This window comes from Bubalus kerabau, chromosome 6, assembly GCF_029407905.1.
Source record: "Bubalus kerabau isolate K-KA32 ecotype Philippines breed swamp buffalo chromosome 6, PCC_UOA_SB_1v2, whole genome shotgun sequence".
Taxonomy (NCBI): domain Eukaryota; kingdom Metazoa; phylum Chordata; class Mammalia; order Artiodactyla; family Bovidae; genus Bubalus; species Bubalus kerabau.
Window position 1 is genome coordinate 72,266,099 of NC_073629.1, and position 72,089 is coordinate 72,338,187.

Below are 72,089 nucleotides of genomic sequence, written 5' to 3' on the forward strand. Positions count from 1 at the left end.
AAAGCAATTTATAGACTCAATGCAATCCCTATCAAGCTACCAACACTATTCTTCACAGAGCTAGAACAAATAATTTCAGAATTTGTATGGAAATACAAAAAACCTCGAATAGCCAAAGCGATCTTGAGAAAGAAGAATGGAACTGGAGGAATCAACCTACCTGACTTCAGGCTCTACTACAAAGCCACAGTTATCAAGACAGTATGGTACTGGCACAAAGACAGAAATATAGATCAATGGAACAAAATAGAAAGCCCAGAGATAAATCCATGCACATATGGACACCTTATCTTTGACAAAGGAGGCAAGAATATACAATGGATTAAAAACAATCTCTTTAACAAGTGGTGCTGGGAAATCTGGTCAACCACTTGTAAAAGAATGAAACTAGAACACTTTCTAACACCATACACAAAAATAAACTCAAAATGGATTAAAGATCTAACGTAAGACCAGAAACTATAAAACTCCTAGAGGAGAACATAGGCAAAACACTCTGACATACATCACAGCAGGATGCTCTATGACCCACCTCCCAAAATATTGGAAATATAAGCAAAAATAAACAAATGGGACCTAATTAACCTTAAAAGCTTCTGCACATCAAAGGAAACTATTAGCAAGGTGAAAAGGCAGCCTTCAGAATGGGAGAAGATAATAGCAAATGAAGCAACTGACAAACAACTAATCTTAAAAATATACAAGCAACTCCTACAGCTCAACTCCAGAAAAATAAATGACCCAATCAAAAAATGGGCCTAAGAACTAAATAGACATTTCACCAAAGAAGACATACAGATGGCTAACAAACACATGAAAAGATGCTCAACATCACTCATTATCAGAGAAATGCAAATCAAAACCACTATGAGGTACCATTTCACACCAGTCAGAATAGCTGCGATCCAAAAGTCTACAAGTCATAAATGCCAGACAGGGTGTGGAGAAAAGGGATCCCTCTTACACTGTTGGTGGGAATGCAAACTAGTACAGCCACTATGGAGAACAGTGTGAAGATTCCTTAAAAAACTGGAAATAGAACTGCCTTATGACCCAGCAATCCCACTGCTGGGCATACACACTGAGGAAACCAGAAGGGAAAGAGACACGTGTACCCCAATGTTCATCACAGCACTGTTTATAATAGCCAGGACATGGACGCAACCTAGATGCCCATCAGCAGATGAATGGATAAGAAAGCAGTGGAACATATACACAATGGAGTATTACTCAGCCATTAAAAAGAATACATTTGAATCAGTTCTAATGAGGTGGATGAAACTGGAGCCTATTATACAGAGTGAAGTAAGCCAGAAAGAAAAACACCAATACTGTATACTAACGCATATATATGGAATTTAGAAAGATGGTAACAATAACCCTGTGTATGAGACAGCAAAAGAAACACTGATGTATAGAACAGTCTTAAGGACTCTGTGGGAGAGGGAGAGAGTGGGAAGATTTGGGAGAATGGCATTGAAACATGTAAAATATCATGTATGAAACGAGTTGCCAGTCCAGGTTCGATGCACGATACTGGATGCTTGGGGCTAGTGCACTGGGACAACCCAGAGGGATGGTATGGGGAGGGAGGAAGGAGGAGGGTTCAGGATGGGGAACACATATATACCTGTGGCGGATTTATTTTGTTTATTTGGCAAAACTAATACAATTATGTAAAGTTTAAAAATAAAATAAAATAAAATAAATAAATCTAGATGCAATAAAAAACAAACAAACAAACAAACAACAACAACAACAAAACACTTGTATAGAGAGAGCACCTTTTGTTCTATTTAGGCCTCCCAACACATTGGATGAGAACCCTCCTGCCACCCTTTTTCCTCCCCTCCCCACACACACACAAAGGAAGGGAAAGTTGCTTTCTGAGTCTTACCTATTCACGTGTTGATCTCATCCATAAACACTCTCACAAGTGTACAGAATAATGTTTTTTTTGGCCATTCCCTGCTCCAATAAAAGTGAAAGAAAATGATTTTTAATTGCAGAGCCCCTAAGAAAGGTAATGGTAATAGCTCTTATTAATTCCTTGGTGATGACACAAGTGTAAGACCAGGAGATATTGTTACAATATATTACCTTATAAATAAAATTTTAAATTAATTGATTTAATTGGAAGATAATTATTTTACAATACTGTAGTGTTTTTTGCCATACATTTATACGAATGAGCCATGGGTGTACTTGTGTCCCCCATCCTGAAGCCCCCTTCCACATCCCTCCCCATCCAATCCCTCACGGTCATCCCAGTGCACTGGCCTTGAGCACCCTGTCTCATGCATCAAACCTGGACTGGCTATCTATTTCACCTATGGTAATATACATGTTTCAATGCTATTCTCTCAAATCATCTCACCCTTGCCTTCTCCCACAGAGTCCAAAAGTCTGTTCTTTATATCAGTGTCTCTTTTTAGCTCTTTTGTATATAGGGTCATCGTTACCATCTTTCTAAATTCCATATATTTGCATTAATATACTGTATCTGTGTTTTTCTTTCTGACTCACTTCACTCTGTATAATAGGCTCCAGTTTCATCCACCTCATTAGAACTGATTCAAATGTGTTCTTTTTAATAGCTGAGTAATATCCCATTGTGTATATGTACAATGGCTTTTTTATCCATTCATCTGCTGGTGGACATCTAGGTTGCTTCCATGTCCTAGATATTGTAAACAGTGTTGCAATGAACAATAGGGTACACTTGTCTCTTTCAATTCTGGTTTCCTCAGTGTGTATGCCCAGCAGTGGGATTGCTGGGTCGTGTGACAGTTCTATTTCGAGGTTTTTAAGGAATCTCCACACTGTTCGCCATAGTGGCTGTACAAGTTTGCATTCCCACCAACAGTGTAAGAAGGTCCTTTTTTCTCCACACCCTCTTCAGCATTTATTGTTTGTAGACTTTGTGATGGCAGCCATTCTTACTGATGTGAGATGGTACTTCACTGTAGTTTTGATTTGCATATCTCTAACAATGAGTGATGTTGAGCATCTTTTCATGTGTTTGTTAGCCATCTGTATGTCTTCTTTGGTGAAATGTCTATTTAGTTCTTTGGCCCATTTTTTGATTGGGTCGTTTATTTTTCTGGTATTAAGCTGCATGAGCTGTTTGTATATTTTTGAGATTAATTCTATGAGTTGCTTTGTTTTCTATTATTTTGTTCCATTTTGAAGGCTGTCTTTTCACCTTGATTATAGTCTATTTTATTGTGCAAAAGCTTTTAAGTTTAATTAGGTCCCATTTGTTTATTTTTCTTTTATTTCCATTACTCTGGGAGGTGGGTCTTAAAGGATCCTGCTGTGATTTATGTCAGAGAGTGTTTTGTCTTTGTTTTCCTCTAGGAGGTTTATATTTTCTGGTTTCCTATTTAGATCTTTAATCCATTTTGAGTTTATTTTTGTGTATGGTGTTAGAAAGTGTTCTAATTTCATTCCTTTATATGTGGTTGACCAGTTTTCCCAACACCCTTTGTTAAAGAGATTGTCTTTTCTCAATTATATATTCTTGCCTCCTTTGTCAAAGATAAAATGTCCATAGATATGTGGATTTATTTCTGGGCTTTCTATTTTGTTCCACTGACCTATATTTCTGTCTGTGTGCCTGTACAATACTGTCTTGATGACTGTAGCTTTGTAGTATGCTCTGAAGACAGACAGGTTGATTCCTCCAGTTCCATTCTTCTTTCTCAAGATTGCTTTTGCTATTTGAGGGTTTTTGTATTTCCATACAAATTTTGAAATTATTTTTTCTAGTTCTGTGAAAAATACCATTGTTAGCTTGATAGGGATTGCATTTAATCTATAGATTGCTTTGGTTAGTATACTCATTTTCACTATATTGATTCTTCCGATCCATGAACATGATATATTTCTCCATTTATTTATGTCATCTTTTATTTCTTTCATCAGTGTTTTATAGTTTTCTATATATAGGTCTCATAAATAATTTTTAAGACCTCTGATGTACATTCTAGTTTCAACTCTCTTTTTGTAGTCATGTGGTATTGGGCAAATTAAAACCAAAAATTTTGTGACAGGAGGATTTAACTGCTTACCTCACAGAACCACTGTAAGTACCAAATTAGATAAGATTTGCTTCATGAACTTGCTAAAAATATATTTTATTATTGTTTTACTTGACAATCAAAGGCTTATATGTTCATTATAATTATAATTATCTATTGCCCTATAATGCAATGAATTGTAGCCCTTAAAAATTTAGTTCAACCTAACTTTTGATAAGGAGAAGGCAATGGCACCCCACTCCGGTACTCTTGCCTGGAAAATCCCATGGATGGAGGGGCCTGGTAGGCTGCAGTCCATGGGGTTGCTAAGAGTTGGACACGACTCAGCGACTTCACTTTGACTTTTCACTTTAATGTATTGGAGAAGGAGATGGCAACCCACTCCAGTGTTCTTGCCTGGAGAATCCCAGGGACGGGGGAGCCTGGTGGGCTGCCGTCTATGGGGTCACACAGAGTTGGACACGACTGAAGTGACTTAGCAGCAGCAGCAGCAACTTTTGATAAATTTTATACTTTCTTAGCATTATCAGTGACATAACCTTATTAAAATAATGTGCAATTATTTTTGTGCTAATATACTCCAAAGTAACCCTTAAATAGAAAAAAAGGAGATGCTTGAACACCCCATAATTTAAAAAAAAAGATATAATTAGACAATAGATAATCTATGAGCAGAAGAAACCTCAGGCCTGGGCTGATTCCTGATTAATTATTCAAGTAGTTTTCAAACATATCCCCTATTAGAACCATCTAATCATGCCTACTAGTAGGGGATAGTATTAAAATACTTAACACATCCATATTAGATATTAAGCCATGATGTGTTCTTAGGGTAGTCAAGACTATAGGTTCACTGTGTCAGCACAAACAACAGTTTCACAATGACTTTGAGTTTGGTGCTTTTGTAAAACACTGTACCATATGCGTCCAGGCTGTATATTGTCACCCTGCTTATTTAACTTCTATGCAGAGTACATCATGAGAAACGCTGGGCTGGAAGAAGCACAAGCTGGAATCAAGTTTGCTGGGAGAAATATCAATCACGTCAGATATGCAGATGACACCACCCTTATGGAAGAAAGTGAAGAGGAACTAAAAAGCCTCTTGATGAAAGTGAAACAGGAGAGTGAAAAAGTTGGCTTAAAGCTCAACATTCAGAAAATGAAGATCATGGTATCTGGTCCCATCACTTCATGGGAAATAGATGGGGAAACAGTGTCAGACTTTATTTTTTTGGGCTCCAAAATCACTGCAGATGGTGACTGCAGCCATGAAATTAAAAGACGCTTACTCCTTGGAAGGAAAGTTATGACCAACCTAGATAGCATATTCAAAAGCAGACGTTACTTTGCCAACAAAGGTCCATCTAGTCAAGGCTATGGTTTTTCCAGTGGTCATGTATGGATGTGAGAGTTGGACTGTGAAGAAGGCTGAGTGCCAAAGAACTGATGCTTTTAAACTGTGGTGTTGGAGAAGACTCTTGAGAGTCCCTTGGACTGCAAGGAGATCCAAGCAGTCCATTCTGAAGGAGATCAGCCCTGGGATTTCTTTGGAAGGAATGATGCTAAAGCTGAAACTCCAGTATTTTGGCCACCTCATGAGAAGAGTTGACACATTGGAAAAGACTCTGATGCTGGGAGGGATTGGGGGCAGGAGGAGAAGGGGACGACAGAGGATGAGATGGCTGGATGGCATCACTGACTCGATGGACGTGAGCCTGTGTGAACTCCGGGAGTTGCTGATGGACAAGGAAGCCTGGAGTGCTGCGATTTGTGGGGTCGCAGAGTCGGACACAACTGAGTGCCTGAACTGAACTGAACTGTACCGTACGGTGGTCCTAAGAGATTAGGAAATCTAAAAAGTCTTAGTCTACAATCAGATTTTTAACTCTTAAATAGTTTACCAATGCATATTTACTTGTATGCACAAGTAAACATGCCACTTTATATTCAGCTTGAAATTATGTACTCATATTCTGAGACTTAAGAAAATACAAACTTACTGTTGAAGTAAACTTAAAATATTTATTTCTTTTATTAGAATAGAACTTTTCTAGTGATTTCCTTTTCTTTTATTTTAGTGTGGTTAACTGAAATGTGCTCTCTCAGGAAGACCTGTTGTTACTGCTTATGTATCTTTTCATCTGCTAGCCTAAAAGCTCCTGGCTAGTAGATAGAATACCATTCAATATTCCTGGCCCATTCATTAATCAGGTGTTTCTAATGGAATGAATTCTCTGGACAAATTGGACAACAAAATTAAATGGATGGGGTAAATAAAATAATTGGCAAACAGAGTGAACCAGCGTAGGGAAATCAGAGTTTCAGAATAGGATACTTTACTGTTCGAAATATCATTAGTAAGCTAGCATTCTACACACACACAAAAGATAGTGGCCTCAAAATATAAACAAATGTTCCCTTACTAGAATTCCTAATCAAACCTTGGAATTGAATAACATTATCTAAATTTATTTGATACATTATTGCAAACACTGCTAATGCAATGTACCTTTGAATTTCCAACATGTAAGATAAAGTATTAAAAGTTTCTCAAATTTCTTTACTGCAAGGTATACTAATATTCTCCAAAACACATTTTTTAAAATGGGTAGAAAAAAGGTTAAAATTTGTAAGGCATTTTCTTTGTACCTTAGGCATTTTCTAGAGCACGCAAGTCTACTAGCTCTAAGAGTTTCAACAACTGTTTCTCATTAAATCACCTCATACTCTTCTCCAGCACACACACACACACACACACACAGCTGAGTCCACCAATATTTCAGGGAAGCCAACAATGACCTGCTTCAGGAGTATTTTCTCAACATTCCACACTGAGGCAAATGCTTCCATACTCATCAACTCTTAACTTTCCAATGTTAACTATTACTTTGTTTCTACTTTTTAAAAAAGCTATTATCACTATTTTATTATTTTGTATGTGTTACTCCTTTTAATTAAACATACTTAAAACTTCATGGCTGGAATAAGGTCTATATTTTTAAAAGCTTAATCTTTTGTACCTCAGTTCAGTTCAGTTCAGTCGCTCAGTCGTGTCCGACTCTTTGCGACCCCATGAATCACAGCACGCCAGGCCTCCCTGTCCATCACCAACTCCTGGAGTTCACTCAAACTCATGTTCGTTGAGTCGGTGATGCCATCCAGCCATCTCATCCTCTGTCATCCCTTTCTCCTCCTGCCCCAATCTCTCCCAGCATCAGAGTCTTATCCAATGAGTCAACTCTTCTCATGAGGTGGCCAATGTATTGGAGTTTCAGCTTCAGTATCAGTCCTTCCAATGAACACCCACGACTGATCTCCTTTAGGATGGACTGGTTAGATCTCCTTGCAGTCCAAGGGACTCTCAAGAGTCTTCTCCAACACCACAGCTCAAAAGCATGAATTCTTTGGTGCTCAGCTTTCTTCACAGTCCAACACTCACATCCATACATGACCACTGGAAAAATCATAGCCTTGACTAGACGGACCTTTGTTGGCAAAGTAATATGTCTGCTTTTCAATATACTATCTAGGTCAGTCATAACTTTTCTTCCAAGGAGTAAGCGTCCTTTAATTTCATGGTTACAATCACCATCTGCAGTGATTTTGGAGCCCAAAAAAGTAAAGTCTGACACTGTTTCCACTGTTTCTCCATCTATTTCCCATGAAGTGATGGGACTGGATGCCATGATCTTCATTTTCTGAATGTTGAGCTTTAAGCCAACTTTTTCACTCTCCTATTTCACTTTCATCAAGAGGTTTTTGGTTCCTCTTCACTTTCTGTCATAAGGGTGGTGTCATCTGCATATCAGAGGTTATTGATATTTCTCCCAGCAATCTTTATTCCAGCTTGTGTGTCTTCCAGCCCAGCGTTTCTGATGATGTACTCTGCATATAAGTTAAATAAGCAGGGTGACAATATAAAGCCTTGACGTACTCCTTTTCCTATTTGGAACCAGTCTGTTGTTCCATGTCCAGTTCTAACTGTTGCTTCCTGACCTGCATACAGATTTCTCAAGAGGCAGGTCAGGTGGTCTGGTATTCCCATCTCTTGAAGAATTTCCCACAGTTTATTGTGATTCACACAGTCAAAGGCTTTGGCATAGTCAATGAAGCAGAAATAGATGTTTTTCTGGAACTCTCTTGCTTTTTCCATGCTCCAGCAGATGTTGGCAATTTGATCTCTGGTTCCTCTGACTTTTCTAAAATGAGCTTGAACATCTGGAAGTTCATTGTTCATGTACTGCTGAAGCCTGGCTTGGAAAATTTTGAGCATTACTTTACTAGTGTGTGAGATGAGTGCAATTCTTCAGTAGTTTGAGCATTCTTTGGCATTGCCTTTCTTTGGGATTGGAATGAAAACTGACTTTTTCCAGTCCCGTGGCCACTGCTGAGTATTCCAAATTTGCTGGCATATTGAGTGCAGCAATTTCACAACATTATCTTTCAGGATTTGACATAGTTCAACGGCAATTCCATGAGTTCCACTAGCTTTGTTTGTAGTGATGCTTTCCAAGGCCCACTTGACTTCACATTCCAGGATGTCTGGCTCTAGGTCAGTGATCACACCATCGTGATTATCTGGGTCATGAAGATCTTTTTTATACAGTTTTTCTGTGTATTCTTTCCACTTCTTCTTAATACCTTCTGTTTCTCTTAGGTCCATACCATTTCTGTCCTTTATCGAGCCCATTTTTGCATGAAATGTTCCCTTTGTATCTCTATTTTTCTTTAAGAGCTCTCTAGTCTTTCCCATTCTGTTATTTTCCTCTATTTCTTTGCATTGATCGCTGAGGAAGGCTTTCTTATCTCTACTTGCTATTCTTTGGAACTCTGCATTCAGATGCTTTTATCTTTCCTTTTCTTCTTTGTTTTTCACTTCTCTTCTTTTCATAGCTATTTGTAAGGCTCCCTAGACAGCCATTTTGCTTTTTTGCATTTCTTTTCCACGGGGATGGTCTTGATCCCTGTCTCCTTTACGATGTCACGAACCTCCATCCGTAGTTCATCCGGCACTCTGTCTATCAGATCTAGTGCCTTAAATCTATTTCTCACTTCCACTGTATAATCATAAGGGATTTTTAGGTCATACCTGAATGGTCTAGTGGTTTTCCCTACTTTCTTCAATTTAAGTCTGAATTTGGCAATAAGGAGTTCATGATCTGAGCCACATTCAGCTCCCAGTCTTGTTTTTGCTGACTATATAGAGCTTCTCCATCTTTGGCTGCAAAGAATATAATCAATCTGATTTCAGTGTTGACCATCTGGTGATATCCATGTGTAGAGTCTTCTTTTGTGTTGTTGGAAAAGAGTGTTTGTTATGACCAGTGCATTCCCTTGAAAACACTCTATTAGCCTTTGCCCTGCTTCATTCCATACTCCAAGGCCAAATTTGCCTGTTACTCCAGGTCTTTCTTGACTTCCTACTTTTACATTCCAGTCCCCTATAATGAAAAGGACATCTTTTTGGGGTATTAGTTCTAAAAAATCTTGTAGGTCTTCATAGAACCATTCAACTTCAGCTTCTTCAGTGTTGCTGGTTGGGGCATAGACTTGGATTACCATGATATTGCATGCTTTGCCTTGGAAACGAACAGAGATCATTCTGTCGTTTTTGAGATTGCATCCAAGTACTGCATTTCGGACTCTTTTGTTGACCATGATGGCTACTCCATTTCTTCTAAGGGATTCCTGCCCACAGTAGTGGATATAATGGTCATCTGAGTTAGATTCACCCATTCCAGTCCTTTTTAGTTTGCTGACTCCTAGAATGTCAATATTCACTCTTGCCATCTCCTGTTTGACCACTTCCAATTTGCCTTGACTCATGGACCTGGCATTCCAGGTTCCTATGCAATATTGCTCTTTACAGCATCGGACCTTGCTTCTGTCACCAGTCACATCCACAGCTGGGTATTGTTTTTACTTTGTCTCCATCCCTTCATTCTTTCTGGAGTTATTTCTCCACGTATCTCCAGTAGCATTTTGGGCACCTATGACCTGGGGAGTTCCTCTTTCAGTATCCTGTCATTTTACCTTTTCATACTGTTCATGAGGTTCTCAAGGCAAGAATATGGAAGTGGTTTGTCATTCGCTTCTCCAGTGGACCACATTCTGTCAGATCTCTCCACCATGACCCGTTCATCTTGGGTGGCCCCACATGGCATGGCTTAGTTTCATTGAGTTAGACAAGGCTGTGGTCCATGTGATCAGATTGGCTAGTTTTCTGTGAGTATGGTTTCAGTGTGTCTGCCCTCTGATGCTCTCTTGAAACACCTACCATCTTACTTGAGTTTCTCTTACCTTGGACGTGGGGTATCTCTTCACGGCTGCTGCAGCAAAGCACAGTCACTGCCTCTTACCTTCGAGGAGAGGTACCTCCTCACAGCCGCCCTTCCTGACTTTGGATGTGGAGTAGCTCTTCTCAACCCTCCTGCACCCACACAGCTGCTGCTCCATGGACATGGGGTTGCTTTGTACTCAGTGGCTTATAATTAAAGTTTGAAATACATATGGCAATGGACATAGAGGCAGAGTAAATACTGAATACAATTTTCAACTTGACAGTCAGTGTGGGAATGGAAGAGACATAGGGCATGAAGGAAATGAGATTTGCCATAAGAAATGAGACACTATAAGAGTTCCAATGCAAAGTTATGTGACCTGAAGTAAAGTATTTACATCCATTGAGCATAAGCTATATTATCTGATATTTAAAAAGAGAGAACATTAGATGGAGTTGAAAGGGATTTGGAAATTTTATTGGCCCTGGTCTAATGCTTTGTTTCTTACTAAATTCCACCCTGCCCCCTCCCCCATTTTGCCATATGCCAACCTAAAACTACAAGAGATGAAAAATTACTAAATTCGGACAAACCCAAAACCTCAGCACCTAGGCGAAATTGAAGTCCACATTAACCTCTAAAATTTCATAATCTCTTAATTTTGTTGTGTGGCTAGATTATCATACTTTAAGAGGTAAGAAAATTAGAATTAATATCAAATTCAATAATGAAGATAGATCTTTGAGCCAAATGTGAAAGCTAAAACAATAAAAGCCCTATGAAAATGCATACTTAAGAACCTCATCTGGTCAGCAAATACTGATCACAAAAAGCTTCAAATATCAATATAACTATATACTCTTCATTAAACAAAGAAAAACATTTTGCAAAAATAGGACACTGAGGAAAAGTAACGGTGCAACAATCTGGTAGAAGATGCTTCGGTTAGTTTTTCCACATCCATGACTTCTTATAACAAGAACAGAGAGGCAATAAATGATACCAAATTACATACAGGGTTGGAGCCTTAATTAAGTATCTTGCTTACTCCAAAGATGCACATAGATGTGATTCAACAGTTGGATTTTTCTAAAACATGTATAGAGGAAATCACACCAAAGTTTAAGATGAAGATAAAGAGGCGAGTTAAAGTCTCCCGTAAACAGTGTGACCTCTCAATGTGATTTACTGGGGTACTACACATTGAAGTGCATTTGCAGGACTATGAAATTATATACCATTATATCAGAATCTTAAAAAAATGCATCTACATATGCATCCATTTGAAAAATATGAGGAAAAGGACAAAGGAAACTGATTGTAGGGTAGCAGAGGCAAAGTAAATGTTGAATACAATTTGCAACTTGACAGTCAGTGTTGAGAAAGTTTTGAGCCAGAGTGGTAATGGTGGCTATAATGAAATCATTCCACTTAAACCTTTGCAAATTCACACTTTCGCCTGCCATTTCTCTTTTTGAAGTAACTGTTGGTGCTTGCAGTGCTCCTAAAGCTAAGTGGTTTAGGCTGCATATGGCTAATTAACTTCCACAACCATTTCCCTCAGTATATTTAGAGTGTAATATTTAATTATCATTATCACACGTGCCCAGCCCCCTCACCATAGATGCTTTAATATGGGCATGGCAGAAAGCCACAATTTTAAAGGTTAAAGCTCTGCCTACATTACCCCCACTGGAGTTTGGCTGCTAAGAGGCAATAGAAATCTGCTTAACTCTCAATTGCTTATGTTTAATTGTATGAGCAAATCCATTTCTTGAAGTATGAGTCTTGAGTGCCAGCAAGATTCACGTACACTTGATGGAAACATTTAGTCTCAGAATATCCCATGTTAATACTTTAAAAGTTAAGACTCATTTTATGTAGCATAATTTGCTGTGGTGAAGAATATCAAATGAGGAGAATAATTTAACAGGATAACATTGGGAATGTAATGGGCCCACATTCTTCAGTCGATGAGAGGAGTCTTATAAAATTGTATTTCTAACAAAACAAATGTAATATTTCATTCCTGCTGTTATCAGCTTCCTTTCAGCTTATTTTGCCTCTCTTCCTTGGCTAACCCCAGGGAAGTTTGGGAGATTTCAAAAGAAATAGAAACAAGACTGAGATAGGCAGTCCTGAGGTCCATCCAAATACAATGATTAAGTAAACAAGAGAGGCATAGCTCCAAGACTTAAGTGACTTGCTTAATGCTCTATGGGGAAACATGTATGCTAATAAAGAATTCAGGATGCTGGGTTTGTTTTTGCTTTTTCTTTTTGTAGCAAATCTAGAATTCAGACTATGTAGAGTTGTGTCCTGCCTTCAGTGTGATTGACCTTTAGAAGTTTTATTATGAAAGAAATAGGCTGGATAGCATTTTGAATATTAGAATTTAAATGCTTAAATATGGACTATATTAACTCATTAAATAATCTATTGCTCTGTAAAGCAATAATCCATTATTTTAACAATGGACTAAATTATGTAACAAACAGAAGAAAATGCACAATCCATTTTTTTTCATATTTGTGTCACTTAAGAATGTACAGTATAATAGGTTTTCCATTTTTTCAAGATCCATGTAGAAAATTATTTCTGATACAGAGTTATTTCTGTTTTATGCTTCATTTATCAAGGAAAGGTAATAATCTTATGGTAAATGTTAAATTATAGATTATATGACCCATTAATCAAAAGAATAGCTGAAGATGAATAAACATTATCTTCAGTTTGATGAAACAGACCTATGTTGTTTATTCTTCTGTTCCTCATACAAAGAGGAGAGTGAAAAAGTTGGCTTAAAGCTCAACATTCAGAAAACTAAGATCATGGCATCCAGTCCCATCACTTCATGGCAGATAGATGGGGAAACAGTGGAAGCAGTGTTATTCTATTTTTCTGTGTTATTATTTTTCTGGGCTCCAAAATCATTGCACATGGCAATTGCAGCCATGAAATTAAACTTTCATTGGAAGGAAAGTTATGACCAGCCTAGACAGCATATTAAAAAGCATAGACATTACTTTGCCAACAAAGGGTCTTCTAGTCAAGGCTATGGTTTTTCCATTGGTCATGTATGGATGTGAGAGTTGGACTGTGAAGAAGGCTGAGCACCGAAGAATTGATGCTTTTGAACTGTGGTGTTGGAGAAGACTCTTGAGAGTCCCTTTGACTGCAAAGAAATCCAACCAGTCCATCCTAAAGGAATTAGCCCTGGGTGTTCATTGGAAGGACTGATGTTGAAGCTGAAATGCCAATACTTTGGCAACCTGATGTGAAGAGCTGACTCATTGGAAAAGACCCTGATGCTGGGAAAGATTGAGGGCAGGAGGAGAAGGGGATGACAGAGGATGAGATGGTTGGATGGCATCATTGACTCGATGGACATGGGTTTAGGTGGACTCCGGGAGTTGATGATGGACAGGGAGGCCTGGCATGCTACGGTTCATGGGGTCGCAAAGAGTCGGACACGACTGAGCGACTGAACTGAACTGAATTATTTAATTTCAGAAATAGTTTAAGGATACTCTTTTTCTGCATGGACTGTGGCAAATGTAGAAAAAAAAAATAAGCAGAAATTGTGAAGAGTTGATGTGCCAATACTTTGACTCCTGTGAATACAAACAGTAACATGAATATCTGTTGTATAATAAAGAATTTGCTTGATTTGGTTCCAGGTTCCAAGAGCAGTATCTAAACCCTTGGAATTTCCCTAATGTTGAGAGTGTCTTTGTTATTCATGGTGGGCTTTTGGGGCTATGGTTTTCTTTATGCTAATGAAGTGACTCAAGGTGGGTCCTCAGATATTTCAAGGTTATGGGCTGGCCATGCAAGGAAGATTAACCATGTGATTAAGTGGTTGGAGCTTTGACATACTTGATTTTAGGAGTCTGACCTCAAAGGGAGGGTGGCTGAAGACTGAGTTTAACCAGGTAGACAATGATGAAACAATCATGTCTGTGTAGTAAAACTCCATCCAAAGCTCTGGACATCTCAGTTTGATTGAACTTCCTGATTGGTGATACACATTGATGTGCGGGGAGGGTGACATGTCCTGAGGACACGGTGGGTGCTATCCATATGCAACCCTGCCAGACCACATCCTATGCTTCTTCTTCATTTGACTAGTCTGATTTGTATTCTTTGTAATAAAATTGTAATTTTAATCTTAAGTTCTTCGAGTTATTTTAGTTGATTATTGAACCTGAAAGGGTAGCAGAAACCCCCTACCAGTTGTACCCAGTTAATCAGAAGTATGAATGACCTTCAGTTGGTATCTGAAGTGAGAAAAGTGTAGTAAAGGAGTTTGGCTTTAACCTAAGACATGTGTGTTAACTCTTGATGGTCAAACATCAGTACTACATTAAAATGCTCTACTGCTGCCAATAAAGAAACTGTCTGAAATGTATTGAAGGTCCATATCCAGCCAGCATCAGTACTCAATGATCAGAGAAGAAAACAAAAACTGTCTAGTGCTAGCCCTATTGACATTGGGAGCTTCAGAACCTCAACACAAATAGATAAGACAGAAGATGACTTTCTGGGTTGCCATATAAACATGTCATTGTCAATAGGTACCTGAAAAGATGTTCAACTTCACTAATTGTTAGATAAACGAATATCATAAATACAATGAGATATCACCTCACATGGATCAGAATGGCCATCATCAAAAAATCTACAAACAGTAAATGCAGGAGAAGGTGTGGAAAAAAGGGAACCCTCCTACAGTGTTGGTGGGAATATAAATTGGTACAGCCACTATGGAGAATACTGTGCAAATTCCTTAACAAATTAAAAACAGGGCTATCCTATGACCCAGCAATCCTACTCCTGGGCATTTATTTGGAGAAACTCTAATTTAAAAATATATATGGACCCCAATGTTAAAAGCAATACTATATGCAATAGCCAAGACATGGAAGCAACCTAAGTGTCCATCAACAAATGAATGGATAGACAATATGTGAAATATATAATATGTATATATGTGTGTGTGTGTGTGTGTGTGTGTGTGTGTGTATTAATACTACTCAACCACACAGAAGAAGCTGAAGTTGAACGGTTCTATGAAGAACTACAAGACCTTTTAGAACTAACACCCCAAAAAGATGTCCTTTTCATTATAGGGGACTGGAATGCAAAAGTAGGAAGTCAAGAAACTACTGGAGTAACAGGCAAATTTGGCCTTGGAATACGGAATGAAGCAGGGCAAAGACTAATAGAATTTTGCCAAGAAAATGCACTGATCATAACAAACACCCTCTTCCAACAACACAAGAGAAGACTCTACACATGGACATCACCAGATGGTCAACATCGAAATCAGATTGATTATATTCTTTGCAGCCAAAGATGGAGAAGCTCTATACTGTCAGCAAAAACAAGACCAGGAGCTGACTGTGGCTCAGATCCTGAACTCCTTATTGCCAAATTCAGACTGAAATTGAAGAAAGTAGGGAAAACCACAAGACCATACAGGTATGACCTGAATCAAATCACTTATGATTATACAGTGGAAGTGAGACATAGATTTAAGGGCCTAGATCTGATAGATAGAGTGCCTGATGAACTATGGACTGAGGTTCGTGATATTGTACAGGAGACAGGGATCAAGACCATGCCCATGGAAAAGAAATGCAAAAAAGCAAAATGGCTGTCTGGGGAGGCCTTACAAATAGCTGTGAAAAGAAGAGAAGTGAAAAGCAAAGGAGAAAAGGAAGTTCCAAAGAATAGCAAGAAGAGATAAGAAAGCCTTTTGAATGCGGAGTTTCAAAGAATAGCATCTGAATGCGGAGTTCCAAAGAATAGCAAGAAAAGATAAGAAAGCCTTCTTCAGCGATCAATGCAAAGATATAGAGGAAAACAACAGAATGGGAAAGACTAGAGATCTCTTCAAGAAAATTAGAGATACCAAGGGAATATTTCATGCAAAGATGGGCTCGATAAAGGACAGAAATGGTATGGACCTAACAGAAGCAGAAGATATTAAGAAGAGACGGCAAGAATACACAGAAGAACTGTACAAAAAAGATCTTCATGACCGAGATAATCACAATGGTGTGATCACTGACCTAGAGCCAAACATCCTGGAATGTGAAGTCAAGTGGGCCTTAGAAAGCATCACTACGAACAAAGCTAGTGGAGGTGATGGAATTCCAGTTGAGCTATTTCCAATCGTGAAAGATGATGCTGTGAAAGTGCTGCACTCAATATGCCAGCAAATTTGGAATACTCAGCAGTGGCCACAGGACTGGAAAAGGTCCGTTTTCATTCCAATCCCAAAGAAAGGCAATGCCAAAGAATGCTCAAACTACCACACAATTGCACTCATCTCACATGCTAGTAAAGAAATGCTTAAAATTCTCCAAGCCAGGCTTCAGCAATATGTGAACCGTGAACTTCCTGATGTTCAAGCTGGTTTTCGAAAAGGCAGAGGAACCAGAGATCAAATTGCCAACATCCACTGGATCATGGAAAAAGCAAGAGAGTTCCAGAAAAACATCTATTTCTGCTTTATTGACTATGTCAAAGCCTTTGACTGTGTGGATCACAATAAACTCTGGAAAATTCTGAAAGAGTTGAGAATACCAGGCCACCTGATCTGCCTCTTGAGAAATTTGTATGCCGGTCAGGAAGCAACAGTTAGAACTGGACATGGAACAACAGACTGGTTCCAAATAGGAAAAGGAATACATCAAGGCTGTATATTGTCACCCTGCTTATTTAACTTATATGCAGAGTACATCATGAGAAACGCTGGGCTGGAAGAAACACAAGCTGGACATAAGATTGCTGGGAGAAATATCAATAACCTCAGATATGCAGATGACACCACCCTTATGGCAGAAAGTGAAGAGGAACTCAAAAGCCTCTTGATGAAAGTGAAAGTGGAGAGTGAAAAAGTTGGCTTAAAGCTCAACATTCAGAAAATGAAGATCATGGCATCCAGTCCCATCACTTCATGGGAAATAGATGGAGAAACAGTGGAAACAGTGTCAGACTTTACTTTTTTGGGCTCCAAAATCACTGCAGATGGTGACTGCAGCCATGAAATTACAAGACGCTTACTCCTTGGAAGGAAAGTTATGACCAACCTAGAGAGCATATTCAAAAGCAGACACATTACTTTGCCAACAAAGATTCGTCTAGTCAAGGCTATGGTTTTTCCTGTGGTCATGTATGGATGTGAGAGTTGGACTGTGAAGAAGGCTGAGCACAGAAGAATTGATGCTTTTGAACTGTGGTGTTTGAGAAGACTCTTGAGAGTCCCTTGGACTGCAAGGAGATCCAAGCAGTCCATTCTGAAGGAGATCAGCCCTGGGATTTCTTTGGAAGGAATGATGCTAAAGGTGAAACTCCAGTACTTTGGCCACCTCATGCGAAGAGTTGACTCATTGGAAAAGACTCTGATGCTGGGAGGGATTGGGGGCAGGAGGATTAGGGGACAAGAGAGGATGAGATGGCTGGATGGCATCACTGACTCGATGGACTTGAGTCTGTGTGAACTCCAGGAGTTGGTGATGGACAGGGAGGCCTGGCGTGCTGTGATTCATGGGGTCGCAAAAACTTGGATACGACTGAGTGACTGAACTGAACTGAACCATTAAGAAGAATAAAATAATGCTATTTACAGCAATATATATTAGCATACAAAGTGAAATGTCAGAGAAAGCAAATATCATATTATATCATTTGTATGTGGACTCTAAATCATGATACAAATAAATTTATTGATAAAACAGAAACAAAGGTTATAGGTGAAAATTTCCCCAACATGGAAAAGGAAATAATCAAGGAAATCCAACATGTACAAAGAGTTCCATACAGGATAAACCCAAGGAGAAATACACCAGGACACACACTAATCAAACTAACAAAAACTAAACACAAAGAAAGAATATTAAAAGCAATAAGGGAAAAGCAACAAGTAACATACAAGGGAAACCCCTTAACAGCTGATCTTTCAGCAGAAACTCTGCAGGCCAGAATGGAATTGCAAAATGTATTCAAAGTAATGAAAGGGAAAAATCTACAACCAAAATTACTATACCTAGCAAAGATCTCATTCAAAATTGTTAGAGAAATAAAAAGTTTTTCAGACAAGCAAAAGTTAAGAGAATTCAGTAACACCAAACCAGCTTTACAACAAATGTTAAAGGGACTTATATAGTCAATAAATGCAACAGAGGAAAAAATATCTACAAAATCAACCCCAAAGAATTATGAAAATGGCAATAGGAACATATATATATATCAATAATTACTTTAAATGTAAATGGATTAAATATTCCAACAAAAAGACACAGACTGGATGAATGGACACAAAAACAAGACCAATATGTGTGCTGTCTACAAGAAACCCACTTCAGACCTCAAGACACATACACTGAAAGTGAGAGGAATGAAAAATCTATTCTATGCAATTGGGAAGCAAAAGAAAGCTAGAGTAACAATCCTCACATCAGACAAAATAGACCTTAAAAATAAAGAATAGTACAAGAGATAAGGATCTCCTTGCTGCCCAAGGGACTCTCAAGTGTCTTTTCCAACGCCACAGTTCAAAAGCATCAAATCTTTGGCACTGGCTTTCTTTATAGTCCAACTCTCACATCAGTATATGACTACTGGAAAAACCATAGAGTTGACTATATGGACCTTTATTGGCAAAGTAATGCCTCTTCTTTCTAATATGCTGTCTAGGTTGGTCATAACTTTCCTTCCAAGGAGCAAGCATCTTTTAATTTCATGGCTGCAGTCACCATCTGCAGTGGTTTTGGAGCCCCCACCCCTAAATTGAGTCTGTCACTGTTTCCATTGTTTCCCCATATATTTTCCATGAAGAGATGGGATCATATGCCAAGATTAGCTTTTTGAATGTTGAGTTTTAAGCCAGAATATTCATTCTCCTCTTTCACATTCAACTAGAGGCTGTTTAGTTCCTCTTCAATTCCTGCGACAAGTGTGGTGTCATCTGCATATCTGAGGTTGTTCATATTTTTTCCGGCAATCTTGATTCCAGCTTGTGCTTCATCCAACCCAGCATTTCTCATGATGTACTCTGCATACAAGTTAAATTAATTAAACAATATTCAGCCTTGACAAACTCCTTTCCCGATTTGGAACCAATCTGTTGTTTCATGTCCAGTTCTAACTGTTGCTTCTTGACCTGCATACGTATTTCTCAGGAGACAGGTTCAGGTGATCTGGTATTGCCATCTCTTTCAGAATTGTCCACAGTTTGTTGTGATCCACAGTCAAAGGCTTTAGCATAGTCAATAAAGCAGGAGTAGATGTTTTCTTGGAAATCTCTTGCTTTTTCAATAATCCAACAGATGTGGGCAATTTGATCTCTAGTTCCCCTGCCTTTTCTAAATCCAGGTTGAACTTCTGGAAGTTCATGGTTCATGTATTATTGAAGGCTGGCTTGGAGAATTTTGAGCATTACTTTGCTAGCATGTGAGATAAGTGCAATTGTGTCGTAGTCTGAGTATTCTTTGGCATTGCCTTTCTTAGGGATTGGAATGAAAACTGACCTTTTCCAGTCCTGTGGCCACTGCTGAGTTTTCCGAATTTACTGGCATGTTGAGTGCAGCACATTCACAGCATCATCTTTTAGGATTTGAAATAGCTCAGTTGGAATTCCATCACTTCCACTAGATTTGTTTATAGTGTTTCTTCCTAATGCCCATTTGACTTTGCATTCCAGGATGTCTGGCTCTAGGTGAGTGATCACACCATCGTGATTATCTGGGTCGTGAAGATCTTTTTTATATGGTTCTTCTCTATTTTTGCCACCTTTTCTTAATATTTTCTGCTTCTGTTAGTTCCATACCATTGAAATGCAAAAAAGCAAACTGGTTGTCTGAGGAGGCCTTACAAATAGCTATGAACAGAAGAGGAATGAAAGGCAAAGCAGAAAAGGAAAGATATACCCATTTGAATGCAGAGTTCCAAAGAATAACAAGGAGAGATATGAAAGCCTTCCTCAGTGACTAAGGCAAAGAAATAGAGGAAAGCAATAGAATGGGAAAGACTGAAGATCTCTTCAAGAAAATTAGAGATACCAAGGGAACATTTCATTTAGAGAAAAGCTAATGCCTATCTTTCTAAAACTCTTTCAAAAAACTGAAGAGGAAGGAACACTTCCAAATGCATTCTATGAGGCCACAATCACACTGATAGCAAAACCAGACAAAGACAACACAAAAAAAGAAAAGTATAGGCCAATATCACTGATGAACAAAGATGCAAAAATCCTCAGCAAAATTTTAGCTAACAGAATCAACACATCAAAAAGCTCATACACCATGATCAAGTTGGGTTTATTCCAGGGATGAAAGTTTTCTTCAGTATATGCAAATCAATGTGACACACCATATTAACAAATTGAAAGAGAAAAACCATATGATCATCTCAATAGATGCAGAAAAAGCCTTTGACAAAATTCAGCACCCATTTATGATTAAAACTCTTCAAAAAATGGGCATAGAAGGAGCCTACCTCAACATAGTGAAGGCCATATATGATAAGCCTACAGCAAACATTATTCTTAATGGTGAAAAACTGAAAGCATTCCCTCTAAGATCATTAACAAGACAAGGGTGTCTACTTTCATCACTATTATTCAACACAGTTCTGGTCGGCCTAGCTACAACAATCAGAAGAAACAGAAATAAAAGGAATCTAGATTGGAGAAGAAGTAAAGCTCTCACTGTTTGCAGATGACCTGATACTGTACATAGAAAACCCTAAAGATAATATCAGAAATTTTCTAGAACTAATCAGTGAATTTAGAAAAGTTGCAGGATACACAAGCAATACACAGAAATCACTTGCATTTCTATATACCAACAATGAAAAATCAGGAAGAGAAATTAAGGAATCAATCCCATTCACCATTGCAACAAAAAGAATTAAATATCTAGGAATAAACCTACCTAAGAAGACAAAAGAACTTTACACAGAAAATTATAAGACACTAATGAAAGATATCAAAGATGACATAACAGTTGGAGAGATAGCCCATGTTCCTGCATAGGAAGAATCGTTATTGTGAAAATAACTATACTACCAAATGCAATCTACAGATTTAATGCAATCCCTATGAAATTGCCAATGGCATTTTTCACAGAACTAGAACAAAAAATTTCACAATTCATATGGAAACACAAAAGACCATGAATAGCCCAAGCAGTCTTGAGAAAGAAGAATGGAGCTGGAGGAATCAACCTTCCTGATTTCAGATTATAATAAACAAAGCTACAGTCATCAAGACAGTATGGTACTGGCACAAAAACCGAAATATAAACCAATGGAGCAAGATAGAAAGCCCAGAAGTAAACCCATGCACCTATGGGTACCTTATTTTTGAGAGGCAAGAATATACAAGCCTCTTCAAGAAATGGTGCTGGGAAAACTGGACAGCTACATGAAAAAGAATGAAATTAGAACACTTCCTAACACCATACACAAAGATAAACTCAAATGGATTAAAGACCTAAATGTAAGACCAGAAACTATAAACCTCTTAGAGGAAATCATAGGCAGGACATTTGATGACATAAATTAAAGCAAGATCCACTATGACCCACCTCCTAAAGTAATGGAAATAAAAGCAAAAGTAAACAGCTGGGATCTGATTAAACTTAAAAGCTTTTGCACAGCAAAGGAAACTATAAACAAGGTGAAAAGACAACCCTCAGAATGGGAGAAAATAAAAACAAATGAAACAACTGACAAAGGATTAATTTCCAAAATATACAAGCAGCTCATATAACTCCAAGCCAGAAAAACAAGCAATCCAATCAAAAAGTGGGAAAAAGACCTAAACAGACATTTCTCCAAAGACATACAGATGGATAACAAACACATGGAAAGATGCTCAATATTGCTCATTATTAGAGAAATGCAAATCAAAACCACAATGAGATGTCACCTCACACCAGTCAGAATGGCCCTCATCAAAAAGTCTACAAACAATAAATGCTGGAGAGGGTGTGGAGAAAAGGAAACACCCCTGCACTTTGGTGGGAATGTAAATTGATATACCCACTATGGAAGATGCTATGGTGGTTCCTTAAAAAACTAGGAATAAAACCACCATATGACCCAGCAATCCCACTCCTAAGCATATACCCTGAGGAAACCAAAATAGTAAGAACATGGAAGCAACCTAGATGTCCATCAACAGATGAACAGATAATGAAGTCTTGGTACATATAATCAATGGAATATTACTCAGCCAGAAAAAGGAATGCATTTGAGTTAGTTCTAATGAGGCAGATGAACCTATAACCTATTATACAGAGTGAAGTGAGTCCAAAACGAAAGATAAGTACTGTATTCTAATGCATATATAAGGAATCTAGAAAAATAGTACTGAAAAATTTATTTACAGGGCAACAATGGGGAAACAGACAGAGAATAGAAATATGGACATGGGAAGAGGGGAGGAGAGGGTGAGATGTATGGAAACAATAACATGGAAACTTACATTACCATTTGTAAAATAGATAGCCAATGGGAACTTGGTGTATAGCTCAGGAAACTCAAGCAGGGGCTAGAGAGGTGGGATGGAGAGGGAGATGGGAGGGAGTTTCAAAATGGAGGGGATATATGTATACCTATGGCTGATTCATGGTGAGGTTTGAGAGAAAACAGCAAAATTCTGTAAAATAATTATCCTTCAATAAAAAATAAATTAATTTAAAAAAGAATAAAAGACTATCTCAATAGCAAATTCCCTCTAGAGACTCTTTTGCTGGCTTGATGAAGTAGCCATGATGGAGAAGCCTGTCTGTAAAAGAAGTGCACCCCTCCAACAGATGCTGCTGCTGCTGCTTCTGTTAGATCACTTCAGCCATGTCTGACTCTGTGCAGCCCCATAGATGGCAGCCCACCAGGCTCCTCTATCCCTGGGATTCTCCAGGCGATAATACTAGAGTGGGTTGCCATTTCCTTCTCCAACGTGTACATGCATGCTAAGTCTCTTCAGTCATGTCCGACTCTATGTGACCCTATGGACAGCAGCCCACCGGGCTCCTCTAGCCACAGGATTCTCTAGGCAAGAATATTGGAGTGGATTGCAAACAAATGACCAGGAGACATTTGATAGATGAGGGCAGTGTCTAGTCAAGAACCAGCAAGAAGCCAGAAACTTCAATTCTACAATCACAAGGAAATTATTTTGGCCAAAAAACTGAATGAGACTGAAAACGAATCCTTCCCTAGTCAAACCACCATATGAGAATGCAGCCTGGATGATAGCTTCATAAAACCCTAAGCAGAGGACCCAGTTAAGCTGTGCCTTGAATTTTGATCTGCAGAAACTGTGAGATAATAAATGTGTGGGGTTTTTTTGAGACACTGAGGAAAAAAAAAAGAGGAAACAAACTCATAGACATAGAAAAAAACTTACAATGTCACCAAAAGGAAAAAGGGTTAAATAAACACAATTGAAAAGAATAAGAATTTTTTCCATTTCTTCCTAAACTTCAACCCTGAGATTATTTAGGAGAAATAGGCTTTCTAATTATTCAAGCATCATGAAATACATCAGTTCTTTTGTTTCCACAGTCTATCAAATGTTCTATAATTCTCCATAATAAATCAGAATGTTTTAACTAAATAAAAGTAAAAGCATCAACAGGATATATATTAGCATCTCTGAGAAAGTGACATTTGGAATGATATATGAAAGATATGAAGGAAGTACATTTTAAACAGAGGGAACAGCATGTGCAAAGGCCCTGGGGCAGATGGGAGCAGCTCATCTGGAAAGTGTTGGCCATGTTAAGGATATTTCAATTCATCCTTTGAGCCATAGTAAAGCACCAAAGGGTTTGACCTAAGGAGATACTTTTATGGGATTTTCGTTTTGAGACAACCACCCTGGATTTAGTGTGGAAAACAGCAATGAGGGACAACTTAGTTGAGCCAAGATAAATTGGCCATATATACTGGTTATATTCTGGTTTGCCCAGGAAAGAGCAGCATAGGCCTTTTGACCCAGAGTAATAGTCAAACAAATCATCAAAATAGCAGAACCTTAGACTCAACCTTTTCCTGATGTCAGATGACTGCCAATTTTCATTTGTCAATCTCTGCATCTCCATGCTGAGAGCTTTTTTATGAAAACACTGAAGATCACTTTATCCCACAAGCATGAAGACCTAGAAGTACTCAACAATAACACCCTGGATAGCAGCTCTCAACAATAACTGATAGAAATTAATAAACAAATACACAGTCAATTTTATATATATATATATATATATATTTTTTTTTTTTAAAGAACAACACATTTGATACTGTTTCCAGAGAAACTGAGTTTCACTCACTAGAGGTAGCTAGCTTAGTGGCATCATCTCTTCTTTGTATCAGTTTCTCATTCTAGTCATGCTTTCAGCACTTTCAAAATTAACTACTTAAATGTGAATCCTTCTCTCAGGATCTACAGCTTAAGGAACCAAACTTCAAACAGTTGAAACCAAAAGTGGTTTTAGAAAATGATACATAAAATTAGTTTCTGGAACTGGATCACTAGTCAGACAAATGAGAATAAAGACCTTGTAGTAAGTAGAGTGTTACAATGGACTGTATGTACATTTGTATCTCTCTCAGATTCATATGTTGCAGTTCTAACCTCAAGGCATTGGTATTTGGAGATGGAGCCCTTGGGAAGAATTAGGTCATGAGGGCAAAGCTCCCATGAATGGAATTAGTGTCTTTATAAGAAGAGACATAGAGAGACTCTCTTTCAGCCATGTGAGGATACAGCTCACCAGAAATGACAACACCTTGATCACAGATTTCCCAGATCTGAGAAATAAATGTTTGTAGGTTAAGTCACCCAGTCTCTAGCATATTTGTTACACCATCCACACTCACTAAGACAAGTAGTACTTATCTCTGACCTACTATAGCATCACAGTTACTAGGAGTTTTGCCTGAGAAATAAGATCCACAAAGTAGGAAATTCCAAGGAAACGTCCCTTAAACCATAATTCCACAGTCCCCGGATATGGTAAGTCAGAACCTATAATGAAGAGACTAGTGCCACTTTCTAAATCTAAGAATGCAGAATTGGTCATCATCTTTATACCCCTATTTAATTCACCAATCAGGACTTTTCAAAAACTGGCTGACTCATGGCCTTTGTTAGGGAACTACTACAGACTTAAATGGCCACCTCACGCGAAGAGTTGACTCATTGGAAAAGATCCTGATGGTGGGAGGGATTGGGGGCAGGAGAAGAAGGGGAGGAGAGAGGATGAGATGGCTGGATGGTATCACTGATTCGATGGACGTGAGTTTGATTGAACTCCAGGAGTTGGTGATGGACAGGGAGGCCTGGCGTGCTGCAATTCATGGGGTCGCAAAGAGTCGGACATGACTGAGCAACTGAACTGAACTGAACAGACTTAATTGAAATCTTCAGTTGTAATTTCTGTTCTGGGGATCTTTAACGTGCAATAATAGATCTATATAATAGATAAGAATAAACAATTCCAATTTATGGCAGAAATTGATGAGAATACACTCATCAAATCAATAACCTCCTAGAAAGCACCAGAAACTATTGATCTGGAAAATGTAGCCTTTTCAATTCCTATTATGGAAAATAATCTGTAGTAATTCACATGAAAGAGACAGTGGGATACAATCATAAGACAGATTAAAATACATTCATGGTCTTGACCCTGGCCTATATAATGCTTATTTTCTCTGTCACAAAGGGCTTTATAATAATGGAATACTAAACTATCTCTCTCTTTTGATAATCTTTTAATTGAACATGGGATCAAGAAGTAGCTCATACTCTAGATGCCCTACTAAGGCTCATATGCATAAGTGGATGAGAAATAAAACCTTGAAAGCTTCTGGTGCCTGACAAATGAGTGACACTTTTAGGGATTCAGTAGAGTGGAGTATTCAGAAATACTTCTTCAAGATAAAGAACATATATTTTAGCACTAAGTAAAAGACACAGATGCTATGTAGGTCCTTTTATGTACAAAGACAGCACACATTGGTGATAATGCTTCAGCTAATTTATCAGTTGATTAACAAGACTTCCAGTTTTGATAAGCAGCTTCCACATTTCTCTAGGATACCAGCTGGGTATCCATATGATTAAACTTGATTCTGACACTCTCTATCTGGAGACAACATTAGATCACAAAGGTTAAGGGTTCTGTTCAAAGAGATGTCCTCCATTTTAAATGCAGTCCAGTCATGAGTAGCAGGTCCCCATGTTACCTACAACTTCTGTCTGATTTGACTACAATTCAGACATTCCCAAATCTTCCTCCTTTGAATTAGATTAATTTACTAAAACAGCACAGAGAACTCAGGGAAACATTTACTTAGGTTTGTTGTTGATGTTCAGTCACTCAGTCATTTCCAACTCTGAGACACAGGGACTGCAGCATGCCAGGCTTCCCTGTCCTTCACCATCTCCCAGAGCTTGCTCAAACTTATGTCCATTGAGTCGGTGATGCCATCCAGCCATCTTGTCCTATGTTGTTACCTTCTCCTCCTGCCTGCAACCTTTCCCACCATCAGGATCTTTTCTAATGAGTCGTCCTTTGCATCAGGTGGCCAAAGTGTTGGAGCTTCAGCTTTAGCATCAGTTCTTCCGATGAATATTTATGGTTGATATCCTTTAGGATTGACTGGTTTTATCTCCTTGCAGTCCAGTGACTCTTAAGAGTCTTCTCCAACACAACAGTTCAAAATAGTTAATTCTTTGGCACTCAGCTTTCTTTATTGTCCAACACTCACATACATACATGACGACTGGAAAAACCATAGCTTTGACTATATGGACGTTTGTTGGCAAAGTAATGTCTCTACTTTTTAACATACTGTCTAGGATTGTCATAGCTTTTCTTCTAAGGAGCAAACAGCTTTTAATTTTGTGGCTGCTGTCACCATCTGCAGTGATATCGGAGCCCAAGAATATAAAGTCTGTCACTGTTTCCATTGTTTCTCCATAGATTTCCATGAAGTGACGGGACCAGATGCCATGATCTTAGTGTTTCAAATGCTGAGTTTTAAGCCAGCTTTTTCACTCTCCTCTTTCCCCTTCATCAACAGGCTGTTTAGTTCCTCTTCACATTCTGCCCTAAGGGTGGTGTCATCTGCATATCTGATATTATTGACATTTCTCCCTGCAATCTTAATTCCAGCTTCATCCAACCCATCATTTCTCCTGATGTACTCTGCGTGTAAGTTAAATAAGCTGGGTGACAATATAGAGCCTTAAGTATTCCTTTCCTAATTTTGAACTAGTCCATTGTCCCATATTTGGTTCCGTTTCTTCTTAAGCTGCATGCAGGTTTCTTAGGAGGCAGGTAAGGTGGTCTGGTACTCCTATCTCTTTAAGAATTTTCCACAGATTGTTGTGATCCACATAGTTAAAGGCTTTAGCATAATGGAGCAGATGTTATTTCTGGAATTCTCTTGCTTTTTCTATGATCCAATAGATGTTTGCAATTTGATCTCTGGTTTCTCAGGCTTTTCTAAATCATCTTGAACATCTGGAATTTCTTGGTTCAGGTACTGTTGAAGCCTGGCTTGGATAATTTTGAACATTACTTTGCCCGTGTGTGAAATGAGTGCAACTGTGCAGTACTTTTAACATTCTTTGGCATTGCCTTTCTTTGGGATTGGAATGAAAACTGACCTTTTCCAGTCCTGTGGCCACTGCTGAGTTTTCCAGATTTGCTAGCATACTCAGTGCAGCACTTTCACAGCATCATGTTTTAGAATTTGAAATAGCTCAGTTGGAATTTCATCACCTGCATTAGCTTTGTTCATAGTGATGCTTCCTAAGACCCACTTGACTTCACACTCCAAGATGTATAGCTCTAGGTGAGTGATCACAGCATCATGGTTATCTGGGTCATGAAGATCTTTTTTGTATAGTTCTGTGTATTCTTGCCACCTCTTCTTAATATTTTCTCCTTCTATTAGGTGCATACCATTTCTGTCCTTTATTGTGCCCATTTTGCATGAATTTTTCCCCTTGGCATCTCTAATTTTCTTGAAGAGATTGTTAGTCTTTCCCAGTCTATTGTTGTCATACTAAAGAATTTGGTGAAGTATACACATGAGAAGCTGGATGAAAGGATACATAGGTTGAAGCCTGGCAAGTTCCCAGGAGCAGGAACTTCTGTCTCTGTGAATTTGGGGTATATCATACTCATGGTAACTGGATGTGTTCACAGACCTGGAAACTCTTTGAATCCCTTACTAAGGAGATTTATGTGGAGGTTTCATCACACTGGCATAATTGATCATTAACTCCATTTTTAGCCCATGCCTGTTTTTAAGGGTTTGGGAGATGGTGTTGAAAATTTCAGGAATATAATCATGGCTTGATCTTTCCAATAACTGTCCCTCATCCAGGAGCCCACCACTGTTACCTTATAAGAACAAAAGACTTTCCAATCACCCAAGAAATTACAAGAGTTTCAGAAGAAGCCCTATGTCAGGAAACAGGGTCAAAGACTGAGTTTTAGAACTACCTAACCAAAGAACCTATTATCCCAGGTTCCTATTACTTAGGAAATTCTGTGCCAGGAAAGAGGATGAAGACCAAATATCTACTTCTTACTATAAATCACAGTATAACAGGCATTATATCATGCTGCATATTGGTAGATATTTATTCAATTCTTAGAATAACAACCAAGAGGTGAAAGAAAGAATAATGCTTCTTAACATTATTTTCTGTGAGCCACCCAAGAATATTTTGCTTCCCCCCACCCCCAACGGCCCCAAATTTCAGCTATTAGAACAGAGACCTGGTGAAAGATTGAAATCATAGTGGAGTAATCATAGTTCAGGTACACAAAATGGAACCAGAGGCCACTGAGGATCTAGTTTCAGACAGGTCCCTGCAGCACTGAGAACTGAACTCTCTGTGAACTATACAAAACCCAAGGGAATCAACTGCTTTTGTAATAGTATCTGCTATCTGCAACCTTGCAGTCTCAAGGTTTTTCCTCTTTGTAGCTATGCAGTCATTTCAGATTTCAACCAATCATTGTTTAGTGAACACCCTTCTTGCCAGCTCCAATTATAATTCTTAACATACAATTCATGTAACTAACTGTAACCTTGTGTTTTTTGCCTTTATAAACTTTTTTTCATTTTGTTATCCAGCATAGCACAATTCAAGTGCTTCTTCAATCTGTCTCCCAAGCTGCAGTTCTAATAAACCACAAATAAACACATTTTTATTTAAACTACATATTACTTTATGAAATTTTGCTTAACAGGTCCTTGATCCCAGGGGAGGCACACTTTTACCTTTACACAAGAAAGAGTTTCATCACACATTAGTTTAGAACTTTTGGTTGGTTATGTTTGGCTTATCATGAAAGTACATTAGCAAGCAAAGAAAGGAGTAACTATGCTGACAAATAATTTACTGAGGTTATCATTAGGTCTTGAGATTTTGTGCATGTGTGCATGCTCACTTGTATCTGACTCTTTGTTTTCCCATTGACTGCAGCAGCCAGGCTCCTCTGTCCATGGAATTTCCCAGGCAAGAATATTGGAGTGGGTTGCCATTTGCTACTCCAGGGGATCTTCCTGACCCAGGGATTGAACCTGTGTCTCTTGCATATCCTTCATTGACAGGTGGATTCTTTACCATTGGGCCACATGGGAAACCCAGTCTTGAGATTGCTACTATAAAATGAGGTGGTGGGAATATATCTGCACCCAGGTTATTCACTGTGGCATTGCTTGTTGCTGTCATATCCTGTAATAACTGTAAACAGACAATTGCAGTAACTATGACCTGACTAAGGCATACTAACATGGGGTTAAGAACTTTAGAAAAAAACCTGAGGTGAAAGGATACTAGAATGGATGAACAGAATGAGACAATGAATAACAGCTGTGTTCTTGAGGCCACCTGCAACAGCCAGTCCCATTAACTTGACTTGTCACCTGGCAGGGTGCAGTGACTTTTACATGGGGAATGAATGGATCTGAGCATTACAAAGAATGAACATAGCAGTCACTGAGATTTCCTGCATATATCCCTTAGACTTTACCATTTTGGTATAATCAAAATTATTTCCAATTGTCAATATCTGTAACTCCATAAAACATTACAGGAAAATCCAAATTTTTGGCCAAATCAGTAAATATTAATATGTTTGTGTCATATATATATATATATATATATGGTAAATAAAAATTTGAATGAGTCTTTTATAAAGTATATGACAGAGGAGAGAATCTAGTATTGACTTATGGGAACTTTGACAATCTAGTATTGACTTATAGGAACTTTGATATTCAAACAATCCTGCAGAGGATAGAGCTAAAAACTGGACACAGAGTAGTTATAACGTGGGGAGAAAAACCAAGAATATAAAAGATAAGAGAGTGTTTAAGAAATGCTGCTAATTTTCAAATGCTGTTGAGATATCTAATAAAATAAGGGCTGGAAAAAATTAATTGGTGTTTAGAAATAAGGAGATAACTAGTTTATAGCTTATTTAAATTTTTTAGCAACATTTTATTATCACTAACAACCCCCTAGACACTTTGGGATGACTATATCATTATTGATTTACCTTTATGGAGTTATTCTCATATATAATGAATAAATGTAAAATCAACTCTTGGTAATTTTACATGCAGATAGATATATTTGAGTCTATGTTTACCTTTCCTATCACCTTTATGTAATTGCCTCTCATAGGATTCTTCATCTTTGTCCTTCCTTGTCAGTGCTGTCAGAATATAAATACTGAACTACAGAACTGCTCATCGGTTGACTAAAACCTTTCCAGGATTACTCAAATTATTCAGAATGTATTTAATGACTCCAGTTCAAATGGCACATTCTCATACTATGTCATAAATGCTATTCTATTTGTCACTTCCATACATTTCTATACTGTAATCCCCATTACAGTATAATTTTCCATTACCCATGTGTAGAGATTCAGGCTTTGTGTGTCCTGAAGCTTACATAATTTGAGGTCTGTTTAAAAATATAAATATTATGAAATTGTAAATATAAAGTTAGTGATTAATATAGATGCTTATTAAAATTGAAAAAAAAGCAACACATTAAAATTTAAAAAATCTGACACATACTATAAATATCATGAATTCCTGAATGATAAAATGTTAATTTTGATTAACTGTTTGACATATAATCTTTTGCTTTTATGTTTCTTGGACATGTACTTATCATTTATTCATATTTCACATGACAATGATTTCATAAAACTGTTTATTGAGAGATTACAATATTAATTTAATAGTTTTATTAGCATGAGTGAAGCTATGAGCAAGGGAAGCTATCAGGGAAGAAATAGAAGATAACAATAGAATAGGAAAGACTAGAGATCAAGAAAATTAGAGATACCAAGGGAACATTTCATGAAAATATGGGCTCAATAAAGGAGAGAAATTGACCTAACAGAAGCAGAAGATATTAACAGGTGGTAAGAATACACAGAAGAACTGTACAAAAAAGATCTTCATGACCCAAATAATCACAATGGTATGATCACTCACCTAGTTCCAGACAACCTGGAATGTGAAGTCAAGTGGGCCTTAGGAAGCATCACTATGAAAAAAGCTAGTGGATGTGATGGAATTTCAGTTGAGCCATTTCAAATCCTAAAAGATGATGATGTGAAAGTGCTATATTCAATATGCTATATTCAAAAGTGTGAAAATGTTATACTCAATTTTCCAGCAAATCTGGAAAACTCAGCAGTGGCCACAGTACTGGAAAAGGTCAGTTTTCATTCCAATCCCAAAGAAAGGCAATGCCAAAGAATGCTCAAATTACCACACAATTGCGCTCATCTCACATGCTAGTAAAGTAATGCTCAAAATTCTCCAAGCCAGGCTTCAGCAATATGTTAACCGTGAACTTCCTGATGTTCAAGCTGGTTTTAGAAAAGGCAGAGGAACCAGAGATCAAATTTCCAACATCTGCTGGATCATGGAAAAAGCAAGAGAGTTCCAGAAAAACATCTATTTCTGCTTTATTGACTGTGACAAAGCCTTTGACTGTGTGGATCACAATAAACTGTGGAAATTTCTGAAAGAGATGGGAATACCTGACCACCTGACCTGCCTCTTGAGAAATCTATATGCAGGTCAGGAAGCAACAGTTAGAACTGGACATGGAACAACAGATTGGTTCCAAATAGGAAAAGGAGTACGTCAAGGCTGTATATTGTCACCCTGTTTATTTAACTTATATGCAGAGTACATCATGAGAAATGATGAGCTGGATGAAACATAAGCTGAAATCACGATTGCTGGGAGAAGTATCTATAACCTCAGACATGCAGATGACACCACCCTTATGGCAGAAAGTGAAGAAGAACTAAAGAGCCTATTGAAAGTGAAAGAGGAGAGTGAAAAAGTTGGCTTAAAGCTCAACATTCAGAAAACAAAGATCATGGCATCTGGTCCCATCAATTCACGTCAAATAGATGGAAAAACAGTGGAAATAGTGTCAGACTTTATTTTGGGGGGCTCCAAAATCACTGCAGATGGTGACTGAAGCCATGAAATTAAAAGACACTTGCTCTTTGGAAGAAAAGTTAAGACCAACCTAGACAGCATATTAAAAAGTAAAGATATTACTTTGCCAACAAAGGTTTATCTAGATAAGGTTATGGTTTTTCCAGTAGTCATGTATTGATGTGAGAGTTGGACTATAAAGAAAGCTGAGTGCCGAAGAATTGATGCTTTTGAACTGTGGTGTTGGAGAAGACTCCTGAGAATTCCCTGGGCTCAAGATTCAACCAGTCCATTCTGGGGGAATTCAGTCCTGAATATTCATTGGAAGGACTGATGTTGAAGCTGAGACTCAAACACTTTGGCCACCTGATGTGAAGAACTGACTCATTTGAAAAGACCCTGACGCTGGGAAAGATTGATGGCAGAAGGAAAAAGGGACGACAGAGGATGAAATAGTTGGATGGCATCACCGACTTAAGAGACATGAGTTTGAGTAAAGTCTGGGAGTTGGTGATGGACAGGGAGACCTGGTGTGCTGCAGTCCATGGGGTCACAAAATGTTGGACACGAACTAAGCATGAGTGATTACATTTTTATTAAAAGTTGAATTGCATAAAATATGCAATACCACAAGTTGATATGTTATATGTTATTGTTTACTGCTAGAAATTTTCTCTTCAAACAATGAGTCTGAAAAAAAATTGTGAGTCCTATAAAAACAGATAAAATCTACTTTTTTTTTTTTTTTTAATCATTGTATATACCATATTACCAACTAGATTCCTGACAGGATAACACCTATTCTAGACTGTTATCTTCCATTTATGATTTTCCTAGCCTAACACTTACAAGAAATTTCCACAGATTAAAAGATGCTTACTCCTTGGAAGGAAAGTTATGACCAACCTAGATAGCATATTCAAAAGCAGAGACATTACTTTGCCAACAAAGGTCTGTCTAGTCAAGGCTATGGTTTTTCCTGTGGTCATGTATGGATGTGAGAGTTGGACTGTGAAGAAGGCTGAGCACATAAGAATTGATGCTTTTGAACTGTGGTGTTTGAGAAGACTCTTGAGAGTCCCTTGGACTGCAAGGAGATCCAACCAGTCCATTCTGAAGGAGATCAGCCCTGGGATTTCTTTGGAAGGAATGATGCTAAAGCTGAAACTCCAGTACTTTGGCCACCTCATGAGAAGAGTTGACTCATTGGAAAAGACTCTGATGCTGGGAGGGATTGGGGGCAAGAGGAGAAGGGGACGACAGAGGATGAGATGGCTGGATGGCATCACTGACTCGATGGACGTGAGTCTGAGTGAACTCCGGGTGTTGGTGATGGACAGGCAGGCCTGGCGTGCTGCGCCATTCATGGGGTCACAAAGAGTCGGACATGACTGAGCAACTGATCTGATCTGATCACCTACTTGTAGTGCTTCATGTTTAGGAAATGTAAATAGAGACACAATTATGACACTTTCATGTCATAGTACCAACTAAGTAATCTGCATATTAGGGCCAGGAGGGTGTATTCCTGGAATACATTTCTACATCAGTTTAGTTGCTAATAAATTTTCACAGAAGTGACTGTGAGCCACACAATTATATCCTTATATCTAAAATAAATATATTCCCAATGCAACATATTCTAGCCAGATTCCAAAAATGTTTGTGTTCACGCCAGCACTACACTAACAAGAAAAATTGTGGCAAAGGGAAATCAGAGTGAGAAGAGAAAACAGTCTTCAAGGCAGTTCAAAATTGCATTGCAGACACATTTTGCCAGGTGAGTTTATTGTTTTGCAAAACCCTCTCCATTCAGGGCTTTGGCATTTTCAGTGCAAGCAAGAGGACTGATGCTAAACTTACAGTTCATTCATTTCATAGTAATTTCATAGTAAACCCAGCTCTTATATAATATTGATATGTGCTACACATGCATAGTCTGAATTTTACACAGCCTGTAAATTACAGTTTACCACCTTTTCTTGGAAGACATAATCTCTTCCTGCCTTGAACTATCATGGCAATTTATTTCTACTCTTTCTTTAAGATACTTCACTCTCTTCTCTTCTAGGCTTGTTTTATCCCCTCTACCCTCACCTTTCTTTTCTCTCTCTATATATATATGGTTAGGGTATTGGCTAGGATTAGGCCTATGTATTAATATGCGTACTCATACACCATAGTCTGTATTGGGGCATGATTTCTGTTTAACAGATATTTTAATTGCTCATATTGTACACAGCATTTAATGCTATCTTGGTTATCCAGGGGAATATTTACAACAGTATTGAAAATATAATTATTACATATGAACCTGATACGAGAAAAGGTCCAAAGAAGTAAATCAAATAAATAATTTAAAATATGAGTAGTAAGTAAATATATTACTACCAGAAAGAAAAACACTTTGGTTTGCCTCAAGAAGAAAAAAAAACATAGCTTGACTGAGGCATGAGGTTAACAGGGAGTAATTCCTTAGCTTTTCTACAGTCTTAAATCACAACTCCCGAGTGAGTTGAGTTTCCACTTGAAAGTGAAGAAAAGCTAGTGAGGTATTTCTACCCTAAAATTAACAAGGCACAGCTAGAGCAGGTATAAACTCCTTTGGATATATGTATGCTGAACTTTGTAAATATGTTGGGAAACCAAGTATATCAGTTAAGATAAGCTAAGTTATGCTACAATAACAACTATCAAAAAAATCTGTTACTTATAACAGCAAAGGTTTATTCCTCTTTAGCATTATATGTCCATCTTCTATTGCCTGTGGATTTGTTTTATGTCATTATCTCTTTAGGGCCTGAGCTGATAGAGCAGCCTTTCCCCAGTACATGAGTACACACTATGACAAAGTAGAAAGAGACAAGTCAGTTCCTGAACTTCTGTGCCAAAGGAACACATATGCCTACCTATATTTCCTCACTCAGAGCAAGTCTCAAGGTCACGAAGTCCAACAGGGCATTATCTTCTCACACAGAGAGGCACTGTATGCTTGCATGCTAAGTCACTTTAGTTATGTCTGACTTTTTGTGACCCCATAGACTATCACCCACCAGGCTCCTCTGTCCAGGGGATATTTCCAGGCAAGAATACTGGAGCCAGCTGCCATTTCCTTGTCCAGGGGATCTTCCTGACCCATGGATCAAACCTGGGTACCCTATACACAATGTTGGCAGGTGGATTCTTTACCACTAGCACCACCTGGGAAGCCCTGAAGAGGCGCTGCAGGGACAGAAACTAGAACATTTAGTAATGAGTAATATAATCCACTACTCTAATTAACTGTGTTTTCTCCATGTCATATTTTTGCCATAATCCTTGATTACTCTTTCAAAAATATGTGCTTAGAAAAATTCAAGTAATTATCTGTTTAGGAAAAAGTCTATTAAGATTCCAATTCATTGATCCTCCCAAAAAGTCAAAGGCATTTAAGGTTTCCAAAGCACTTTCAAATAAATTTATTCTTCCTAAGTACTCTATGATAATTTGAGCTTATAAACTTGGATCCTTTTTTATGATTAAATTTATTTTTATTTATTTATTTTTTAACCATTTATCATTTCTTTATTATTATTATTATTATTTACTTTACAATATTGTGTTGGTTTTGCCATACATCAACATGAATCTGCCAAAGGTGTACACGTGTTCCCCTTCCTGAACCCCCCTCCCACCTCCCTCCCCATAGCATCGAACTTTGATCCTAAATTCATCTGTTCTATTGATTAACCCCTGCTGTTCTTATTTCCAAAGGAAAAAAAGTATATTACAAGCCTGTGCATTTTATCCTTTATGTCTGTCGTACTTTTAATTAGATATTAAATTGGGTTTATTTGAAGAATTCATTAATTCATCTGAATATTCTTTGTGTTCTCTGCTGCATTCTTGTATTTTCATATCATCCCTTGTGCCAACTTTTGCTCTGTTAATAATCCATTGTTACTAACAAACCCTACATATGACCTTTCCTCCTGTTCTCTTCATTTTCTTTAAGCAGATCATTGCTACCTGATAATTATCCTACTGTCTTAAATAATTCTGAACCTCATTTCCCAAAGTAATTCTCTTCATATACTCCATATAGGAAATTTAGATATGTATAATTATGGATTGTTAAAGCTCAAAGAAACCCTTGAGTTCATGGAAGTCTTTTAACAGAAGATAAAACAGGCCCAGAGAGATAGAGTGACTTGTTTGAAATATCAAAGCTAGTTAGCATTGTAACTCAGGTCTTGAATTTCTGATACAGTAGTCTCTCTGGTGTTCTGTCTTTATTTCATGAGTTGGTATGTCACCCTTGACCTTGGGCTTTAATATTTTCAGAGATTCTCCATTTGCCAGCCAGATCCACTCTTTACCTGCCCCTGCCTGTTCTGTGTGTGGGGGCTGTCCTTTGTCTGATCCTTTGGCTTCTGGTTGTGTTCAGCCAGTGAGAAGCACCAGTAATAGCCAGGAATCTAGGAGGGCTGTGTTTGAGTTCCTCGAGCTCCCACCACCTAGGCCATAGCTTGTGCATGGCTGCACTTTTCCACTGTCTATGAGGGAGACCTTATGCCTCAGCTAAGCCCCGTGTTTTGCTGGGCTCTAGTAACTATTCCTTATCCTTATTGCTTCAGGCCTAGGCATTGTGATGACTTTCCACATTGCCAGATATAGAGTCAACTTTTGCTCTTGGTAACAAGTTTCTCTTATTAACAGCCTTCTTGGTTCCTTTATCCCTATCCCCATTTCCAGAAACAGTGTCTTTATTAAACTCTTTTCATTTTCACTTTTGAGTGTGCATCTGGTTCTCTCTTAGAATGTTTATAAAGATAATTTGTAATTCTTAGTCCATCTGTTCTAACATTTTGCTTCTGATAAAAGCGGTAATCCAATATTTGTTTTTCTTTTGAAATAGCAATGCTCCTCAAGGGTACTGCTATTCTGGCCTCTGACCTCATATCCTCCACGCTTATCAGTTACTTAGTGAATGCTTCCACTTTCCCAAGACTGCCCACACTTTATGATTCACTAGAAGGACCCAAGGGACTAAGCATACAGTTGTACTTAGTGCTAAGATTTACTACAGAGACACAGTAAGGATCAACTAGGGAGAATAAACAGAGAGAATCTAGAGGAATCTATTTGCAGGTTTCCCAAGATCTTTAACCCTACCTCCCATTAAGGGATCACAGAGTACATCCATTCTCCAGCAGCAAAAATGCAGTGACACCAAAGTGATGTTTCCACCCAGGCAAGTCTGTTTGAGATTCAGAAATGAGGGTTTTAGTAGGGACTGGTCACATTGGCATTCTTCTTCTAGCAACAGTGAAAATTTCCTACTTTCCAAAGAAAAGCAGGTTTTCATAAATCACGTTGCTGATACGAACAGTGTAGCTCAGGGACACAATCTTATTATTTAGGGATTATTTCAGAAGCCAAGTACTTGGATACCATCCAAGAGTGAAACTCAAAAAATAGCAACCTCCAGTTTCCTATGTTAACTTTTTCTGTGTGGTTGGTATGTAAGCAAAGGCCAGTCAAACCCCAAACTCTTGTGAATTCAAGGGTTGGGGGTGGATTGAGCCTGAAGTGAAGGGAGCCTTACGGTGTCAGAGTACTCCTCTTTCCATAAACCAATTCTTTGGATCATAACCTCATCTATTATGCCCCAAGGATAAGGTGAAGACACATCCTAAAACGTCAAGGAAACAACTTCTCTAAGGTAATTAGCTCCCATATTGTTTATCTCAAGTCCTGCAAACACAGATCTTCTCTACTGACTTGATTTTACCTTGAGGGCACTTGGTCCAGAGGCAGAATTGTCACAAGATGGGAGGCAGACCCTTCATCCCAAACCAATGGTGATGAAAGACGAAAGGAAGAACGCTATAGTTTTCCCTCTCATAGTAGGACTTGCAGCCCTCATTCCTCTCACACAGCAGTTTCAAAACAGCCACACATCACCCAGGGATTTTTTTTATAGTTTTTCTTTTCCCTTTTCTTGTTGTTTCTCTTCTGTGGTTTCCCTGGGCTGTAAACCAGCATTCTTGCTACTTTAGCATCCTGGCAGGAAATAGATAAAGCATATTTTAAAACTAATTTTTTCCTCTTATCTAATTTTAAAACCTCATACTTCCTAATTATAACTCTCTTGGAAAATATAGATAAAGGCAAAGGAAAGACAGTAAATTAAAACTTTTGCCCAATTCTGTAGTAGAGGAATAATCACTGTCCACAGCTTGTGGCAGATCTTGTCTGTAGTTTTTTTTTTTTTTTTCTTTTCCTCCAGTGTGCTTGTCACTTGAAGTATAACTCTATGCTCAGTCTACACTTGGTCTACTGCTAAGTGTTGGGAGGTTTAAGAACATCTGGTGAATTATATAACGAATCCTAATTAAAATCTATTTGTCTATGGGGGTGAAGGAAGCTTCTGAGGAATGATATTAACTGGGTCCATTTGGGAGATTCAGACACTTGGTTATACGTGGAACATGGGTGGGACTATTTAAGAGAAGCCCAGTAACAGTGGGCTTCCCTGGTGGTGCTAGTGGTAAAGAACCTGCCTGCCAATGAATAAAATGTAAGAGATGCGGATTCATTCCCTGGTGGGGAAGATCCCCTGGAAGAGGTCATAGCAACCAATATTCTTGCCTGGAAAATCTCATAAACAGAGGAACCTGGAAGACTATAGTCCATAGAGTCACAAAGAGTGGGACATGACTGAAACTACTTAGCATGCACAGTTACAGTAGAAAGATTTAGCTACCTAGGGGGGAAAAATAGAATTAGAGTGACCTAGATGTAAAAATATTAACTTGATTCTACTATCTAAATCATAAAGTGGTGGTTTTAGGCATAATATGGAATTATTCTATAGGATTTATATTTCTATTGAATCTCCTTTTTCTCATTTCTGAGACCTATACAAGGTAGCAGGTGTGTGCTCAGTCATGTCCGACCCTTTGAGACACCATGGGCTAGAGCCCACCAGACTCTTCCATCCATCAAATTTGCTAGGTGAGAATACTGGAGTGGATCTCCATTTCTTATATCTGGGGAGTCTTCCTGACCCAGGGAATTGAACCTGCGTCTCTTGCATCTCCTGCATTGGCAAGTGGATTCTTTACCACTGTGCCACTTGGGAAGCCTGTAAAAGGTAGAGTAAACTGTAAGAAATATTTCCATAACATTCTGAACCAGCTAATTCACTGAACTATGAAACACCTTACTGAATAATCAACATTGCCTGAGAACACTCTAGAAAATGGTTTCATTCTTTTGCTTTTGCTTCCCCAGTTTCCTGACCAGGGACTGAACAAATGCCAAATTCTAACCACTAGACCACCTGTGAACTCCCACTGATTCTAGCCATCAGATCCTTTCAGCCAGAGGCCACTTTAGACCTTCACCATCAAAACATTCAAGAAATAAGTACCAGTAGGAAAATGCTTTTTCTGTTGTGCAGCAGTAACCATCGGTGGAGAGATGTTTGTCCTGATACTGCAGGAGACAGAGTGCCTAGTTTGGCAGCCATAGAGTGAAGTCCATATGTGTTGGGGATTGCCACACCAGGCGACCTGCTAGCAATTTTCATTGGCTTGGCTTACCAGCAATAACCACAAGAACAAAACTGCTGTATTTGGAATGTACTGGAAAAAGACTAAATTTACCATTGAAAGAGTAGGAGAAAAGTAAGAAAATATGGCTGGCATAGACTCATTTGTGAATCCAGCCTATAATAAGTGCTGGACTTGTATTGTTATGAAGGTAAGCTATTTTTAAAGATTGTATCCATGGGTTTCTTGAATATATGCTGCCAAAACAATAAGTTTAGCAATCTTTATTTTCAGATGAGACTTTTGAAATCTAGGAGAGTTTGCTCCACAATCATGGTTGCATTGGGACCATAGCTCAGGTCTCCTGATTTTTAACCCACCAGAAACTCATTCATAGCACTTCCTAAAGATGCCTTCCTCTTCTATGCCAGAGCAGCCATGTGCCCATTCATTCTCAAGTAATGTGAAGTGTTGTGCCTATCAGTAATTTGTACCTGGGCAAACGATATAATCTCCAGTTGAAAAATGTTGTTTACACAGTTTATATTTTGTTTAAAGACTATTTGCAACACATTCTTTCTTTCCTTCCTTTCTTCTTTTTTTCCTGTTTATTACTTTTTTCCTAATTTACCATCATACTTTAAAAACTTATGGAATGGTTTATTTCAAGCAAACATGTAGAATTTCAAAAATGGGAAAAAAATGTAAAGGTTGGAGGTAACGTCTAAGTAAGTGAAAAATAAATAAGAGCAGCATAAAAATAATAACAAAAGATGTCTTAATTTATAGAAATTCTAATCTAGAGAAATGCTTTTATTTTGAGTAATTCTATCTAATAATGTATTCTAGTATAACAGAAATCACTAAATAAAGATAAGCATTTATGAATGATACAGAGAATAATGAGAGAGGGAAAAAAGCATGGAAAGAGAATGAGAGAAAGAGATAAAATAAGAGAGTATTAAAAATTACATATTGTATTCCTGAAAAAAAGCACTGATGAAAGAAAATTTGAAAAAAATTAATGAGCTAGAGATTGGTCATTTGACAATTTTTTAACCCATTTAGTTTGTGTTTTAAGCTTACCTAAATTTTTTGATAAAGGAATTAGATAATTTTTTTATGGATAAATTATATGCAGAAAAGAATTACATCCATTTTTTCAAATTGTCCATATATTCACCTAGTAAATTTTCCCTTTCAGCTCATTTTTTCCCTTTGACTTTCACCTTCTATACAAAACAGGCTTATTGTCACACCTCTACTTATTAGGTATCTGATTTGAAATCTCTAAGATCTGCTTTTAAGACAGTGAAAATTCCTTAAGCTAGAAGCTTTATATTTTATCATTGAACAAAGTAATGACCTGCTTTTTATTCTACTAATGACTCAAAGTTATTAATATTTTATATTATATGAGAAGATAATTTTATCCTCTTGGTATTAATTATTGGCTAAAATACATTTAACTCAGGAAGAAGCAGGTACAAGAAAATTTTCGTGTATTTGAAGATATGTCTGTGTATGGAATTTTTAAAAATTTATTAAATTATTTCTAAATTTAAAAAAACTGTAAAGAAATAAATAATAATAAAGAATAAGATAGAAAGCAAATTTGTGATGGGGATCAAAAATTAGCATTCTATTAGTGAAAGTATTTTTTTCTCTAAATTCTAAACAAAATGATTAAATTTCTTACAGGAAGAGAAACAGAAAGATATACAGTAAACAGGGAAAAATAGACTCCTGCATTGTTTGGGTTCCTGCAAAGGGAGAATCTGTGGGGACAGTCCATTTGTATGATCACTTTTTCTGGAGCAAATATGAGCACTGTAAACAAAAGGCCCTGCTCATGTAAATGAAGCATTACAGACAGGTGATGGCAGACACTCAACTCCATTGTAAGCAGCAAAGTGCTTTGTTCACCTCTTATTACCATTTCCTGTTAAAGGAGACTTAGACTCTCATAGGAGCCTTCTTGGCAAAATGCTACAAAAAGTGTTATTATAATCAGAAATCTGGAGGTATTAAGTCAAGGACTGAATACATACTGACTAGGGAAAAGCACAAAAAGAACTTGGCAGCAACAAAGACTCTAGAAAAAAGCAGAATAAGGTGGATAGCATCTTTCAAAAAGAGCAACTTTGTCTGTTCCTAGTCAATGCTTTGTACTTCTGAGTAAATGACAATAGATTATTATTCACTTTAAACATATTTTTTTCATTTCCTAAGATTGACCTCATTGGAGGCTTTAATGTTAAATTATTGGAAGTTAGTTCAAATATTATAATTCAACTTGAAGAAACAGAAAGGCAACAGGAAAAGCAGCAAAGGTGTATTCAGCTATTAGATTAGGCAGGTGGGACAGTTTACGTTTGAAAGCTAGTTACTAAATTTTAAGGAAGATTATTCTTCTTTTCCAAGGAAGTCAAATAATGTCTATCTTTTAGTAAGAAAGCCAGTCTCATTTGGTTAGCAATAACATAATTTATAGGCATTTTATTTTTGGTGTATCACTGAATTTCAGGAGCCAGCATTACTATCAACTTCAGAAACCCAATGCAGTAGATATGCATGTATGTCACTCCTGTCTCCCATTTACCAGCTGCACCCTGGAAAATATAAAATGCACTTAAAATGTAATCTTGAAAATAGGAAGCATGAGTTTCTTTCAACGTTGTCCCCATTGAGACCACAAATATTACTTGAAGCAAATAAAACCCATAATGAATATTTTGGTATGTAGTATCTCTACTTTCTCCATTTCCAACTTAATAATCCCTAGAGCACATTCCTTAGCCTGAATTGTTCCTGGCATGAGCAATCAAATGTTTTGCACTAATATCTTCCTGCTCTCTCTTTAAGATCATAGCACTGCAGTCTCTATTTCCTTCATGGGCCACTAAGCTGCTATTTCACCCTCATTTCAATTCTCTCATACACAGACTATTTGATTTTTTTAGAAGGTCCTATTTCTTATTGCCTAGTCAATCTACCTGTTCACTCAGCTCACTTTTCTTCTTCCACATGATCTTACATAATTTATTTACATATACTTATGATTCTATGTTTTTAAATTGAACTACATGTCTGATTGATCAATATACCTGATTTTGAATATACATCCATATGTCACTTTCGTTTATAAGTTTCTCTTGCAAGTTCATGATTATCTGTTCATGGAACCATATAGTTAACTGAATACAGGCTTCCTTTCTTTGTGTGTATATGTGTGCGTATTTATTTATTAATGGTTGTGAGTGAGTGAATAAAAGAATGTAGACATGAGAATATATATGAAAGTGGAGAGCTGGAAAGTTATCATGTTTACAATGATTCTATAAATCATGAATGCATGGTAGGTAAAAAAGATAGGTTATAAAAAATGAATTTGATCAGCTGTATGCAACTGCTGACATCCATAGGAGCTAGCTAGATGCAGGGCTTTGCTCATGAACCCAAATAAATATTTAACTGTAATCTCAATTTTTCCTATGATTATTATTAAACTTGTATTTATATTTTGATATTCATGCAATGAATATTTCAGCTTCTTTCCTAAGTTTGTTCTCAAACATTTTTGCAAAAATTAGTAAAATAACAATTAGAAACCTTTATAATAGAGGTTTGGTCTATTCTACTACCAAGAGCATAAACATATATATATGTGTGTATATATATACATATATATACACATTAATGTTTGATTAACAATATAAACATAAAATTACATTATTTGGTTTTCACTTTATCATTTTACCCCAGCAATTATATATCTTTTTCTTTCCTTAGAGGAATCTGAACTGTTGGAACCTGCCTACCTATTTATCATATATTCTTATTGGATTAAGCGATCCTTAGGACAACTGTAATAAATGCATCTTGTTAAGAAAACAAATGAAGTAAATAAAAATAATGCCACAAAAACAATACTTAGAATCTGGATTTTATGTCTTAAAATGTCATTGCTCAGTTCCCCATTGTATATCAGGGGTCTCCAACCAGTGGGCAACACTCCACACCATATGTGCACAAAAATAAGGCCCAGAGACAAAATGCAGATTAATTCTCATGAAACAGCAAACAAAGCATGAATCTCATACCTCTGTTTTTTCCAACTAGAATCCAGTTCATTTGTATTTTGGAACAATTTATTTTAAAGCCATTTAATCTGAAACAATGTTAAAAGAGTTAAGTAAAAGTAACCTCGGCTACAAATTTTAGAATCCTATTGTGTTAAGAAGAAATATAAACATTTGTAAAAATATCCATGTTCACCCAAATTATAGAAGAGAAATATGTATTCTACCCCATCAGACAAGTTTGCAAAAGTCAAAATAAATTTGGTTACTTTGAAGCAGTGTGAGTTAAGTCTCTGGAAGACTACATCCATGTCCTAGTACTCCATGTTATTGTTCAGTTGCTTAGTCATATCCGACTCTTTGTGACCCCATGAACTGCAGCACACCAGGCTTCCTTGTCCTTCACCTTCTTCTGGGGTTTGCTCAGATTCATGTCAATTGAGTCAGTGATGCATCCAACCATCTCATCATCTGTCTCCCCCTTCTCCTCCCACCTTCAATCTTTCCTAGCATCAGGATCCTTTCCAATGAGTAGACACTTTGCATCTGTTGGCCAAAATATTGGAGCCTCAGCTTCAGCCTCAGTCCTCCCAATGAATATTCAGGGTTGATTTCCTTTAGGATTTGATTGATTTGATCCCCTTGCTGTCCAAGGGACTTTCAAGAGTCTTCTCTAGCACCACTGTTCAAAGGCATCAATTCTTTGGTGCTCAACATTTTTTATTGTCCAGCTCTCACATCAATACATGACTACTGGAAAAACCATAGTTTTGACTATATGGACCTTTGTTGGAAAAGTAATGTCTCTGCTTTTTAATATACTATCTAGGTTTGTCACAGCTATTCTTCCAAGGAGCAAGCATCTTTTAATTTCATAGCTGCAGTCACCGTCCACAGTGATTTGGGATCCCAAGAAAATAAAATCTGTCACTGTTTCCATTGTTTTCGCATCAACTTGCTATAAAGTGATGGGACCAGATGCCATGATCTTAGTTTTTTGAATGTTGAGTTTTAAGCCAGCATTTTCACTCTCCTCTTTCACCTTCATCAAGAGGCTTTTTAATTCCTCTTTGCTTTCTCCCATAAGGGTGGTATCATCTGCATATCTGAGGTTATTGATATTTTTACCAGCAACCTTGATTCCAGCTTGTGCTTCATCCAGCCTGGCACTTCACATGATGTACTCTGGACATGAGTTAAATAAGCTGGGTGACAATGTATAGCCTTTATGTACTCCTCTGCCAATTTTCAATCAGTCCATTTTTAAATGTGGAGTTCTGACTATTACTTCTTAACCTGCATTCAGGTTTCACAGGAGGCAGGTAAAGTGGTCTGGTATTCCCATCTCTTTAAGAATTTTCCAGTTTGTTGTGATCTATACAGTCAAAGGCTTTAGCATAGTCAATGAAGTAGAAGTAAATGGATTCCATAGTTTTTTATTTCCAGCAAGGCAGTCATTAGAGTCTTCTCTTTGTCCACATATATGAAGGAAGATTCAGGTAGAGTCTTGTTGCAACATCTTTCAAATTATTAATATATAACATTAACTAATGCTATTCCTTTTTGGGGTAAACATCTATCTAGAGAGGAGAGACAAGAAGAACCACAATGTTAGTCTTCTGTGCCACAAAAGACAATTTGATATTTGTACAAACACGTAGACACCTTGCTGAACTTAAATGCAAAATGAACTTGTCAATGTTAGTTCTTATAGGAGTTCATCATTTTCATCCTGTTGTTATGACTTCATATTAAAGGACTATATTTTCACATCTGTCTCACCAGAGAATCATCATCTTATAAAAAACTTGAAACTTTTATTCATCAAATATTGTCACAATATAAATCTTAATAATTCAGATAGGTTTTGCATTTATTTCATGTCACTGTGATGTTTTTCTGGTCAGTGTAAGAATTGTTTGACTTTGGCAGAATTCTCTGTGACATCAATTGTGCTGCAAGAGCAATAATCTGTCTATGAAATGTCAGGCTGATTCAAATATCATGGTAGATGTTTTCTGGGTTTGGAGATGAATTCAGTCTTTATGGAGGTTGCATTTTGACTTATAGGGTTGCACAGGCAAGCAAGTGGACATAAGCTTTAAACTAGAAATATGACTTAAAGGTGATTTACTGGATTTTGATGTTTGAGCAGCCAGGACAAGCATGAAATATGAAGAAAGGATATGCAGTTTGTAGATCCTAATTTTTTTGATCCCATAATTTCAGTTTGTTCATTCTACTCATTGCAATCTAATTATGAAGGACATATATTTACAAAAGCAACTTCAGTGTAGAGTGGAAATTGCTCCAACAGAGATATGTCTGAGGTGCTAAAGGAGCAGAAAAGATGTGTAATTTTTACTCTTAATAGGAAAGGAGCTAATTAGTATTTGAGCCAAGTGTTGCAGAACTCCCCAGTCTGATTCAGTGAAGCTTTACAATCAACCACTTCACAGTTGTGTGTGTGTCTACACACACACACAAACATAGGTATATCGCAGGACTCAAGTGAGGCAAATTATCAGAAAATACAGTCACCGAATATGAATAATCATTAGAAATGACAAACAGAAAAGTAAAAAATTTGAAAAAATAGACTTTGAAACTTTCTAGTGAAACTGGGAAAATAATCCAACATGAAAATGTACTTTTTGCCACCAAAGGAAGATATATCTATACTATTATTATGTGGCTGTGAAATTTCCAGGCTTATTCAAGGCACTATGGTAGGAATAATTTTGCTAGTAATATGTAGTTGTCACTGAGTATCAAACATTTTAAAATTTACAGTTTAAAATGTTTCATTTATCTGATCATCAGCTTGTAACCACCATGGACTTATGGATAGAATAGTAAAAGAATCAAGAAACTTTAGGTATATTATTGTGACACTTGGGCAGCCAGATAATATGCTTTTGTATTAATTTTCTCATCAATTAATTGTGAATAACTTTTGCAAGTTAAGTGATAGGGATGTATTATAGTGCCATGAGATAATTATTAATGTAAACTTCAGAATATGCAAATACAAGGCATAGTGCACTATAGATCAGAGATTGGGAACTCCTCATGGAAAGGTGAAATATGGAAATCTACATGATTCAAATATACATTGTTATAGACATTTGAATAAGGTAAAATAATTAATCTTATCATATTAAAAACTCTGAATAAAAATAGCTTTTATGTTCTGAGAAATAGAATAATGTGTATGTTTCAGGAATTCTACATGCTTACTTTAATTCATCCTCATTAAACCAGCAAGATTGAGGTGTGTGTTTCTGAGGAAGATACTATAGGACTGAGAATTTAAGTAACTGGCTTAAAGTCTCATAAGGAGTTATAGAGTGAGATATCCATAATATTTACCCTAGTATTTTATAATAAACAATAGAGAAAACAAGATTAGAATCACCTAATAACATTTTTCAATCTTGGGCTTCTTATTTATATAAGTAAGGTGGGTTTAATTGATAATTTTCCCCAGTTGTTTGTAATATAGTCACTATCATTCTTCTATAACTGCTATGCTCACTTTAAAAGGACAGTACCAATACTTATAGCTTCATTATTACTAAAAAACTAAAAAGCAATGCTTCAGAAAGTGATAGATCAAAGTCAAAAATATTCTTTAATGGATACTTCTTATATGTTTTTGCACGCTGTGTGTTAAATACAGCAGTCATGTAGGGTTTACTTGGTCTTAAGTACGGATTTGAGAAATACAGGAGGATACACACAATATACTAAAAATCATGTAATCTCTCCACATTAAAAATTCTATTAAGGAAAAAGTACAAATTTCCACTTTCCACACATCCAGTGCCAGTTTCCTGGGGGGAATTATGGGGAATTATTTGACATGCACTGTTTGGAAGAGTCCTTTAACTCAAGGTTTTATAAATTTAAATCAGAGATCTTTTAACCCTACATTGTAGAATAAGAACTATGAACCCATCACTGTTTTGAATTTACGTACATGCATTTTATTAGCAAAAATAAGATATGTTGGCTTAGGTAATAATAAACACACAAAAATCCCATAGCTTAACACAACAATTTTTTTTTTTTTACTGAGGATTCTTGTTCTGCACATCCAGGCCAGTCTCCAAGGTTACTGCACTGCATATGTTAGTCCAAATTTCTCATGGCACAGCCATGTCAACACATTGCTGTATAGTCACTGCAACAGGAAAAGAAATACAACTCTCCATTTAAATCTTTCCACATGGACTCAGTGAACATGAATTTTAGCAAACTATGGAGACAGTGGAAGAGCACTGGTAGATAGACAGAGAAGCCTGGAGTGCTACAGTCCATGGGGTCATAAACAGTCAAACATAACTTAGCAATTTAACAACATGGATGTTACACATGTCACTTCTGTTCACATTTTTTTTTGGCCTAAGAATGATTTATAGCCACAATTAACCTCAAGAGAGCCTAGAAGTAGCACCTTTTTTGATGCATATTTTGATTAAATAAAAAGACATTTGTGAATGGTTATAATGTTCTTGTTGTTGTTCAGTTGCTCAGTCGTGTCTGGCTTTTTGTGATACCACGGACTGCAGCACGCCAGGCTTCCTTGTCCATCACCAACTCCAGGAGCTTGCTCAAACTCATGACCATTGAGTCAGTGATGTCATACAACCATCTCGTCTTCTGCTGTTCCCTTCTCCTCCTGCCTTCTATCTTTCCCAGCATCAGGGTTTTTTCCAATTTTCACATTAAATGTTCCATATGTTAATAAAATTTTACATGAAAGAGAGGAATAATTTCAGTCTAGTGAAATCAGAACAGTTTTTGATGTATTTGATTCTGAATCCTACTATTTCTACATTGCCCAGGAATGACTGTTTTTTATTTGCTTGTTTTGGTGTCTTAACTTTGTTTTTTTCTCTTACAGTGGGAGATTTCTTTTTAATTTTCACTACCATGTGTCACAAATTCTTAGTTTTCATTTGTGTACTTGACACTTATGCTAATACTTATGGATCATATCAAAATTGTATTATAAAGGATATATTAGGTGGAGTGTTAGAGTCAGATTTTTCTGCTTTCTGAATTGAGAACTTCTCATCACTCTTTAGTAATATCACTCTGATGGTTTGATATCAGCTGGAGTGAGAGTTTTATAGCATGGAAATTGACTGCTTATGTCTTTGTCTTATTTTCCTAGAGGGTTGGATGTTAATATACCAACATATCCTTAAGAGTATTGCCCCCTCCTACGGAGAAGGCAATGGCACCCCACTCCAGTACTCTTGCCTGGAAAATCCCATGGACAGAGGAGCCTGGAAGGCTGCAGTCCATGGGGTCGCTGAGGGTCGGACATGACTGAGTGACTTCACTTTCACTTTTCACTTTTATGCGTTGGAGAAGGAAATGGCAATCCACTTCAGTGTTCTTGACTGGAGAATCCCATGGACGGGGGAGCCTGGTGGGTTGCCGTCTATGGGGTTGCACAGAGTCGGACACAATGAAGCGACTTAGCAGCAGCAGCAGCATGGACTCTATAATATCCATGGAGAAGGAAAGGAAGAGTTTTAATCTTCAGCTGTAATACAAAGAACAGCAACAACAAAAATGTTCATAAGACTATGGGCCAAGAGGCAAGCCAGAAATGCATGTCCAATTATTGAAAAGGACAGATAGAGCTATTGGTGAAAGATATAGAAGAAATGGGAAGAGGGCCAGGGAATTTCTATGACACTTGCTAGTGTGCTTCCCTTGACTAGGTAAATCTTTTAAAGGAGTTTGGTGTTAAGTAAAACACTATTCTTACTAACAGCATCAGTGCTTTGCTCACCATATAATGGGTGAGTGTTGAACATTAAATAAGGTATCTTCTAATTCAATTTGAAAGTGAAAAGTCCAAGTGAAAGTCGCTCAGTCATATTTGACTTTTGCAACCGCATGAACCATATAGTTCGTGGAATTCTCCAGTACTGGAGTGAGTGGCTGTTCCCTTCTCCAGAAGATGTTCAAAACCCAGGAATCAAGCCAGGGTCTCCTATATTGCAGGCAGATTCTTTACCAGCTGAGCTACCAGGGAAGGCCCTCTAATTCAATTTATTAAGTAAATTCTACACTTAATAACCCCAGGTCAAGTTAAATAAAAAAAGATTCCATGACACATTTGGTATTACTGTCATAATCTCTGTAATATAATCTATTTACATATCTACCCTGCCAGACTCCGTTGGGGAGTGTGGGGATTGTGTCCTAGACAGCCATTTAAACATTGCTCCTGAAATGGAAACTGAAGCATCAGTTCAGTTCAGTCGCTCAGTTGTGTCTGACTCTTTGCAACCCCATGAATTGCAGCACACCAGGCCTCCCTGTCCATCACCAACTCCCACAGTTCACTCAAACTCTTGTCCATTGAGTCAGTGATGCCATCCAGCCATCTCATCCTCTGTCATCCCCTTCTTCTCTTGCCCCCAATCCCTCCCAGCATCAGAGTCTTTTCCAATGAGTCAACTCTTCGCATGAGGTGGCCAAAGTACTGGAGTTTCAGCTTCAGCAGCATTCCTTCCAAAGAAATCCCAGGGCTGATCTCCTTCAGAATGGACTGGTTGGATCCCCTTGCAGTCCAAGGGACTCTCAGGAGTCTTCTCCAACACCACAGTTTAAAAGCATCAATTCTTCGGCGCTCAGCTTTCTTCGAAGTCCAACTCTCACATCCATACATGACCACTGGAAAAACCATAGCCTTGACTAGACGGACATTTTTTGGCAAAGTAATGTCTCTGCTTTTGAATATGCTATCTTGGTTGGTCATAACTTTTCTTCCAAGGTGTAAGTGTCTTTTAATTTCATGGCTGCAATCACCAACTGAAGCATAGAAGGCACTTAATAAAACTGTTAAATTGACCTAAATTTAAAATTCTTTTACAGTTGCAGCATATCAGAATGTATTCCAGTTTACCTATAGATATTGCAGGATGAAACCCACAAAAATTTTAGAAAGATAAATACTTATATGAAAGGCTGTTGAGAGTCTTGGTTAAACCTCAATCTGAGACTTCAATTTGGAAAACTATCTTAACTCTCATTGGGATTTTATTGGATTTAGGTTACAACATCCAGTAGAAGAGATCACTTTGCAGGGTAATTTATGTTCCTAGGAAAGATCACAGGATTTAATATTAATATGGATGTCAGGATTTCCACAAGGTTGTTGAATAAAGAGATATAGTCTCTGTCATCAAAGTGGTGAACTAAGATTTCTTGTCTATTTTAGCTTTGTTGCCTAAAAAAATAGTATTTAGTGACACAAAATGCAATTTTAGCAGATAGGAAGAACAATTCATGTCATTTATAGTAGCTTTTGTTCAGATTAACTTGTAGGTCAAATTCTATCTACTATGGGGATGCCATTGATCTTCCCTAGGTGAATTCTAGTTTCCTTGTGGAGTAGGAGACCATGGGTTATAGGAATTCTTGTTGTTTTTGTCTGTTATGACTGTTATTAGGGAAATTGTGGTCCTTCTGGAACAAATAGATGGTCAAGAGTTTGGGTACAAGATTTTCAGAGAAGCCAAAAAGACAAAATTGATATATAAAAACTCTACTATTGCATTAAGGATGCAGAAATCAGTCTCGTTGGGGTTATGAGCCATTGTAGGTAGAGAAGCAGGAATTCATAGGAGGGAAACAAAAGATCTGTTCTCCATTTTCTTTAATTTTATGGTACAAACATTCTCAGTTTTGTTTGAAAAATAAGCTAGACTGAAATATATGTATAAATAAGACAGAGCAGGTAGCCATGGGGGCCTGCTCAAGTCCATATTCCCAAACTTACACATTTTAAGCAGTGTCATGATAGGAAGTATTCTGTACTTACATTCTCCCTGCATGACTTCTTTGTATATAATAAGCAAGTTTCTGATGATTACAGACACACATAGATTATAAGAAATTTTCTTAGAAAAACATGTTTACTTAAAAGGGATATAGGACATTTTTGTCCTCCTTTCCTTTGAGCTCATAAAATTGTGTTAAATTGTCTTTGAAAATGGGGAGAAATATTCCCATTACTAATGTACATATTTATATCATAAATCAGTAAGCATCCCAATTATACAGAAACTCAAATAAATCATCAAAGTTTATTTTGAGAATCAGTGGCATTTGAACATTTCTGTTGTAATCAGACTTTCTTTAATGTTCATAATTGTTTGTTTTAGGAGTATTACTGTTTTAATGCAAACAATATTATCTAATAGGAAATGGCAATATTTTAATGTGTATATATATATATATATATATATATAGTTTGAATAATATAAAAGAAAGAAGATGAATTAAACAGCTATTGCAGAGGAGCCCAAAAAAGCAGAGATACACCAAGGTCTTGCAAACTTTTTGCTAAAGGAACACAGACTCTCAAAGAAAATGAACTAAAGTAATTTGTATTGATATGTTCAGGATTCTTTTATCTAGGGGAAGGAATATAAGAAAGAAAGGAATTTTAAAAATTGAAGTCAACTAAAAAAAGTTCCCTTAAACACAAAGTTTAAAGTTTCTCTTTCTTTATGAATATTTCAATAGGTAATATGTTAAATAGGTCAGACAGTAGCTTCAAGGACAAGTTCAAATTAAGCTGAGGTTTTTATCTTGAATTCAATTTCACTAATTATTTTAATAATTGAAGATGTTATCTAAAGCAAGTTGTAAATCAGCTAATTATTTACACTGTTTCTGTTTTCTATCAAATCATGCATTTCAATTGCTGTAATAAATATTACCTTTAGGGAGGTGCAGGTGTAATGTCTATGTAAAATTAACTAGAACAAAATCAATATCAGTAGCAAATAAAACAGGTGTACAATTATAATGGTTAATTTGGAAAAAACAGTTTAGGTAGGATAGTAATACATATGTTTTCATGATCTTCAGAAATAAAAGTATGGAAAATAATTTACTTTAAACTATAGCTAAATTCAGCTTTTCTAGACTCATGGCTATTTTTTATCTTTTCTTTTTCTCTGCCCCTTGGCTCCTCTTCCTGAAGTGTTTATGTACCTTTCTTTCTCTTATACCCACCAATTCTTTCATCCAAGATTTCAATCCCAGATAACCCAGTTTGTCTTGTGTAAGTTTTTACCATTGTAGACATGGACACACTCACTAGGGGAATAAACAAAGAAAGTTGTGTGTGTGCGTGTGTTTCAGTGAAAGGCAGAAGAGAGGTAGGAGAGAGAGGGAAAGAGAGGAGGGAAGAGGCCAAGATGCAGAGTTTTATTTCTTGGTAGGAGAGGGGAAGCTAAACAGAAGAAGGGAAATGTAAGAAAAATGTATCTATGGGTACGGCATTGCTGAAAGCTTCAGAAAAATTACGACAGAGGATGTGAACACTGTCTTAACATACTGATAAGAGTAAGCTTTTGAAAACTCCTCCTTCTCTTTAAACATAAGACCTAGGAATATATTGGAACTGCAGAGATAAATTAAATAGAATATCATCTTGATATTAGAAAAGAAAAAAATAAAGATCCCTTTTATTTCACAGGTTTAGTATTAAGTCTTTGGGGTCCATTATTGCTGAGAAACATTTAGTTCTCTGACATTGGAGAAGTGGGCTTGTATTGGGTGAGAGTCTTGCATCATTAAAATTAATTTCACCTTCTAAAAATGCTTCTGAACACTTAACATTCTTTGCAATATTAAGAAGCAGACAGTTTCTGCTCCCCAAAATCTCACAACCAATGGACAAAGACTGGCAGACACACAGGTTATGATAGTATAGTCTGTTGTACATGGGGAAAGCACAGAGCAGGGACAGCTCAACTGGTCTAAGTCGACAGAAAATTTCCTTCAAAACTTGGAAACAGTCATAGTGGTGGTGTTTTAATTATCAATTTAAAAGCTCTCTGATTTTTTTCTGGATATTTTCTTTAGATAATTCCCCATAGAAGACTATTTCCATCTCAAATAGAGAAGGCTAAACATAGAGATTGGCGGGAGAAATATCAATTGCCTCAGATATGTAGATGACACCACCCTTATGGCAAAAAGTGAAGAGGAACTAAAAAGCCTCTTGATGAAAGTGAAATAGGAGAGTGAAAAAGTTGGCTTAAAGCTCAACATTCAGAAAACAAAGATCATGGCATCTGGTCCCATCACTTCATGGGAAATATGTGAGTAAACAGTGGAAACAGTGGCAGACTTTATTTTTGGGGGTTCCAAAAATCACTGCAGATGGTGACTGCAGCCATGAAATTAAAAGACGCTTACTCCTTGGAAAGAAAGTTATGACCAACCTAGATAGCATATTGAAAAGCAGAGACATTACTTTGCCAACAAAGGTCCATCTAGTCAAGGCTATGGTTTTTCCAGTGGTCTTGTATGGATGTGAGAGTTGGACTGTGAAGAAAGCTGAGCGCCGAAGAATTGATGCTTTTGAACTGTGGTGTTGGAGAAGACTCCTGAGAGTCCCTTGGACTGCAAGGAGATCCAACCACTACATTCTAAAGGAGATCAGCCCTGGGTGTTCTTTGGAAGGAATGATTCTAAAGCTGAAACTCCAGTACTTTGGCCACCTCAGGCGAAGAGTTGACTTACTGGAAAATACTCTGATGCTGGGAAGGATTGGGGACGGGAGGAAAAGGGGACGACAGAGAATGAGATGGTTGGATGGCATCACTGACTCGATGGATATGAGTTTGAGTGAACTTCTGGAGTTGGTGATGGACAGGGCAGCCTGGTGAGCTGCGATTCACGGGGTCGCAAAGAGTCGGATACGACTGAGTGACTGAACTGCACTGAAACATAGAGAAATTTACAGGAATGAACTAGACACAGTTCTGATTAGAGAAATTTGTTTGCCAATATTATGACTGTACTCCTTTCCTTTAGAATTTTGCATCTTGGACACTATAGGTCACTTTTAAAAATTGAATTGACAGCCATTCTCTGATTTAAAACTCAGACTGCTACTTACTTTCTAGATGATCTTAAAACTGTCTCTTAATCTCACCATGTCTCAGTTTCCTTCCCTTGAATAAGGGAATGGTAGTGTCTAACTACTGGACTGATAAAAAGAATTAGAAAAAAAAAAATTAGTCCATACCACATAGTGGGAACTCAGTGTTATGTAAGTATTGCTGAATAAATTATTACAAAAAATGATAACAAATCCAAAATCATAATTTTATAGGTTAGAGTTGATTGACACTATGAGCCACTGGGTTGGGAAAGTCCCTTTGAATTATCCCCTTAACAAATGGAGGATTCCCTTGATAAATTTTCCATCATCAATGCATCTGTAGATTCAGTGGCATTTGGAGGGGTAATTGCGGTGAACCAAATGAAATTCTATTCTATTTAGTATATTTTTAAATGGAGACTGTGTGTGCTTAGTCACTCAGTCATGTCGGACTCTGTGCAACCCCTTTGACTGTAGCCTGCCAGGCTGCTTTGTCCATGGGGATTCTCCAGGCAAGAATATTGGAGTGGATTGCCATACCTTCCTCCAGGGGATTTTCCCAACCCGGGGATCAAACCCAGGTCTCTCACATTGCAGGCAGATTCTTTACCAGCTGAGCTACCAGGAAACTAGAAATACCAAACAGTCTTCAGGAAGTCTACTGAACTTCTAAGCATAAATAACAGTCCTCTGGGGACAAACACCATCAACTTCTTCTCACCTTTCCTTTCCAGTAACTGGAACTAGGACCTTTCAAAAAGGCATAGTCAACTAAAGAGAATGTCTTTCTCTTTATAATGCAGAACTTCATGTACTAAACAACTGGAAAAATGGCACCATGTCTTTAACAGGTTTCCTTTATTCTCATATTTTCACTGTAGCAGAAGTTTTGCCTATAGCAATGAAATCACTTAACATAAGATTATATTAAGGTCAAAACATAAATTGCTTTTTTTTATTATTAGAAAACTGTACTTGTTTTAAGATAAGCACTATAAAATAAATGAGGATGTAATATTAAGATGTATGATTTGGTTGTTTTCTTATTAAATGCTAACAAAAGCTCTCAGTAAATACTAGAATGTCAGTAAATACTAGAAATAAATCTGCCTTTATGCTCTGTTCTGTGACTCTATAGAAGGTCCCTTATTTCTGAAATAGCCATATTACATTCAGAACATTGAGCTGATAATTAACCATTGAGTGGTAATTAACCAACTTGTCAAATTTACACAGAGGATCAGGTAGTAGGCTAGGAGAAATTGTACGGTGAAACAAACATGGGATCGGGTAATCCAGAGAAACCCATGGGCAAATCTATCAGGAATTAAGATAAGGATCAGGGATCCCAGGCATATACAAAGTCTACATCAGACAAGATGACCACAGAGTTTCATAATTAAGCTGAAAACACATGAAAAAAAAAAAAAAAAAACAAAGTCAGATGGAAATAAAAAAGTCTTTTATTAGCAGCAATAAATTTCAGTATTAAGTTTGGCCCCCAAACCACAAGCAGAGAACTTTGGTAGCTAGGCATGTCATTTCCAAATGTTATACGATAAAGCCTAAATAATTCCAGGTCTCAAAAACAAGGGAACCTGAGGCCGCACCCCCCACACTACCCATCCAAGGGAAATCCAGCATCATACACATCTCAGTACCAACAAGAGAGAAGACAGAGTTTACTTGTCCTCATAAGTGCACTTTCCCTCAGGTTGCAACTATAGGTGGAATAGTCCCAGACCCAACCAATTAGGAAAGAGCAAAACAGCCACAGGAAAGATCTTGTGCTGTACCTCCTAGACCTCGCCAACACCCACTCACTGCTGCAAGCATAGACAGAAGGAGAAAGACAGCCTGTTTTAAGACGATAAGCAATGGATCCATCCACTTTCAGTTTTCGTCTAATTGGGACTCTGGAATCAGATTAAACATCCTTTCCCATTGTGGTTGTATTAGTTTTGTATTGCCATAGCAACTTACCACAAATTTAGCAGCTTAAACAACAAAAATGTATTATTTTATAGTTCTGCAGGTAAAAAGTCCAACCCAGGTCTCATGATGCCAAAACTAAGTGATTAGCATGTCTGTTCCTTTCTAGAGGTTCTCAGGGGAGAATTAACTTTCTGATCTTTTGGGTTATTGGCAGGATTCAGTTCCTTGAGATTATAAGACCAAAATCTTTGTGTCTATCTGGCAACTGCTTCCCACATCTAGAGGTCGCTCACATTCCTTGCCTCATGGTGTCTCCCTCCATCTTCACCACCAGCAAGTGCAGGTCTGGTTCCTTTCACACAGGATCTCTCTTTCTTTTTCTGTCTCATCTCTCTGACCCAGCAAGAAGGGGTCTCCAGTTTTAAGGACCCTTACAACTTAATTTGATCCACTTGAATAATACAAGATACTCTCCCTATTTTAATGTCAACTGTTTAGCAACTTAATCCTATCTACAACCTGAATTCCTTCTGCCAAAGTAACATGTTCACTGTTCTAGGGATAAGGATGCGGACATTTTGGAGGGTCATTGATCTTTCTTACACCATGGAAGTTAAGATGAAAATATAGGGGAAAACAAGCTGAACGTAGAGAGTCTTTGAATTTTTCCCTGGATTTCTTTTATCCTAGGTACTAGCTGTTTAAATTTGAGACAGCTACTTTAATTCTCTGAGCCTCAGTTCCTGTTCCTTTTACATCAAAGTACTAATACTTACCACAGTGAAGGTCTTTGGGGGCTGAAAAGATTAGAGCCAAAGGTGTTAAAGGGGATGGTCTGTAATAAAACTGAAGAGCAAATGGCTCACCAAAAGGAATTTAAATTCCAAAATTTTGTTAAAATATTCCTCTTGACAAAACATATCAGTGGGACATATTAGGCAAAACTACAATATTCAAATATTCAACTAAACTCATATGATTGCTATGAGACCAAAGTGAAATGGATTTATGTAAGATGCATAACATATCATAAATATTTCACAATTTTAGTTTTCTTTTTTTCTAAATGTTTTATCCTAACTATATTTACTGTTTTTGAATATGAAAATATTATTGCATTCATTTATTTCTTATTTAACTATCCGTATCATGCTATCTCTGACCACCTGGGTTCCTTTTTACATGCTTTTAAACACATCCAGCCAAATATTTGGTTTTTAAAATCTCTACTCTCTAAGTCCCATCTATCACATTCAATCATATCTATTGGGTTGGCCAAAAAGTTCATTCAAGATTTACCATATCTTACGGAAAAAACCTGAACAAATGTTTTGGCCAACCCAAGTATATTCATCCATGGAATGTAGGCATTAAAAAATGTCCAATATTCAAATAGCTTTTTATAGAAGTCTTTTCATTATTCTCTTTGTGAGTTAGTTTTCTAATGCCTTTCTAATAATCTTATTTTATTTTTATCACTGTAGATGCTAATATCATATCATTTTGACAGCATTTCTTATTCATTTCACCCTTATTTTCTAATGATTTCTAAAAGGATTTTAAATTGCATATAGGCATATTTAATAGGCACTGTTTTTCTCATCCAGTTTTACAGGCTATAGCTTACATATAATCTCTGATACGTTGTGTTGATACATGTGTTTTATCAGTCTATTTATATAATCTTAGAAATATATTACTAGTGCAGATATGTTAATAAATGAACTTTATATAACATCTCTTAATAAACATTAACTTAGGCCAAAGGATCAGATATAAATAAGATTTATCTTTCATGGGAAAATGCACCATCTTTTTCATTCTTGAATTTTCTCTAAACTGAAGTTTCTCTCAAGAAACAATTCTCTCCAGCTTTAGTCATAATAAGAATCTAAGGGAGAACTTGAACTTTTCAAGATCATTTGCTCCTTCATTAGAGATATAGAAATAAAAGATGAACTAACTCTTCAGTAATCAGGCATATAGTAAAATATTATAACAGGTTATCTTTCTTTGTTTCTCTCTTCTCCTATTCCTCCCTTCCTCCCTCTTTCTTTCTCGCTTTCTTTCTTTTCTCTTTTTTTGGCAGTGAGTTGGAAATATTATAAAAAGTTATTTTAATAAGATGTATAGTGACCATGTTAGGGAAGAAACTTTTTTTATGAGAGACATGTGAAAGGAGCACAGGAAAACACTAATACTAAAAGACGTGAGTTGTTCATTCTGAAGAAATAAGTTATCTATGGTTAAGAGAAGCTTGTTGGGCATGAATTTTATTTGCAATCATGGCTCTGATTTGACCAGAACATTTCTTATTTGCTTTATTCTAGGATTGAAAGAATAACAAATAGTATGGCTTAAGAAAGAAATTATGTCTAAGATTAAATACATACCAAGCTACTTGATGTTTCAGTTCAGCTGACTTGGGTAACTATATACATTTTTTGCCAGATCCAGACACAGTTGAGCTTTCCTGGTGGCTCAGCAATAAAGAATCTGACTGCAATGCAGGTGATGCAGGTTTGATCCCTGGGTGGGGAAGATCCCCTGGAGAAGGACATGGCAACCCACTCCAGTATTCTTGCCTAGAGAATACCATGGACAGACAAACCTGGTGGGATAGAGTCCATAGGGTCACAAAGAGTCAGACACAACTGAGGAAATTTAGCATGCATGCCACAAGACACACTCATGTGGGCATAATTAACAATCACATCAGTACAATAGCTGGGAATTTAGCTTGTCTTAAATCTGGACATATGGACATTCAATACCCTTTTAGGCTTCAAGGTATTTGTAAACCTCATTCCTCCTTTTGGAATAGTCTATCCCACTGCTCCTAGCTTTTCACCTACACCTTTTCTTTCTTTTTTTTTTTTTTTACATTTTATAAGTGGGTTTTATTATAAAATGGGTATTTTTTTTATTTTAAATTTATATTTTATTTATTTTTGCTTAAAGGAAAGATCTTTATTATTATTTTTTGCCTTTTAAAAAATTTATTTATTTTTAAAATTCAATTCAGTTCAATTCAGTCGCTCAGTAGTGTCCAACTCTTTATGACCCCATGATCTCCAGCAGGCCAGGCCTCCCTGTCTATCACTAAATCACTAAATCCCAAATCTCATGTCCATTGAATTGGTGATGTCATCTAACCATCTCATCCTCTGTTGTTACCTTCTCCTTCTGCCTTCAATCTTTCCCAGCATTAAGGTCTTTTCAAATGAGTCAGCACTTTGCATCAGGTGGCCAAAGTATTGGAGTTTCAGCTTCAACATCAGTCCTTCCAATGAACATTCAAGACTAATTTCCTTTAGGATGAACTGGTTGGATCTCCTTGCAGGCTAAAGAACTCTCAGGGGTCTTCTCCAACACCACAGTTCAAATGCATCAATTCTTCAGCGCTCATCTTTCTTTATAGTATAATTCTCACATTCATACGTGACTACTGGAAAAATCATAGCCTTGACTAGACAGACCTTTATTGGCAAAGCAATGTCTCTGCTTTTTAATATGCTGTCTAGGTTGGTCATAGCTTTTCTCCCAAGGAGCAAGCATCTTTTAATTTTATGGCTTCAGTCACCATCTGCAGTGATTTTGGAGCCCCCCAAAATAAAGTATGACACTGTTTCCACTGTTTCTCCATTTTTTTTGCCATTCAGTGATGGGACTGGATGCCATGATCTTTGTTTTCTGAATGTTGAGCTTTAGGCCAACATTTTCACTCTCTTCTTTCACTTTCATCAAGAGGTTCTTTAGTTTTTCTTCACTTTCTGCCATAAGGGTCATGTTATCTGCATGTCTGAGGTTATTGATATTTCTTCCAGCAATGTTGATTCCAGCTTGTGCTTCATCCAGCCTGGAGTTTCTCATGATATACTCTGCATATTAGTTAAATAATCAGGGAGACAATATACAACCTTGATGTACTACTTTTCCTATCTAGAACCAGTCTGTTATTCTATGTCCAGTTCTAACTGCTGCTTCCTGACTTGCATATATATTTCTCAAGAGGCAGGTCAGGTGGTCTGGTATTCCCATCTCTTTCAGAATTTTCCACAGTTTATTGTGATTCACATAGTCAAAGGCTTTGGCATAGTCAATAAAGCAGAAATAGATGTTTTTCTGGAATTCTCTTGCTTTTTCATTGAGCCAGTGGATGTTGGCAGTTTGATCTCCAGTTCCTCTGCCTTTTCTAAAACCAGCTTGAATATCTGGAAGTTCACGGTTCACATATTGCTGAACCCTGGCCTGGAGAATTTTGAGCATTCCTTTACTAGCATGTGAGATGAGTACAATTATGTGGTAGTTTGAGCATTCTTTGGCATTGCCTTTCTTAAGGATTGGCATGAAAACTGATCTTTCTAGTTCTGTGGCCACTGCTGAGTTTCTAAATTTTCTGGCATATTGAGTGCAGCACTTTCTCCTCATCATCTTTTAGATTTTGAAATAGCTCAACTGGAATTCCATCACCTCCACTAGCTTTGTTTGTAGTGATGCTTCCTAAGTAGCCCACTTGACCTTATATTCCAGGATGTCTGGCTCTAGGTGAGTGATCACACCATCATGATTATCTAGGTCATGAAGATGTTTTTTGTATATTTTTTTTTTCCTGTGTATTCTTGCCACCTCTTCTTAATATCTTCTGCTTCTATTAGGTCCATACAATTTCTATCCTTTATTGAGCCCTCCTTTGCATGAAATGATGTTCCCTTGGTACCTCTGATTTTCTTGAAGAGATCTCTAGTCTTTCCCATTCTGTGTTTTCCTCTATTTCTTTGCTCGGATCTCTGAGGAAGGCTTTCTTACCTCTCCTTGCTATTCTTTGGAACTCTGCATTCAAATGCGTATATCTTTACTTTTCTTCTTTGCTTTTGGCTTCTCTTCTTTTCACAGCTATTTGTAAGGCCTCCTCAGACACCCATTTTGCTTTTTTGTATTTCTTTTTCTTTGGGATGGTCTTGATCCCTGTCTCCTGGACAATGTCATGAACCTCAGTCAATAGTTCATCAGGAACTCTATCAGATCAAGTCCCTTAAATCCATTTCTCACTTCCACTGTATAATCATTAAGGATTTGATTTAGGTCATACTTGAATATACTAGTGGTTTTCCCTACTTTCTTCAATTTATGTCTGAATTTGGCAATAAGGAATTCATGATCTGAGCCACAGTCTGCTCCTGGTCTTGTTTTTGCTGACTGTATAGAGCTTCTCCATCTTTGGCTGCAAAAATATAATCAATCTGATTTCGATGTTGACCATCTGGTGATGTCCATGTGTAGTGTCTTCTCTTGTGTTGTTGGAAGAGGGTATTTGGTATGACCAGTGCATTCTCTTGGCAAAACTCTATTAGCCTTTGCCTGCCCCACTCCAGTACTCTTGCCTGGAAAATCCCACGGACAGAGGAGCCTGGTAGGCTGCAGTCCATGGGGTCGCTGGAAGTCGGACATGACTGAGAGACTTCCCTTTCACTTTTCACTTTCATGCATTGGAGAAGGAAATGGCAACCCACTCCAGTGTTCTTGCCTGGAGAATCCCAGGGACGGGGGAGCCTGGTGGGCTGCAGTCTATGGGGTCACACAGAGTCGGACATGACTGAAGTGACTTAGCAGCAGCAGCAGCAGCAGCTTCAATCTGTACTCCAAGGCCAAATTTGCCTGTTACTCCAGGTGTTTCTTGACTCCCTACTTTTGCATTCCAGTCCCCTATAAGGAAAAGGACATAGTTTTGGGGTATTAATTCTAAAAGGTTTTGTAGGTCTTCATAGAACTGTTCAACTTCATGTTCTTCAGCATTACTGGTTGGTACATAGACTTGGATTACCATGATGTTAAATGGTTAGCCTTAGAGACAAACAGAGATCATTCTGCCATTTTTGAGACTGCATCCAAGTGCAGCATTTCAGACTCTTTTGTTGACTATGAGGGCTACTCCATTTCTTCTAAGGGATTCTTCTAAGAGATTCTTTTTAAAATTAATTAATTTTAATTGGAGGATAATTACTTTCCATATTGTGAGTTTTTTTTGCCATACATCAACATAAATAAGGCATAAGTATATATGTGTCCTCTGCATCCTGAATCTCCCTCCTTACACTATCTTTCTAGGTTTTCCAAGAGCACGACTTTGGGTGCCCTGCTTCATGCATGGAACTTACACTGGTCATCTGTTTTAGTATACAATTCAATGCTATTCTCTCAGATCATGCTGCCCTTTCCTTCTCTACTGAGTCTTTTTCTTAATCTTCTCAGTATTTCCAGGCTATGTGAGATGCTCTGGTACGATTTCTTTAAGCACACCATAATAACCCTAGTATAGCATATATCATACCTCATTTTAATCATTTATTATTATATCTACTTTATTAGACCATATGGAACCTATAAATATAGAGTCTTAAACTTGATCACCATTATTATCTTCATGATAAGCATAATATTTAGCCTAGCATAATTATTAGCTTGCTGTAACATAACTGGTTCCCACTTCTGAATCATCAATATATAGGTACCACCAAAATCCTGGTAAGTGGGGAATAAGATTTGAAAACCTTGCTGTCTCTACATGTTAAGCAATTTACTCCACATTTCCCCAAACTCCTAGGCAATGCTATGGAGAACCAGCTACTGTGCTGGCTACGCAGAGCACATGTTTTATTTGGGTACCTCGTGCTGTATGTTGGGCAACCACTTAACCTCCGTGCCCTTATTCCCACCCCAGTAATTTATGTGGATACTGGGGTGAAAGACACATAGATGCAAATAGCTATGAAAGAAAGCTTATTATTCATACAGTAAACATGTAAAGATTTCCAAGCAAAAGGGCTCAAGTTTGGTCTGGAGTAAAACAAGAAACATCACTGGGGAAGGTTGACTCTGGCTTTAGTTATTGTTATGAGATGGGGAAAGAGTAAAGGTTCTCTGTCCAGACTGGACACACATTACTTGAACTTTCCACCAGCACCAAGGGACGGAGCAGGCAGCTTTCTTACAACTTTATTCAGTTTTGAGTAAAAGGTGAAGGGGAAGGAAGGAGCCTGAAAATTGTGAGTGGTCTAATATCAGAAATGAAGCCTTTGTCTTTACTACAGTAAACAAGACTGATTCTGTTTTTAAGGTTTTTAAAGAATGAGATGAATAATATCAGTGATAGGTATTTTAATAGAAATTAAGAATTAAAATGTGTCAAGAATTTATCTATACATTATTAACAACATATATGAGTAGCTTCACATACATTGACTTATTTAATCCCTGTTATATTCTGTCATGACCATATTAGACAATTTAGAACTTCAAAGTTCAGAAATATGTAGTAACATATACAAGGTCATACACATGTAAGACAGCAGAAGAACCAAGGTGTAATTACCCACTGAACCATTGTGAGTTCAGGACATATATTTCCCCATTCAATTTAGAACATCTGAAGTCTCTTAATGTCTTCTACATCTTAGAGGAAAAGAAACAAGTAAATTCAATATTTCTTCTTAGTCCTTAATGTTATTCTCTGACCACTGTGCTAAGGAAGCTGAGGACTCTTACATGAGACAATTTGCCTATACCTCTGTTTCCAAAAAGGAAAACACTTTCAAGGCCTACCTAATTCAAGTACCACTGATTCTTAAATGTTATGTAACCAGCTATTTGAGCCACAATATTGGTAAGGAAGAGCACACTATACTCTGCACCTACATTGCAAATCAGATTTCCTCTCATGCTATGCCATGTTCATATTTGATTTCATAATTCAAATTTAGCAACACATTTCTTACCTTTCTTTCCATACCTGAGAGGTTTCTTAATGTGTAGTTTCACTGAGAAAATACACACTGAATCTATGTGCTTTTTTAGTGTCATTAACATACAGTGTACAAAAACTTTTCAACTCCTCTCTGAACTGTACTAAAAATAAATGCAGAGCAGTTATTGTAATTATAGAGTAAATATAACAAATTGACATAATTATAATTAAAACCAGGAAAAGTGGTGAGCACTTTGAAATGTACAAAAATTAATCCAAGACCCTTACTTGTGGTTAAAAATTCTCTCTCCTTGAAGAAGCAAAATATTAACCAAGAACTTAGAGGCAGAAAATAAAAGTATGAAGCAATTTTCCATTCTAGGGCAGGAAGAATATCACCTGAGCCAAATTTGAGCTCTACCAGTGTTCACTCAGTTTACTTGAAAGTGAACTTAAAATGACTCTTTCATGCTGAGGTTTTGTCTACTATTACACTATGAAAAGGAGATTCAAAAGAAATGTTCAGATAAGAAAAGCATGAAACGAGTTGCCAGTCCAGGTTCGATGCACGATACTGGATGCTTGGGGCTGGTGCACTGGGACGACCCAGAGGGATGGAATGGGGAGGGAGGAGGGAGGAGGGCTCAGGATGGGGAACACATGTATACCTGTGGCGGATTCATTTTGATATTTGGCAAATCTAATACAGTTATGTAAAGTTTAAAAATAAAATAAAATTTAAAAAAAAAATGTAAAAAAAAAAAAAATAAAATAAAATAAAATTTACCCAGCAAAAAAAAAAAAAAAAAAAAAGAAAAGCAAGAGTAAAATCACACATTCACGTATAATTTTGCCTCATTCTCATCCAGTTTCTAGTGAAATAGTTGTTGGGACTAGTTATTGGGACAATTGTCTAAATTCTCTCAATTCTCAACCTTGCATGTAAAGAAAAATATTACACACAGCTTCATTTTTCCAAGGTTTTTTTCCTAGGTAGTATTGCATTAAAGATTTCACATAATTAGCACATTATAAAAACAAAACAACAAAAAAAAACACCTCTCTGGCATTTTCCTTCTCTTCTGGGAAACTGTTTTTTTGGTGTCTAATATTTCTGTGTTTGTCTTGGTTTTTCTGGAGTGAGAGAGACAGGTGAAAATGCATTAATATGGAGAAGATGCTTGTAGCATATTTTCAAAAGACCATATTTTTTTTTTTCCAGTAAGTGAATGTCAGTAATTAAAGGATAGCTTGTCAAAATACCTCCATATGGGGATCTTAAGACAAAGGGTAAGAAAGGAAAGAATGAACGAAGAAAGAAAGAGGATGATGGCAAAACAATAATAAATAATAAAAATAAATGTACATTGATATGGAGAGACTTGACACATGAATTTCTAATAGATAATGAGTTGGACATAGACAAATGATGGCTATGATGAGTTTTGTTGCACATTTTTTTGTGCATCATTAAATATGATGAGTAAGAGATAAGTGCAAAGTCTAAAGACAAATCTGAGTGTATCCAGAATGACAGATAAGCATTAGAAACATAGAGACAAAATTCACAGAATTGATGAGATCTGATTTTGTGAAGTCACTGTACTTCATATGACACAGGGAATTAAGAGAATTAACATAATTTTGAATAAATGTTTGAAGGAACATTATTGGTCATTTTATGATGATAATGATATTTTAAAAATTTGTTTTTGTTTTTAAACTAATGGAAACTGATCAGTCAGTAATGTCAAAAACAAATAAATGAATGATATAAAACAATAGTAAGAAAAATAACTCATCTGTATATTTCTAATACTCTTTTTTATTGATTTTTTTTTTGTAATATGAGAAACAATGTGCATGTAAGCAACAATGGCAACAGTAAAATTTCAATGAAGAAACTTTCTGAGTCTTAATTTCAAAGAATTTTCACTAGTTCAAATTGTTAAGCTACATACTTCCCACTATATAGTGTCTTTCCAGTGTATTTTCTCAGATGTTTTAGAAATCCTCAAAACTCATAATGTCCTCTCACCATTCTCATTTGAAACCATTTAATGAAGTTTGGTGGTTCAGAGAATACACAGTCACCTCTGACAATATAACCACTGAAATATAATCACATTATTTCCTTTTTGTCCTCATGGTTTCCCCTTGTCTTATGTAGAAGCTGAAACAGGGTGATCCATAATTTAAAAAAAAATCTTTCTCATTAACAAACAGTGAAGTTTTCCATGAGGCCTGTAATCCTGATTTATCATGATTGCTACAGACTGTATTCGGGGTACATACCTATGGAACACAACGTTTTAAAAAAATATTTTGATAATGTGCTATTACAGTAAGTTCCATAGCAGGCATCTATGACCATAATGAGTTGAGTTGGGAAGAGTGGGCTAAGGACTTTCTTTTCACAGGATATTACTGCTACTTTTATTAATGCTTTCTCCTAGTGTATGATGTTTGGTTTTATACATTTATATGTTTTATTCATTCTTTCTATCAGAGGATATCTGAAAAGGTTAGTTAAATATATAGGAATATCATTATGCTTTGCCAAGGAGGAAACTTGTACATAAGTGTGAAGGCAGATGAAAACTCATTTCATGTAAACCTTTTTTTCATTTCTTGAAGGTGTAAAGAACTCAGGTACTATATTTAGGATTCTGCAATAACCTTTCATTTTGGCATAGGGTTTAGTGATGCTTGTGGTTGTGAATGGTACTCATTTCACTAAGTTATATATTCATTCCTTAAAAAAGCTAAAAAAGAGATGAAGAACAATGAGAAAAGAAGATAAGGTGAATGAGGATTAAAGAGAAGACAGTAAGGAAGAAGTAAACAATGAAAAGGAAAATATCCAGCCAGATGAGTAATTTAGCATTGAATCAAACTTTGATCCCTTCTTGCCACAATCATAGGAGGTAAGAATTATTATTTTTATACTACAGATGAGAAAGACATCAGTAACTCATCTTAAAGAATGCTTGGTTGTCTTTGCCCTTGCCTTTGTCTTTGCTAATATACCAACATATTTTCTCCATATATTCGGGGTATTTTTATATATTATATAATATATAATATATATTATATAATAATGTTCAGATTTGAAATTAATAAAAAATATAAGAATATATATTTAAATATACCTATTTACAAGACATGTATGTACATATATATGTAGATTTATAGTATATATGCATATATATATTACATGGAAGTAATGTTTTGAAGGAATATTTCTAAAATTAATTTTTATTTAATATGATTAGGAAATTCTCTCAGTCTCACATTTCTCATGACTTCCTAATTGCTTAAACTTCCAAATACTTTCAAAGACCTACCAGGCCTCCTAAATGTTGCTGAAGACTACCTCTCTGACATCACTCCCTGTCCCCTTCCCCTTACTTCCTGTGCTGTCGTATTGTTCTGCTTGTCTTCCACAAATGCTAGCCTATACTGTTTAAGGGAGTCACACTAACCGTGACACTACTTAGATGTCTTTTCACCAAATCTAATAAGAGTTTTTTTCTCATCTCATATAATTCACACAGGTTTTATTAATGCTACAGAACCATGGTATACGTGATATGTCTGTTGTCAATAAAAAAAATGGTAATTAAAATTTCCTCGGTAGAATTTTAAAACTTGTTCTTAATATTAAAATGCAAGGCCAGAAAATTGAGTATCTCATGTTACATAATTATTTATTGCTCAGAAAGGAACCTATAATGACCTTAGTTAAAAAGTTCTTCTTCAATATGGGCTTCTCCCATTTTCTCATCCATAAAGTATATTAAATGATCTGATATATAGTAATGGGGGAAAAGAACCCAAGTCTAATTATTTTTCTTTATTATTATTATTATTTTTGTCTTTTCAAATACAGATTGCATTAAGCAGTTCAGAATTGTATGTTAGATTTGCAGTCTGCCCTCAAATCCATTTTCAGCTCCTTTTATCTGAAGCTGAGAAGTTGAGAGAGAAAGCCAGACAGAATAAGAAATATAATTATAACAGAACAGGGATAAATAGGAGAATAGGTCAAATAGAGAAGTAATATTTAAATCCTTATCAAAGAGAATCATGGGGATACTGTACAGTACAATATGTAGGTGGCCCATTTGTCCAGGACATCATATTACCAAAGGTTTTCCAAATTCAGAAAAAAATGCATTTATTGGAATTCCCCGGTTGTCCAATGGTTAGGACTCCACTCTCCCTGCAGAGGCCAAAAGTTCAAACACTGGTAGGGGAACTAAGATCCCACAAGCCATGGGTATAGCCCCCCAAAATATATTTCTATATTTGTTTATATTCTTACATATGATTATATTAATATTATTATATATTAATATTATTATATATTAATATACTTATATATATGCAGTTTCTTTTAATACTATATTTTTAGTATGTATATGTGTGTATATGTATAATAAACTATACATATAATATAGTTTGGGAATGACAGTCTTAGTTTAAACAACACTGTCAGTTCTGCATATCTTTTATATGACTATGAAAAACAAATATTAGCATAAATATGTAAATGCTACACGAATGGCATCAAAAGTGCATTTATTATGCTTTCTTTAGAAATCAGAGCTCTCACACCACAGAATCAAAATGGCTAACAAACTCATTTCTCCGTTTTGCCAGTGTAAAGGTCACCTGAAGTACAAGTTAGATTTGCTGGAAAATTTGAATTTATTTGAGACTGATCTCCTAATTATCTTAAATACACATATTCTTATCCTGATTGCTTCTGTAAAAGCACTTGCTTCATAAACTCTCCTGTAAATTTATCAAACACAGATTTTTAAAATAAGATATAATTTTCAAAACTAAATGTGAGCTCATGTGTGCATGTGTATATATTTAATTATTCTCAAATTATTGTTTTTTGTGAATTTGGGTGGGGGGACATCATTTTTTCCTGTGAAATATCTTTTCCAAAATCTTCATCCTATTGTGCTTTACCTATGACTTCAGTTCAGTTCAGTTCAGTCGCTCAGTCATGTCTGACTCTTTGTGACCCCATGAATCATAGCACGCCAGGCCTCCCTGTCCATCACCAACTCCCAGAGTTCACTCAGACTCATGTCCATCGAGTCAGTGATGCCATCCAGCCATCTCATCCTCTGCCGTCCCCTTCTCCTCCTGCCCCCAATCTCTCCCAGCATCAGAGTCTTATCCAGTGAGTCAACTCTTCGCATGAGGTGGCCAAAGTACTGGAGTTTCAGCTTTAGCATCATTCCTTCCAAAAAAATCCCAGGGCTGATCTCCTTCAGAATGGACTGGTTGGACCTCCTTGCATATATATGTCCAATTCAGTGCTTAAAAACTGAAGTCTCACTCTTTCTTAGTTGGGATGTTCTAATGTGTCCATTTGAAACAGGTGATTAAGAGGGCTAGACTATCCATTAGAACTTCTGTTTAGTTTGTCAGATGCCAGTGGCAATGGTGTAAAGCCACAAATTGAAAATAAATAATATTAACCATTTTTCTAGCACAGATGGTCATGGAAATTGACATTTTAACATTGTAATAAGTTCACCACCGGATGTGTTGCCAATTTCTGCATTTTTTTTCCAAAGTGTATGCTTCTATGTAATGGAGGGCTGCTTAAAACATGAATAATTCTAAACTGATTAAAATTATATCATATCCATTCACTCTTTTCTCCTAAAGTTCAACATGGATGGCCACAGGGACACCCTGTATACTGTAGGCATTGTGTTAAGTTTTGAGGAGATAAATAAAAAACAGCCCATTTTTGTGGCCCATAGAACACATGGGTCCTAAATTATAATTAAACATAGAAGGTTATAAGCAATAAGACCAATTAAGTATTACATGTCAGGAAACAGCATAGAGGAAAGAGTGGCCTGTTATGGCCAAGAGGGGAAGTACTATACATTTATTAAGTTAGAAAAGATTTCTTAATATTGATTCAATTTAATTTCACATAAAATATCATTGCCCTTCCAGCAATAAGCTCTAATAGTTTGCACAGGATTGAAACTATAATGTACCTGTCACCTCCCCACCACCACCCAACACACACACATACTATGAAATCCTCTTATCCTCTCTTTCTTTCCCTTTTCTTCTCTCTCCAAGATCTTTCGTCTAGTTCTTGAAGTGAATCTCTGCCATAGGTTACCTGTTTCACACTCTAGATCTTGCTACTTCTAAATTGAACTCACCAGAGTTAAACAAGGCATGATCTTTAAATTCAAAGAGTTCTTGTCTAAATAAAAAAAGCATACACATGAAAATATAAATACAGTAATCTTGTCTAAAGAAAAAAGCATACACATGGAAATAGAAATACAGTAAATGTGAGGAAAGTATCACACATTATTTTGGAAATAGGCATAGAGCTATAGTCTAAAGGACAGATTGGGTGGCCCTATGAGGACAGTGTAGGCTGGAGGAGTAGACATTTGAGATGAATGTTGAATTGGTAGGACAAATGGCAATTTGTCCTTCATCCATATGCTATGTACTAACACAATGGAATAAGTGAGCATTGAATATTGTTTTATTCACAGAACAAGTCACTACATTGTACACTGCCCTACCTCCCACCCCTTATACTGGTTGTCCTCTAGGTGCAGGTTCAAACCTCCAATTCCTCAACTCCTGTCCTCTACAGTATATTAGCTGAAGTTCCAACCTCATGTCAAGACTGCTAAAATTATGATTGGTACCAATCTCATTTTATTTTTTTAACCCCATCTCTCTCTAGTTAAGTATAGCTACAACATCAAAGAGAGAACAATCATTTCAGTTCAGTTCAGTTCAGTCACTCAGTCGTGTCCAACTTTTTGTGACCCCATGAACTGCAGCACGCCAGGCCTCCCTGTCCATCACCAACTCCCAGTGTTTACCCACTCATGTCGGTGATGATTGAGTTGGTGATGCCAGCTAACCATCTCATCCTCTGTCGTCCCCTTCTCCTCCTGCCTTTAATCTTTCCCAACAGC